At 39.5% G+C, this 61,529-nt stretch overlaps 4 protein-coding genes across 4 annotated transcripts in view; 3 read left to right on the top strand and 1 right to left on the bottom strand.

Annotated features, from left to right (window-relative positions):
• Positions 1–1,479: 1,479 nt before the first annotated feature.
• Positions 1,480–9,221, bottom strand: LOC144074271 (E3 ubiquitin-protein ligase KCMF1-like). The gene is made up of 7 exons (XM_077600609.1): positions 8,975–9,221; positions 7,877–8,044; positions 7,651–7,790; positions 5,212–5,313; positions 4,942–5,122; positions 4,568–4,877; positions 1,480–2,255 (listed from the first exon to the last, which is right to left on the bottom strand). The coding sequence occupies exons 1-7, from the start codon at positions 8,988–8,990 to the stop codon at positions 1,955–1,957; spliced, it is 1,218 nt and encodes a 405-aa protein (XP_077456735.1). The 5' UTR covers positions 8,991–9,221; the 3' UTR covers positions 1,480–1,954.
• Positions 9,222–11,849: 2,628 nt separating this feature from the next.
• On the top strand, positions 11,850–16,904 carry lipg (lipase, endothelial). Its single transcript, XM_077600607.1, has 10 exons — positions 11,850–12,068; positions 13,687–13,865; positions 13,951–14,130; positions 14,639–14,750; positions 14,854–15,072; positions 15,148–15,390; positions 15,554–15,674; positions 15,743–15,970; positions 16,064–16,168; positions 16,239–16,904. Exons 1-10 carry the CDS (start codon positions 11,999–12,001, stop codon positions 16,249–16,251), a joined length of 1,470 nt encoding a protein of 489 aa, XP_077456733.1. The 5' UTR covers positions 11,850–11,998; the 3' UTR covers positions 16,252–16,904.
• A 31,134-nt stretch (positions 16,905–48,038) lies between these two features.
• LOC144075033 (uncharacterized) lies at positions 48,039–55,958 on the top strand. The gene is made up of 9 exons (XM_077601810.1): positions 48,039–48,049; positions 48,250–48,352; positions 48,960–49,109; positions 49,179–49,299; positions 50,638–50,856; positions 51,128–51,211; positions 53,225–53,366; positions 54,270–54,432; positions 54,510–55,958. Coding segments are annotated over exons 2-9 (1,110 nt in total). The 5' UTR covers positions 48,039–48,049; positions 48,250–48,350; the 3' UTR covers positions 54,739–55,958.
• Positions 55,959–55,997: 39 nt separating this feature from the next.
• cspg4ba (chondroitin sulfate proteoglycan 4ba) overlaps positions 55,998–61,529 on the top strand; it is an 18,736-nt gene continuing 13,204 nt past the window's right edge. The window contains exon 1 of the mRNA XM_077601087.1: positions 55,998–56,244. Coding sequence (XP_077457213.1) covers positions 56,148–56,244 — 97 coding nt within the window. The 5' untranslated portion in view covers positions 55,998–56,147. The remainder of the gene's footprint in view (positions 56,245–61,529) is intronic.

Raw genomic sequence — 61,529 nt, 5'->3', positions numbered from 1 at the left:
GTGAGTGTTCTGAGCACATAGGAAGAGCTGCATCTTGATGCTAAACAGGGAAAACCTGATTTAACCAAGCTATTTGGGAGTTGTCAAACAATTATTACAGGAAAGAGAAATCTTACAATAAATTTAATAAACGATCGAATGAATGAATGAATAATGATAAGTTAATGAGTGCTCCGCGCTATTTTCCCTTTTCTAAACAAGGTGATTAAATATACCGATTGACGTTAACAAATAGGAGAAAGTTGGCTAAACAATTTTTGTATAAATGATTTTTGTGTGAAAACAGAACAATTACAAATTGGAAACAGGTGTTTAGCATTCGCAGTGAAGACTATCGATGTCATTTTTGAGTGAGCCTTCACTCAGCAAACTGTCCGTTGATGTTTCGGCTTTGTATGAATAGATTAAAAGTCTTTCTACACAACTTAATAATGGCGAGAAAACGGACAACATAATTTTAAGTCTAATGGGAAGCTATGACGATGATCCTAAAATAACTAGTCATTTGGAGCACACAGCCGGTGGAGAAAAGGAGCCCAAACTTAAATTATCGACGGTGTGTTCAAGCTGGCATTTAACTAACACATTTGTTGGCGTTTTTGACTCAACTGATTCCTAAAAAAAATCTCCCGGTAGCGTGATAAAAATGCACTTAGGCCAGTAAATTGCTCAACGACTTACCTCGTTGGTGTGCAAGTCGTACAACAGCATAGGACTGTTCTAGAGGGCGAGACACTGGACATGTGCTTAATTTACGCAGCTGCATCGACAATAGGCGTAACCACGCCCATATTGTCTCACTATGTTGAATGTGGAAAAGATGGTGCTTGCTTACCATGCTCCACGAGCTGGTTTGTCCTCCCAACTAAATGTCCATATTTTGAAGATGATGTAGAATAGTCGTGATTTTTTGTGGTCTTGATGCTATAAAACAGTACACAAATTTTACCAAATATTGAGTAACAATTTTTACTTAGTATTTTACATCAACTCACCTTTATTCCAGGTCATCTAAGTCCATTAAAAGTTTAACATTTGAAACACAAAAAATGCTTCATTGTCTCATCTCATTTTCTGAACCGCTTTATCCTCACTAGGGTCGTGGGGGGTGCTGGAGCCTGACTTCGGGCCAGAGGCAGGGGACACCCTGAATTGGTGGCCAGCTGATCGCATGGCACAAGGAGAAAACAAGACAAAGACATGCATGGTAGGCTGATTGGACAATCTAAATTGCACCTAGGTATGAGTGTGAGCGTGAATGGTTGTCTCCTTGTGCCCTGCGATTGGCTGGCCACCGATACCGCCGTCTCTGGCCTGAAGTCAGTTGGGACAGGCTCCAGCATCCCCCACGACCCTGATGAGGATAAAGCAGTTCAGAAAATGAGATGAGACCAATTCTAAACCTGACATATTGTCCCATATAGCCCACAACCTCAACAAAATGAACACAGAGTGAGACCGATAACCATATTTTGTTAGTTGATTTCCATCCAAAACATGTTTATTGTGGTCCACACTGAAAGTTCACCTGACGTTTTCTTCGGGAGACCTGACACGCATGTTTATCCTCGTTTCATTTAGGAGGTGCAGAAAGCGCACACATATATATATATATACTCACACACGTAGGTTGTGTTTTGATAGAAAGTCTTGTAGTGTGTCCAAGGAAGAGGGCGACAATCAGTGTGTACATGAAAGCTCGATCATGCGGATTAGCTGTAACAGTTTGCACTTTTTTTAACCTTCTCGTGGCGACGTGAGTATGTGATTATCAGTGTTCGTATAGATTTTTGCCTTTTTTTCAGAATAGATTTATATAGTTCTCTCTCACATTCACTCGTCTAACTCCACGTACACAGCGGAAGGGGGGGGGGGGGGGGGGTTGAAATGACAAAATCAGTGAAGAGTAAAAAGAGCAAAGAGGGAAGGTTGGCTTAGTCTTTTTTTGGCTCCATCAAAGGGATGGCGCGGGGGGCTCTTTCCTGGCGCCATAGCTCTCTTTCAGGTTGAGGTTCTCCAGCGCCACGTCCAGCGTCATCACCGACCGGAAGTCGGTCAGGTCGCACGAGCCGGGACGACGGTGGCGGCGGCGGCGCTGGAGGTCGGCGGCCACGTCGTCATCCGCCCCGTGGCGCTGCTGCTGGTGGTCCGCCAGCAGTGTGGAGAGCAAGAGCTCTGTAACAAACAAGCTCCTGTCGGCGCACTGCGCCTCGCACGCCTGGCGCTCCGCCTCCGACACACGCGCTTCGCTCAACCTGCAGGAAAAGAGGAAATGGATTGGAAACTTCCAATTTCTTGGTGACTTACTTGTGAACTTTAGCACCTTTAATTCCACATTTTGCTATACTCCCTGTTGGTTTTTGGGCGACTTATGATAAACCTATGACCACAGGTGTATACTTTGTACCTACTTATTTATGTGACCACTTATTCAATGTTGACTACTTATCTATGTTGACTGCTAATTATTCATTATATTGACTATTACTTATTTATGTTGACTACTTACAGTGGGGAAAATAAGTATTTAGTCAACCACCAATTGTGCAAGTTATCCAACTTGAAAAGATTAGTCCTGTAATTGTCAACATGGGTAAACCTCACGCATGAGACAATGTGGGGAAAACCCCCAGAGAAATCATATTTTGATTTTTAAAGAATTTATTTGCAAATCATGGTGGAAAATAAGTATTTGGTCAATACCAAAAGTTCATCTCAATACTTGATGTACCCTTTGTTGGCAATAACGGAGGCCTAACGTTTTATGTAACTCTTCACAAGCTTTTCACATACTGTTGCTGGTCTTTTGGCCCATTCCTCCATGCAGATCTGCAGTTGGGCAACACAGACTTTCAACTCCCTCCACAGATTTTCTATGGGGTTGAGATCTGGAGACTGGCTAGGCCACCCCAGGAGCTTGAAATGCTTCTTACGAAGCCACTCCTCTCATCTTCAATGCCCTTGCTGATGGAAGGAGATTTTCACTCAAAATCTCTCGATACATGGCCCCATTCATTCTTTCCTTTACACAAATCAGTCATCCTGGTCCCTTTGCAGAAAAACAGCCCTAAAGCATGATGTTTCCACCCCCATGCTTCACAGTGGGTATGGTGTTCATCGGATGCAATTCAGTATTCTTTCTTCTCCAAACACGAGAATCTGTGTTTCTACCAAAAAGTTCTATTTTGGTTTCATCTGACCAGTAACATTCTTCCAGTACTCTTCTGGATCATCCAAATGTTCTCTGGCGAACCGCAGACGGGCCTGGATGTGCACTGGCTTCAGAAGGGGGACACGTCTGGCAGTGCAGGATTTGAGTCCCTGGCGGTGCATTGTGTTACTGATAGTAGCCTTTGTTACTGTGGTCCCAGCTCTCTGTAGGTGATTCACTTTTTGCTCACCGTTCTTGTTATCATTTTGACGCCACGGGATGAGATCTTGCATGGAGCCCCAGATCGAGGGATATTATCAGTGGTCCTGTATGTCTTCCATTTTCTAATAATTGCTCCCACAGTTGATTTATTTAAACCAAGTGTTTAACCTATTGCAGATTCAGTCTTCCCAGCCTGGTGCAGGTCCACAATTTTGTCTCTGGTGTCCTTCGACAGCTCTTTGGTCTTGGCCATAGTGGAGTTTGGAGTGTTGTGAGAGACTGAGGTTGTGGACAGGTGTCTTTTATACCGGTAATGAGTTAAAACAGATGCTATTAATACAGGTAACAAGTGGAGACCTCGTTAGACGTTAGACCTCTTTGACACCCAGAAATCTTGCTTGTTTGTTGGTGACCAAATACTTATTTTCCACTGTAATTTGGAAATAAATTCTTTAAAAATCAAACAATGGGATTTTCTGTTTTTTTTTTCCACATTGAGTCTCTCATGGTTGAGGTTTACCAATCTTGACAATTACAGGCCTCTAATCTTTTCAAGTAGGAGAACTTGCACAATTGGTCGTTGACTAAATACTTATTTGCCCCACTGTATCTATGTTGATTGCTAATTATTCATTATATTGACTACTACTTATTTATGTTGACTACCAATCTATTTATTATTTATTTGTCTGTTTGTTTGTTGTTATTTGTGCACTTTGAATTTTAGATCTGATTATACTTGTATGACATGAATTTTCAACCTCCCAAAAAAATCTCCATTGGTTGTCAGTATTTTTGCAAAAAAAAAGTCCTACAATTGCCTTAAACTGAACCGGAAGTAGCTCCACAAACACCACAAAATATAGAGAAAGAGAGCCAAAATGTTAAATGTCCAATTTATATAAACTGCGAAGACTGATCGCGAACGCTTATCTTTCAGTGGCTTTGACAGAGCCAGCAATCCAATCCATTCTAATTGGATTGAACGTCTAACACTGTAATTGGCTGCCAAAGATTTAAAAAATTTAAATTAAAAACATAAAATAGAATTCCTGGGGTAAAATTTTCAAATGCTCTAAATTAGTGTAAAGGGGTTCTTTCTGTTTTTTGGAAATGTTATTGGTATGAATAATTTATAGTGTAGTAAATTTACAAGATTAACAAAAGTTAGTCCTATTTTTCAAGAAATCAAACCTGCTGAGTAGAAAGTGTGAGCTGTGCACGTTGTGCTGAACGTGGCCGTCGGCGGGGCCGGCGTTGGCGTTGTGATTGGCGCTCAGGTTGGGGTTGTTGCCGACGGCGGCCGAGTTGGCGTTGAGGACGGCGTTGGCGCGGCCGCCCCTCGTGGCGTTACGCGCTGTCTCCAGCTGCTGACGCGCCGCCTGCGCCTGCTGGCGCTCCAGCTGCAACTGCATTTGGAGCTGCTGCAGCTGCGACGCCGAGGGGCCCGAGCTCAGTTGGCCGCCGGCCGAACGCCGCACGCCCGAAAGCTGCGATAAAAGCTCTGCGGGGACAAACGCGGAGCGCGGTCAACGTCGGTCGGGAGAATTTGAAGCGTTGTAGCGCACCTGCGATGGGGTCCATGGCCTCCCGGCTGTAGTTGGAGCTTTGGGAGGAATTCTGGCCGGCCGAGAGCCCCCCGGTGGTGTTGCTGGTAAAGTGCATGTTGGACCTGCGGGCGCGGGGGCCGCCGAGTCCGCGCCCGGGGTGGAACATTCTCCTCACGTGCCGTGCGCCGCTCGACTCGTCGTGGAAGGCAAGGTTAGGGAAGCGACAGTGTTTGGTTAGACGCAAATGTGTTAAATGCGGTGTCGGCGGGGGGCGGGGCAAAAGGATATCAAGTCTCTGGGGGCTCTGTGTTCAAGTGTGAGGTGAGCAGCAAAGTCTTCTGTCACATGATTGGGGTCCCCGCCGGGCAGCGCTGCACATATGGGGCAGATCTGCAGGACCAAAAAACACAAGCCATCTCAAAAGTGTGAGGGTCTCCAGGCTGCTATACGGTGGGCCAACGTACAACCTTATGGAAATGTGTCTCTATATACACACTGCTTTTTAAATATGTAAAACAAGTATTTTCTTTAAGTTCTAATATTATTTTGTATGGTTACATTTTAAGTAAAAATCAAAAAGAGGGTACATTAAGTATTTTCTTTTTAATTAAATATTTATTGGTGTTTTTTTATTTTTATATAAAGGTCAGAAATTATCTTTTTAAATGTTTTATAAATAGAAAGAAAGTATTCTTTGCAAAGCATTTATCTTAATTATTTGTTTAACCAGATATTTTTGATACAAATTAAAAATAGAAGGGGATTTTTTTTTTTTTTTTTAAATGCGCTCAGATTTTTTTGTCATTGATGAAAGATGATCATCTTTGTAAGCAATCTAAATGATTTGCTTCAGAAAACAATGATACAACTACATATTAGCTCTAAACTATTCATAATCTAACTTTTTGCATCATAGTTTTTTGCCTATAAATGGATTTAGTTTATAATTGGATTGGTGGATAGATTGCAAAACGAATCGGTGTTGAATCGACTATCAAAATTATGATTTGGTGTAACACAAATGCTTACTGGAAAGCAGATGACCGAGTAGGAACACTGAAAATTTGCATTGAGAAGTGAGAAAATAGGAAAATGAGGCAGCCATCGTTAATGCTCTATTGATTTCGTTGTGTAAAGCAAAATTTTGCTACATAAACCGGATACATTTAATTTATAGCCTCTACTTTATGCAATCTTTTCTCATAATTAGGTCAGTTTTCAGCGTTTTCAATTCGACTATTTTTAGCTGCACACAAACAACCTAAAAATAACTGGAGTTTTTGGAAAGAGCAGTCGTAATAATGCCTTTAATGCTATAGATGGGGATAGTCATCCTTTTTGATGGTCCTTTCAAAAGCGGATCAACTGAGATTTTTATCTATTTAAAAAAAATAAAAATAAAAATAAATATATGTATATATATATATAAATATATATATATATATATATATATATATATATATATATATATATATATATATATATATATATATATATATATATATATTTATATATACATAAAATCGCTTAAAAGGATAAAAATGTAATTATTGTCTTTTTAAAATGTTTAATTGTTTTTCCATTTAGAACAAAAAGGGAATTTTGAAAATATTTGTTATTCACGCAATTTTACCTAACTTAAATGGCCGTCATTGATATTGATTAACGTCCAATCCATTTGAAATGGGAGAGTTGCATCAAATGAATGGTTGCTCATTTACTGCCACACTCCCAGTTAATTTAGTTTTTAAGATTCACATCCCTGATTGGACGCTTACATCACCATCAATGCCACTGAAAGCGTTATCAACTTAAGAGTGTTTTGGGGACCATAAACAGTGTATTCCTGTTTTTATTCATTTTAATTTAGTTTTTAATAACATTTATTTATTTAATAATAAATCTAAATAATGATTAATAAAAAATATATATAACTTAACCTTTAATAACATTTGTACTATAATGAATGTAAATATTGTGGTCTACATGACCCAGATGATGAATATCCTTGCACTTGGAGAGCAGGTCTCTGAGGATAAATTTGTAAATGAATAATAATGCAAATGAATAAAATTGAATCTAATCTAATCCAAATTAACCAAAATAGTCCCATGCCTTGTATAGGGTCAACTCAGAATCTCACAATGCTAATTCTGACTAATTTTGCTATGCTAGGTTCCAAAAGGGGGCCGGGCGGACAAGTAGTTGGCGCGTCGGCCTCATAGTTATAAGATTGATAAATATCTACTGTTGAAACCAGCTCTCAAAATTATATTCACCCGGGCGACCAAACATCCGGCTGACCAAACGTCCGGGCGACCAAACATCCGGGCGACCAAACGTCCGGGCGACCAAACGTCCGGGCGACCAAACGTCCGTTGCGACCAAACGTCCGGGCGACCAAACGTCCGGTCACGTCCTCCCACATCCCCAAAACATGCATGGAAGGCATATATTGACCACTCTAAATTGTCCTTAGGTATGAGTGTGAGCGTGATATGTTGACCACTCTAAATTGCCCCTAGGTATGAGTGTGAGCGTGAATGTTTGTCCATCTCATTGTGCCCTGCGATTGGCCGGCCACCTATTCAGGGTGTCCCCCACCTGATGCCCATAGTTGGCTGGTATAGGCCCAGCAGCCCCCACGACCTTGGTGAGGATAAGCAGTATGGAAAATGAAGGAAAGGCTCCAAATGGACTGTACGTCTATCGCCGCCACTGACATACCACTTCGGTGGAGGTCTCCGTGTGCTCCGCCGCTACATGCTCCTGCAGGGACATCTCGGTGTAGCCCATTCTGCCACAGTAAGGACAGGTGAAAGCCTGGGGCTGCTCCACTGAGAACGCTTCACCGCCGTAATACAAGTCTGTAAGCAGACCCGGCGAGGCGTTCAGGGACTGCAGCCTCTTTTGCCACCTTTCTCCGGTCTAGTGCCGCGTCAGCGATACTCACCAAAGTCCACACGTGTCAATATGCACTGCATGGGGTGCTCCCTGGTGTGTCTGGTGGTGGTGGCGCCGCTCTCGTAGCACGACGCGCACAGGTCGTAGTCGTAGCAGATTAAACATTTGTAGCGCCGACCTCGGAAGTTGCCTTTCAGACACGCGTCGCAGCTCACGCCTGTGGGCAACACGGCATTTTGAGTTCATTTCCGTCTTAACTCATCGGCTGCCATTGACGGCGCTAGACGTCCGAGCTGTTTTGACGGTGAGGGGCCAATGTACAAACGGATTGGATGTGTAGCGCCGTCAAAGCTATTGAAAGATGAGCATTCACAGTTAGTTCTCCCAGTTTAGTAGTCTTATAAATCTCCACTGTATTTGACAATTTTGAAAGGGATGTTCCTATAACATCAGTAGTGGTCATTAAAGCATAGTAACTTTACCTTAACTGACTCTTTATGGGGTAAATAGGCAGCCTTTGAACCGAAAAAAGCGTACTATCAAGCATTTAAAGTAGCTTCTTTCCAGTTTTCTAGTTAAAAAACGGTTCCTCACGTCGTGTTTAAGTAACGAACTTTTTCAATCTCGGGCAAGGTTGACCGCAAGGACGAGCGCGTGTGGTGAGTCTATGTCCACGTTAGCGCTAGATATTTAAGAATACACTCAAAATATAACCACCAAGAGGGCAGTTATCATTTACACGTGGCGACGAACGAGAGCAGCCTCGCCCCCGTTGGCAGCTGCCTATTCTGGGCACTCACCACCGCCCCGGAGCCCCCCCTAACCCAACCCAGCCTGGTAACCATAACCAAGCCGGAGCCTGGCTCCTGTTAGCCGCCATGCTAACTGCTAGTGTACGAGGCTTGTGGGCTTCTTCCGCCTCTTTGACAGCCTCGTCGCCGGCTCAAGTTAGCACGAGGCCGCGCACGACAGTCGCTATTTCGCTATTAAACTCGTCGACATTCGCGTTTGCCTGCCGACCCCCTCGCGTCCGCGCTGTTAACGTAAGCCCCGGCGACTAGTGAGTTAGCTAGGGTTAGCCGCCGGTGCTTCAACGTTGGCGACAAACGCCGACCCTGGCTCGCCCAGTCGCCGCAGCGTTCCTTACCTTCATGACGGGACATTCTACGAAGCCCGAAGCGACCCTTAGGTCGGGCCTGACTTGCTAAAGTGGAAGGAGGGATATGCTAATGACGAGAAGGAGAAGCCGGGGCGGGCGGTCTGCTTGTCCCTGGCCTCCTTCCCTTCATGAAGGATCCGGTGTGCTGCTGTTGCTACTGCTGCCCTCCCTCCGTCCACCCGCTGCTGTGTCACCGCTCGGCTTATCGCGCCTTCGCACGCGAGATGGCGCTGTTGTCATAGCTATGAAACAACAGCCAAATGTCGTCATCAACAAGGGACAAGACATGCATAAATTAAACCCCATTTTCATATTTTAATTTAGGGCTTGCTTCATAGAGCAAAACCAATGTTTAAAAAACAATCAACATTTTTCTTTTTTGTTGATTTTTCTATAAAAAATCAGAGATTAGGGCTAGGAGATATAACAAATGTGTCGACATCACTGTATATTACGGCTGTGACCCACTTGAATACCAAATGTTAATACCACAATATTCCACATTACTCAAAATATGATGTCCGTGTAAAGTATGTGGACACCAGATCTTTAAATAGTTATTTTTTTCCAAATGACCCAAAATAATCCCTTGTTCTATATGGGGTTAAAATTGGGTAAAATGTTGAAAAATGTTTTGCACTTTGTAAGTGCAAAACATCGGTCTTACATACACTTTTCGCTTTCCCTAGTCATGCTGAAAGCCCCCAATTACAATTTAATGGCTACACAAACGAAAATAAGAAAAAAACGTATCATTTTCATTTTTTTTTTTTTTTAAGAATTCATTAAATCCATTTCTTGGCCAGGCCTAGTAGCCATTTAATGATTTGTTGTTTCAAAATTAAACATTTGTTCAATTATTATGATTTTTTTATTATAACGAAATTATCATGACAGTATATTTGTATTCAATAAAAAAATATAGTATATAATATAGTATGTACACAATATTTAAAATCATAATTTTGATTAAATAAAATTCAAATTCTAAATTAAAGATGACAAAGAGATTTTAACGGCGTGATTTCACTTTGACATCATGTATTACCTCTCCAGTTCTACAATTATAAAACTAACATTCTGTATGTGACTTCATTCATGTCGTGTGAAAACTTGTGAAACAATCCCAAATAAATGCACATGACAAAACTGAAAGTGGATTTCTCTGCACAAGCGTCATCTTGAAAGAGCGGCAACTGACTAAATGTTATTCTTCAATAAATTGACAAAAATGTGACCAGCCGCAAATTTTGGTTTTGGTAGTCGATTAGCTCATTTACTACCACAAAATGAGACCAAACGTCAAATAATCAAATCTATTTGAGCCGGAATGGTCGGCCTTGAGTGATCATGTTGCAATGCCAACAGCATCGGCATACCACACAGCTGGGCATCAGAATCGGTAAAGAGAGCCAAAAAAAATGATCTCGGTGCAATACTATTTGTCTCTAGTAAATCCATTTGAACTGAACGGCTGTCACTGTCAATGGCAGGTAAGCGGGTAAATTCATTCATTCATTTTCTGTACCGCACATCCTTGTAAGGGTGTGTGGGGGTTGCTGGAGCCTATCCCAGATGTCTTAATCTGAAATGTCGACTACACCCAAGACTGGTCACCAATCAGTCGTAGGGCACACAGAGAGACAGACGACCATTCGCACTCACAATCACACCGACACCTGCGGGAATTGAGCCCGCACCGAAGTCGGGTGGGTGAACCTCTTCACCATCAGCCTGCTGGGTAATAAGTTCATGGTAAAAAATTTACTGCGAATATATATCAGACAATGAGTCAAGCAGTGTCTGATCAAGCCATGATAGCAAGAGAGTATTCATTCATTCATTCATTTTCTGAATTGCTCATCCTCACAAAGGCCGCGGGGTGTGCTGGAGCCAATCCCAGCTGACTTCAGATCGCAGGGCACAACCATTCACATTCGTACCTAGGGGCAATTTGGAGTGTCCAATCAGCCAACCATGTATGTTTTTGGAATGTGGGAGGAAACCAGAGTCTCCAGATAAAACCCACCCAGGCCCATGGATAACAAACAAACTCCACACAGGTGGACCGACCTGGATTCAAACCCAGGAGCCACTCATCCGCCGGGCCGCCTAGTGAATACTTAGTAATATAGTATTTTTTTCTGAACGTGGCTTTTGGTCGGTACAGTACCGGTATTGGCCAATACTAGCAATCGTCATCAGGAGGCAAAAAATGCTTTCGTTTAACATTTTTAGTCCCACATCTGAGTATAAGACGTAGTGGCCAAAGGCCATTATCATGTCGCAGTCCCATCCGATCGCTGCCAGCTGCTCTCATCTCAAATGGACTGGACGTCCGTCCAATCCCACCAATTTACACACACACAACCCTCTCCCCATTGTTATAGTAGCACCATTCTAACCCTCATCAATTGAAAGTGAACTAAGCTGATGCTTTGGCTGTGAGCCAAGAAAAGAAAGAAGGATTGAAGGTGGGGGTGCTTCTTTCATGGGGGATGGTGGGGCTCCCCACTCCCCCACCCCTTCCATATTAGCCTTTTAAGACATTCCAGCGAAAGTGCAGGCTGCTTTTGTCACCAACAACGTGAATTGGTGCTAAAAGCTTTCCCTCGCCCTACAGCCATGTGTTCATTCTACACATTGTTTGCATCGGGCAACAAATGCGTGACCTTCATTTGAGCGCAACACGTTTTTTTCTCCTTGCGCGTGTTGTGCGTCTCCGTACTACAACTTCATTCATCTAAACCACGCCCACGACGTAAACAAACGGGGGTTTGACCAATCAGACGCGCTGCAGATCAGCCGATGATCAGATGACTCAACCCAGGAGGAACTATTTAAAACTAATGAGCGCTTGACGCGACTGCATAGATTTTTTGGGGGTGTTGAACCGGGAACGAACTGCGACCGGTTCTGAGTGAGTGGCCGAATCAGACGCACCGTTGCCGGCTTCACGTGCTCCTTTGTCGCTGCTGGCTGTTTTTTTTTTGGAACCAACTCTGCGTTGAAATGAATCAAATAGCACATTTTTTGTGCACTCTGCTGATGTGCGCTGCTGCCTTAATTCGTGCAGAAAACGGTAAGATTGCGGTTTTTTTTTACATTTAAATGTAAATATTAACCATTCAAAAGTTGTCACCTGTGACGTTTATCCTTTCTTACTGCAAGTGACCTGTTTTGGTCATCAAAATTGAAATATTAGCTATGTTATTATTATGTTTAAAATTGTAATCATTTATTATAGTATTTTAAAAATATTTCTATAATGTATTCCACAAATTAATTATGGATGTGACTTGATTTAAACAAAATATTTTCTTGACTAAATGTCTTTTTATCATGGCAATATTTGTCCGAGAAAGTTAAGAAATAAAAACTATTTAACCATCTCAAGTTAAAGTGCCCATTTAGGCCAACAGTCCAACATTTTTAATACTCCAAAGAAGCCAAAATAATTAACATCCGTCTTCATCTCCTTAAATCTTTTCTATTAAATCTAATCATTGGTAACCTGTAAGTCCTGCCCCTAAAATCCATATAATGTTACTAAAAACAGGCCCAAACATTCTAAAGTTCTTTTTATTCACCTCTAGTATTTAACTGTCATTGTTGGTGCTAGATACCCAATTCAAACAGGGAAGACTGTCCGTGAATGCTCATCTTTTGGTGCCATTGACGGTTTTAGATGTCTGACCCATCTTCACTGGGAGGGGCAAATGAGCGCTCATTCATTCCCCCCCAGTCAAAATGTATTGCATGTCTATGGCAGCCAATGATTTCAAATAAGTGGCCTGTAAGGGATAAATAGTCCTTTTTTCTCTTTGTTGGATTGAATTCATTCCAACCCTGAAAAAAGGGCACTTTTAATTGATTGGCTACCTCTGACGGCAATAGACGTCCATTCCCTTTTAGCGGGGAGGGCCGCCCGCCTGTCTAGTTCAAATAAATTGGATGTCTACTAGTGACCTATAAACAAAAATCTATATTCAAATGTCTGCATGTTCTAAGTAAATTTACTGACTAGCACTGAACATGATCCAGTGCTTTGAACTTTGCATTTTATTGTCATCATGTGACTATCATGATTCCAAATGTGAATGTTCTGGAATTATCGTGAGTGCTATAATGATGTGTAATTATGGAGAAATATGGCTGTGTGAAAGGCATGAACTCGGAGTGAGAGGTTTAGTGTGTCTAACTGGCTTTTGAACTCATTCACTTAACTTTCATGAAATTCTGGAGGCCAAAAAAAGTCATCTTTGTTTCCATCGCCCTCACAATTTGAATGGATTAGACATCTAGCACAGTAAATATCACTGAAACAATTATCCTCTGGCAGTACCAATATTTCTTCATAAATAGAGCTGCAAATTTTGGAAATGAGGTTTTAAAGATGCATCGATCTGGATCTTATCAATTAAGATTTAAATTTTTCAGAAATAAAATTTGAAAAAAAAAAAAACCTGCTTTTCATGGCTTCAAGTGAGATGTAATTTTAAGTGTATGTAGCATTGTATTAAATCAAATGAAGGGTCCTGAATCAAGTCAAGCTTTGTCATATTTTAATTATAATTGGTATATTGTTCAAATCGATTTTATAGGCAAATCATCCAATTGTTAGAACCACTGTTGCACCAAGCTATTTTATTTTCCTTTTCGGAAAGAACATTTGATCATGATTTTCGACTTCCACTCAGGCGGAGATGAGTTTCCAACTGAGGTCGTCCCTCTAGATTTCACCGTCAAGTACAACATGAGGAAGAGTTTTGATCTGGACCAGAAGGGCTGCTACCTGCAGGCCGGCAACAGAAATTGTCTGCAGGAGTGCGGCTTTAACGTTACGGCCAAGACGATCTTTATCATTCATGGCTGGACGGTATGCACGGATGCATCTTGTGTTGCTTCTCCGTGTCGGCATAAGCAGCTAAATTGAAGGTGGAACGTTCTTTTTCCGTATATAGATGAGTGGGATTTTCGAGGCCTGGATGCAGAAGTTGGTGGCAGCGGTCATGCAGCGTGAGAACGAGGCTAACGTAATCGTGGTGGACTGGATCGGCATGGCTCAACAGCTTTACCCGGATGCCGTCAACAACACGAATGTCGTGGGCCAGGATATCGCTGCCTTGTTGGACTGGCTTCAGGTATGGCTTGAAAGAAACCCTAATGAGGAAATGTATGGAAAATTGTTGCATGGTAGTGTTGCGCAAGCTGAGATAGAAATAAGGTGAGGTCTTGATGGAAAAACACAGCTTCTGACTACTAAACAAGTAAGACATCTGGGGGTTTTAACCAAGAGCCTCAAACTACAATTTTGAGACCAAAACTCGTCTTAGAACCGAAATGAATGGATGTCAAAACCCTGTTCTCCAGTTCCACTAGAAAGCTTTTACTACAGCTCGCATTCACTCTGTAAAATGCCGGATTTGTATCAGATTAAAATTGGATCAGTGAACAAACGCCAAGCCAGAAAGACTCTGGGCCGCTTCTCAATGGTCTACTAACAAAGAGTTCCGGCGAGACAGATGGCAGAGGCGGCGTAGTGTGGAAAAGGGCCTTGTCCAAGTTAACTGAGCGTGGCTGGCTCGCAACCAGCATTTGTTCGTTGTAGCAGCTGCTGATCTCGTCATTTTTGTTGATGTTTTGGGACAGGATGAACTGCAGTTGCCTCTGGAGAACGTGCACCTGATCGGCTACAGCTTAGGGGCTCACGTAGCGGGCTACGCCGGAACGTACGTGCGAGGATCACTTGGGAGAATCACGGGTAAGCTCGTTTGATGCTCTCTTTGGCATCGTGTTGTGTATGAATGTGGGTTGAAGCTGTGCTCGGTTCAACTCGTCAATTTAACGTCTGGTTACTTCGTTAGGTTTGGACCCAGCCGGCCCGATGTTTGAAAACGCGAAGGAGGAGGAGCGCCTCTCGCCAGACGATGCCGATTTCGTGGATGTCCTTCACACGTACAGCCCGCAAACATTGGGTATAACCATTGGGATTCAACGGCCGATCGGGGATGTCGACATCTACCCCAACGGTGGCTTAGTCCAACCAGGGTGCTCTTTAGGTGAAGTGCTGACCGCAACCGGAAGTAAGTCGTCCACCTGAATGCGCTCTGCTACCAGTTCGACATGTTTGTAAAGACGCTGAAATCCTCTGACACCAGACTTGATGGAAGCGCTTAAGTGCGAACACGAGCGAGCCGTCCACCTTTTCGTTGACTCTCTGATGAACCGGGACCACGTGAGCTTTGCCTACCAGTGCACCGACCCGGACCGCTTCATGAAAGGCATCTGCCTGAGCTGCCGAAAAAACCGCTGCAACAACATCGGCTACGAGACCCGCAATATGCGCAAGAGACGCAACAGCAAAATGTACCTGAAGACCCGTGCGGACATGCCTTTCGGAGGTCAGTCGCCATCTCCGGCTAGCCCACTTTATTGCATCTTGCTTGAGCAGGAAGTTGACATTGAGTTTAGTTTATTGCATCCTGTTATTATTAACCCAACATCATGTGGTTGCACTTGGATGACCTGATGATAAATCATTAACTCAACTGCATTACCTTGAAGGTTACCATTACCAGATGAAGATGCACGTGTTCAACAGAAAGCAGGCCGACAATGCCAAGCCAACCTTCTACGTTCATTTGACCGGCGCTCATAATGACACCGAAGACATTTTTGGAGACGTGTGAGTACAGTTTCACGAGCGTCAAAATTCAGCCGCAGACTCTGTTTAATGGCGTTTTCCCCGTGTAGCCACGACAAGGCCGTCGGACTGAACCAGACCAACACCTACTTGGTGTTCACTGAGAAGGACCTCGGCGACCTGCTGAAGATCAAGCTGAGTTGGGAAGGTGACGCCCAATCCTTAGCTGCTGTGTGGGAGTCCATAAAGAAGAACTTCTGGTCCTGGAATCCTTCACCTCCAAAATCCGTGCTGGAAATCCGACGGATTCGTGTCAAAGCTGGAGAAACGCAAAGGAAGTGAGTGCGGAATATGCCATTTTGGGACCCCTTTACGGCAATCTAGCCAGTCCCCAAAATGGCAATATTTTCTAATGAATTCTTCTTTTGCAGATTTACCTTCTGTGCACAAGACCCATCCAAAACAGAAATCTCTCCTGGTGAATCGTTAACATTTGTCAAGTGTCGTGACGGTTGGGAAGTGAAACCTAGAAAACGGTAAGAAACAAACGGTGCGAAATAAGAAGTCCCTCAATTAATCTCACCCTCCCCACACATCTATCCACAGCATAGCCATTTAAAATTCCGCCAACTTGATGCACCAAGGGGACCCAACATGGCTAAAGCGACAAGCGCTGCTTTCGCTTAATCTGAGCACTTTTTTCAAAAGGAGGACTGATTGGCACACAGCGGTAAGGGGAATTTGGTGTCGGACATTTTCAAGCGCATCTGAATGGTTGGTTCCTGGAAACTGGAAAAGGTCGTGCCAACTTTAAGAGACTAAGAGGGAGGAGGCTGGGGTCAAGGCGGTCTGTGAAAGGGTGCTAAAGAGTTACAAAATGTTCCTTTAAGTAAGGTACTAGACGGTCAGTTGAACGTATGCCAGCTATTGTAGTTTCTGTACTGTACAGTTTTTAATGCGTCTTTATTTTTAATTTATGGAAAAGAAAATTGAAGCACTGCACAACCAATGTTATTTATCATAGCACATCCCATAATAGTGTTGAATGACATAGTAGATGCAGTAATTGTGTATGTATGATGTGATTGTGACCAAGTGTGCCTTTCCTGCTGCTGAGTGAGATTATTAATACACTGTATATTTGGAAGAGATGCTATTCTCATTGCACATGGTTGTTTTGTGCCAAGTGTTACTGTATGTTCTTTGGGGTGTGTTTATGTACATAATGTAAATAACCTTTTGAAAATTAAATAAATTCATCCATTTCTATTACTATGCTGCCTCAGTATTGTATATGTACGAAAGGTGGCTGGAACGTGGTGTCTTTTTAAAAAAACTTGCACCCACAGGGGCCCTCGAGGACTGGTCTCGGTCATCAAAATGTGACTCGTTATTGGTGGAAGAAATGGCGTCATAATGAACGAGCCTCTAAGAAAACTGGTACGATGTTCAACTTTTTTTTCTAACTCAAACTCAAAAGTGAACATAAAAGCTGCTTAATTCTGAAAACTCAAACAGGCATTGTTTACAAACAAAGTGAAAAATAAAGTGATTTTCTTAAGACTTAAAAAACCAATGATACCATGTCTCAGACTGCCTGTTGGATCCGCATCAGAGGTCACCAAGTTTGATCTGCACCAAACGGTGTGTGAATACGCCACTAGCCTCATTCCACCTAAAAATATGAATTACGACCTGAACTAACTCCTTTTGAAAATCAACACCTTCAGCGATACAATCGTACACGAACCCAATTCCACACTATTCTTTGAACTGATTTTTTTGTATTGCAAGTTTGCGCATGTACTAACGAGTGTGTAACCGTGATCATCATTTGGCACATGCATATATGTACAGAATGGTGTTATGGGCATGTCAGACTTTGCTTGGTAATTAAAACCATTCCTATGAACACGTTTCACATATTCCAGTGCTAGAAAAACTGGATCAGGGAAAATCTCCCTTCACTTTGACAATGCTATCTCTTGACTTGTCAAATACTACACTACTGACATAACATAATGTTTGGGATTATGCAACTGTGTCAACTAGTGTCCATTTGCACCCATTATCTCATCAAAAACTGCTATTGCACAATATCTTTTTTTTTTTTAAAGAATACTACTCTGAATTTAATTGAGTTCATCACAAGTAGACGTCCAATTCACTTGAAGTAGAAGGATGACAGCGAATGAATGAATAAGATCAACATTTTCTGGGATGTGGGATGAACCCGGAGTACCTGTAGAAAACCCACGCAAGCCTGGGGAGAACATGCAAACTCTACACAGGGATCTGGGATGGAACCTTCGATCCCAATACTGTGAGGCGCTAACCACTCGCACACCAGGCCGCCCTGTTCTAACAGTACAGTAATCACTCAAATAGCGTGGCTAACATAGACCAGACATTACTGCAATAATCGAAAAACCGCAAAGAAGAATCACCCCTATTATTACTACATACTATACTATCTTTAGTTTTCCCCCCCCCAACTCTTTGACTACCATTGTCTATAATAGACAATATTCCTTGAATTAGTTCATCCCTACTAGAAGTCTAATCCGTTTAACGTGGGAACGACTTGGCCCGCCCCCTTCAAATGTTTTGGATGCCGTCGATGGCAGCTAATGAGTTAAAGAATCTCACATTTGAATTCCACTTACGCGAACTCAGTAGACTTGCTCCACACGTGTGCAGCGGGAAGGAAAACTCCGTATAAAGACAACAATTTCTATTATTAAGGCTGCATTTATCTTTGCCGCTAACCGCAGCATATGACCCATTTTCACCAGGCGGGACAAGACGAGGCAACCACAAAGCGTGAAAGCCAGAACACGGGAGTTTGATGTTGTGCCCTGTTGCTTTGGTGACTTCCAAGTCTATCTGCCTCACCGCACAGACCGTTTAGTCACATTTGAAATGGAACTTTCTCATGCGTCATTCATTTTGAGACGGATTTACACTGCAGCACTGGTTTGACCCACTTGGATGTCAGTCGGTCACAAGGCGATGTGATCACTTCGGTGTCACTTCATACGAATTCGACGTCTATTGCTGTCATTGATAGTCAATGAGCCGAGGAGATTTGTTGGAAAAAATGCATTTGGAGGAGAAATGAGCAAAAGCTTTTGCCAGAAACAATTTTGAAAGGCCAGAAACCAAAAACTAGAGCAATATGTTTGTTTAGCAATGGAGTTTGGGAGCTATTTAGGAGTCCTGCCAAATGACAATGACATAACATTTTTTAACCTTTTCCTCTGGGTCATTTCAGCACACTGTGACAATCACTGCTGGGGACTTTGTATGATGCAAAAAGGGATGACGTGAAGGGTGTCGGTAGAAATTCAGGTCAGCGAGCGCTGTCCACTGTAAAAAAAAAAGCCAGTAAAAAAAATCTAGCCATATACTGTAAAATTGCAACGCTGAAATGCAGTGAAGCCAACAATATCATTTACCATATTAAATTAATCCCTTTCAGGAACAAAAAGTTTGTGTTAGCACCCAGTTGCTAAACCCACTGGCTAAATAACCAACCGTATGTATACATGTACATCTATGTGTATGTATGTATATGTATATTTATTTATATGTATGTATGGGTTTATATATATATATATATATAATATTGTAATCAATGCTGATGTTTAGAGAAAAATATCTCTAAGCATACAATAAAGTTCAGTTATTAACCAATTTTACTGTGATTAAAAAAACAGTATAGTACTTCGTTAACCCTAAAATTTAAATTAGTTTTCTTTTTACACCAACATGGAAAAATAAGTCTTGTAATTTACTAGCCTGTGATTTCCTGCAAAAATATCTCCATATCATTTTACAGTGGCTATAAAAACAAGAGTTCAAACATAGCCATTTTACTGTCATCTGTTGTTACTTTAAGAATAAACCTTTCATGGTTTCCTCATTTCCCCCCCACAGTAAAATAGTGGCACACACCGCAGCCAATTAGTTTACCCTAAATTTGACAAGGTCACTTTTACATTGAATTGTTGAACCGAGAGGCAACTCTGGTTCAATTTTGGCCCGAGTTGAAAGTCTTCCGCTCACATGGATTGTCTGGATTTCCAAGTAACGGCATCCCAAAGCTTTTCTAGGAAACTTGAGGTGAAACGGGAAGAAAAAAAAACGCATATACTTTAACTGCCTAGTCGCGGTGAGATGCCAAATTGTCCAGTCGCCGTATTTCAGACAGGATTTTTACTCCTTAGTAAACTCCAACAGTACAAAGTTACCCCTCCTGTGTTTACTGGACATCGTGATAATGTTTAATGCTTACGGCGACCCGTGACATCCAGCGTGACTATTATAGTACGCAGCAACAATTGACCGGCTGCTCCACGCTCGTGTACTGTACAAGGGCTTCGTGTTACACGTGTGACAGCAGGTGACATTCCAAACACAAGTTGACGTCAATGTTGTCATGGCACATTGATTTACTCTACTTTTATGACTGCAAGCAAAACAAAACAGTGCTAATGGAAAGGTGGGTGAGTGAGCACGTGCTGCATTGGATGGAAATAAACACCGTCAGAGATTGGGGCTAGACGTCTGATCCATCTAAACAGGGAGGCGCAAGCAGCTCTCTGCCAGGCCATCCCTGGAGAAAACCCACACAGGCCCGTAGAGAACATACAAACTCCACACATGAAGATCAGAACCGTGGGGATTGAACCCTCAATGTCAGAACTGTGGGGGCAAACGTGCTAACCACTCTTCCCCTGGGCAGCCTTATTATATATTCATCTATTTATCTATTCATTCATTCATTTTCTGAATCACTATATCCTCACTAGGCTCACGAGGGGTGCTGGAGCCTATCCCAGCTGATTCGGTGGCCAGCCAATCGCAGGGCACGAGGAGACAGACAACCATATACTCTTACACTCCTACTAAGGGGCAATTCAGAGAAATTTTGGAATGCTCGAGTTAACCGGAGTACCCGGAGAAAACCCACGTAGGCAGAACATGGAAACTCCACACAGGTGGACCGACCTGGATTTGAACCCAGGACCCCAGAGCCGTGAGGCCGACGTGCTAACCACTCAATCCGCCTATTTATCCATTTTTAAATTATTTTTTTAACCGAGTATTAAAAATAGGTGGCCGGGCGGACGAGTGGTTTGCGCTTTGGCCTCACAATTCTGGGGTTAGGGGTTCGACTCCAGGTTGGGCCTCACTGTGTGTGTTTTCTATCGGTACTACGGTTTTCTCCCACATCCCAAAAGCATGCATGTAGGCTGATTGAACCCTCTCCTTATGCTCTGTGATTGGCTGGCTACCGATTTAGAGTGTCCCCAGCCTGGAGCCTGTAGTTAACTGGGATAGGCTCCAGCAAATGGATTGGACACTTATGGCCAACGGTGGCCGTGAATGAGTTAATGTCCTGTTGAAAAAAAAATGTGGCTCAGTGAGTCCAGCCAGCCCACTCAATTCTCGAGCATTTTTTTTCCAAATCCTCCGTTTCAGTCATGTGGCACAAAATCACATCTTGTCGTTTGCAGCATAGGAACATTTCCCATTGGGTTCCATTACGATTTTCTCAAGTTGAGTCATGCCTCTCTTCCATTGAACAAGTTTTTGAGATGCTTGGAAGTTAAATGGAATATTAATCGATCTGCTCATCCACTTTTTACACAGCATTTGAAATTTTGAACTCTTTGCTGACCACATGTAGGGTTTCTCTCCATATTGAATAACAAAACAACATATAGAACAGCCAATTGAGATTTTATTCCACAAATAAGTCAAGGCCAAACCTGAGGTCAACAATATCAAAATATTTCTCAATTTATTTGATGATTGATTATTTTATAATTCACCAAGTAATCAATCCTGCCTTAGTTTCTATCTTCATTTAGCCAATAAATGGCAGACAGACAACCACTCACACTGCCACCAAGTGGGAATCGAGCCCAGACTGCCCACACCAAGGTCAGGTGGGATAACCACTGCACCATCGGGTGGCCTGTTTATGGGCTAAAATAATTAAAATAATGGAACAAATTTGACCAGCGAGGTCAATGAAACAATACTTTATTCTAGTGAGAATACAAAAAGATGCTGAAGATTTTGCCTTTTACTCTGGCGAGAAGGCTGTGACTTTCTCATGGGAACAAATATGAGGAATACAAAGCAAGCTGTGAAGGGAATAAAAACCCTTGTACAGTAACTCACTTGAATTCCACAAGAATGGGTGTTGAAACAGTTTTATTTTGAAGAGCACACAGCTTAAAATGAGCTTACAGTTGCAGTTAGGAAAGTTTGAATAGATAAATGCAATTGTTTGTATTTTTTTGCTTAGCCCTAAAGATGGAAATGGACTATTCATTTTTCATTCAACTGCTTATCCTCACAAGGGTCACGCAGGGTGCCGTGCCAACTACGGGCACCAGGGAGGGGACACCCTATTACCTATTTGTAATACTAATATATATATATATATATATATATATATATATATATATATATATATATATATATATATATATATATATATATATATATATATATATATATATATATATATATATATATATAATATCTTATTGTTACATAATTTTGTTATTATTTTTTCCTTTTATTAATTTGAATACTAGACAATGCCATTTCTGTAGAAGTTACGTGGAGATGCTGATGATGTACCTCTACTATAAGTATGTATGTGTACTCACACTTGTACTACATGGGAGGGTACTTGTGGTATAAGTTTGTGTGATAGTACTACATGTACTTGCATTTGTGCTACAAGCATGTGTACTCGGACTACAAGTAACTGTATTAGTACTACAGATACACATACCAACCAGTACATGTGCTTGTACTTCAAACACTTGTAGTTGTGTCTACTTAGACTACAAGTACATGTACTACTATAATGGGTAATTGTAGAAAAAGTATATGTATAATTGCAATAAAAATCAGTACTTGTGTGCACTTGCACTACAAGTAAATGGAGCAGCACAGCAAAGCTACCCGCACAATTTCTTCAAGTTGCAGTTTGAGATTTAAATGCAAAATTGGTCTCACATATTGCACCTTTAATGAAGTAAGCTGCTCATTTCCTGATTTTAACTCTTAAACTAAAATGGACACTACAAGCTAGCAATCATGTTAATGCAGGGAATTTGTATGGTGTGAATTGGTCAGGTTGGGCTGTGGAACTTTCCCATAACATTTATAGTAGTGTAGGAGGGATTTGTCCCGCCCAATCACATGGGCTCATTCATAAGATATAAAGATCAAAAACACAGTGGCGTGTCAACGGTGGACAGATTCCACCTCAAAGCAAACTTCATCCCTTGTAAAGACTACAGTAGAGGATTTATTCTTAATCTTTTAATGCTAACACATGTTTTGTGCGTGAGCAGGGCAGGTGAAGTGCGGTCAATGCGGTCAATGACAATGCAAAAATTAAATAAATACAACAAAAATATTTAATGGCATCCATTGACGATGATAGACGCCCAATCCATTTTGACTGATAAGACACTTACAAAACTTTTGGGTGTGTTCCAACCGATCCAGCACAGGGATTTTGACCAATGAGGTTTCTGCAGAAAACAAGAAGCACCTGACTGCAATCCACTGATTGCACTTGTAGGACACCAGATTGGTGAATAGGGGTCCTCTTGATGGTTTGGAATGAAAACCCATAGTTTGGACAACCCTGCTTTAGACAAAGAGTCACCATCATTTCATTTCTTGCCACCAATGAAGGCCATTTTGTTTATCCTTATTCAAAACAAGATGTGCCCAGTGCTTGTGCCTTCTGTTTTGAGATTCTGAATGTGTTTTGAGAATTCTGACGTTCCAATTTGTGTAATCCACCCCTCCCTTTACAGTTGGGACATCCATGGAATCAGGACTTTCTGTGAGGGATTGCTTTTGCTATGTTTCCCCCCCCCAGTGTTACCTGTCCATGTGATTTCCCATTGAGTTCACCTGTAATCAACCCATGTATGTCTATTTAAAACCTGTATGTTTGGTCAGTATGGTCGGATCATCTGTGTTGTTATAGCCGCGTCCCGTGATCCTTTTACCCACGTCCTTCCTGTTAGGTTCGATTTTCTTATTTGATTTCAAAGTTTTTGTTATTTTCTGATAATCCTGCCTTAGTCATGAAAGTTTTTGTTAGCACACTCCACTCCCTGTCCTTATTTGCTTGCTTCCCCACATTTAAGTCCTAGACGACATGCGAACTCAACATGGACGGGTCACAAAGGGGCAAAAAAACAACAAAACCAAGCCCTAACATCTTTGAATGTAATAAAAATGGACAAAAGAAAAGAAAGGGCAGAACGCCATTTGGGAATTGCCGTTCTCCTTGCACGTAAAATTCCAAAAGGGTGTTTTACCTCTTGGCTGTCACTAGTAATAAACTTGACAGGTGGACACCCTCATGGCTCAACATGGTGCTCTTTATTGACAATCTCTGATGAACGCCAATCACATGTCCAACAACAGAATACCGCTCAGTTCTGATCAGGGAGGGCTGTTCTTCACAATTACATCCTTGTGGGCATCAATGAGTTAAAACTCATCAACAACAATGTGGTCTTGATAGATAGTTTCATATCCAAAACTGAATAATTTTTAACATTCGTGTTAATTTGGTCGTCACTGTTCTGTGCCTGCCAAACATGTTCAGGTGATATTGGAGCATGTAGCAACAAGACGTCTGAAATACTGGCAATTAAATTTTTAAAAAAAATAAGCGTTAGTCATTAGGGAAGCTACCAATGAAAATCTTGTTAAATGTCTCCTGATGTTTCATCGTTGGGGTAGTTAATGATGTAATACATACTTGGATTTTAGACAAGATACCAATGAAAAATATTACAAATTGTTTCCTGATCTTGCAATGGTGCTTGACAATGCAATGCATGCTTTGAATTTAAAAAATATATATATTTTCATAAGGGATGTACTTAATCTGTTTACGTGATCAGATGTTGTACCCGATCAGCAAATTTTCAGAGGTAAAGATGGTATTTTGATGATGATGGTGTTTTTTTTCTTAATACAGGAATATATTATGTTGTATTTACTCATTGAGTGGTTGAGTGGTTAGCACAAGGGTGTCAGACTCGGGTTGGTTCGGGGCCACATTAACGTCAACTCGATTTCATGTGGGCCGGACCATTTTAGATATAATATTTAGATTTTTTAAATATAAATGGATTAAAAGAACTGGATTAAAAGCAACATTAAAAACAATGTTTATTTGAGTTTTTTTTCTTAGTAAGACAAAATTTATTTTAATCATTTGTTTTTCATTTCAAAAGGAAACCAAATTTTTCTTTAATTATTTTCCATATTAAAGTGGAAAACAAAAAATATTTTTTAGATATTACAAAATGATTGTTGAACAAAAAACACAGAAAAAAATGATTAAAAAATGAAATTATTGTTTTACAAGGGGTAAAATCAGGAAATATAATATACATCTATAATCTTTATTTTAATTTGATCCTAAAACAGAAAGTCGGCACTCATGATTGACTTTCCCGGGCCACACAAAATGATGCGGCGGGCCAGATTTGGCCCCCGGGCCGCCACTTTGACACCTGTGGGTTAGCATGTCGGCCTCACAATTCTGGGGTTAGGGGTTCGACTCCAGGCTGGTTTGTCTGTATGGAGTTTGGATGTTCTCCCCGGGCTTGTGTGGGTTTTCTCTGGCTACTTCGGTTTCCTCTTACATTCCAAAACATTCGTGGTAGGCAGTTTGAACTTTCTAAATTGCCCCTAGATATGAGTGTGAGTGTGAATGGTTGTCTTCGTGCCCTGCAATTGGTCATCTCTGGGTTATGCTCCAGCACCCCCTACGGCCTTTGTGAGGATAAGCGGTTCAGAAAATGAAGAATGAATATTGACTCATTGCCTTTGGACGACGATTGACATACAATCCATTTTTAACTCTGTCAAATTGGATGGGAATAGTGAAACTAATGTATACTAATAACCCTCTAATATGACTATGATACTAGGATAGCTATGTTCAAATTTGTAATATAAAGAAGACATTTTGATGTTGTTATTTTCCATCCATGATACATTTTTGCGGCATCGGCTCATGGCTCATTATCCACAAATTCCCACTGTCAAGTGACTCGTACTCACATCAAAAAATATGCAATTGTGACAACCCTAGTTCATTATTTTTATTTTTTTAAAGCAGGATAAAACATGTCCTTGAAAGATAAGCGTCTTGAATTACAAAGATGCAAAAGAACAACAAAAAGTATGAGAAACACGCAAGAACACAATGAAAAGAACAGCTGCCTGTTGCCTTTGAAGCGAGGCCCTTGATTAATTTGATGAAATACGGGAAGTTTTCATGACGTCAATCTCCAAGACTCGGAAACTGAGCTAGTAGTGCTCTATGGTGGCGGTGACCTCAATTAAAAGAAATGTTAGAACAGCTCTATTGGACATATAAACCTGAGATACAAGCGATCTATGCTGCCAGTGAACTCAAATCAACTCCGTCAATCACTTTCCCATCATTGCCTTTGTTTGGGATTCAAAACAAACGCGCCGTTTTCTATTACTTTCCCGCAGAGGAAGGTCTCCAAATCAAACAAGAGATGTTTTGAGGAACTGATCTCTCTCAACCTTTCCATCCCGCTCACGTATGGGAACGGACCACCTGAGTCTTGACTCAATGTTCTAGGATTCTGTGGGAATGCGAGGCGGGGACGCAACAGACGCGGTCCTGTCTTGGCTTGACGCAGATTACGTAACCAACGTCCACAGATGTCGGCATTCCCGCTTCAAATTACAGTGTCCCTGCTAAGTATACATCTCGTCACACGCAGGGGCAGTTTCTAGGTTTTATTTATTTTTTTCTAAGTTGAGAGGCAATAAATGTCCTCTGGTGGTGACCTGGTGTCAAGCACGTGGGCACGGATTTCCCCTTGGCTTTTGTGTCCCGTGGAAATGAATACGTGCCACATAATGGCGTGGTCGTGCAGCTTAGAAGAGATACAAGGACAAAAGAAATGAGTGGCGCACACCAACCGACAGTAACCTAACTTCCGCCCGGCGGGCAATTGGGCAATTGGAAGAATGAGTGATAAAACTGAAAGAAAGCAAAGGAGGATGGAAAGTAAAAAAAAAAAAAAAACAACAGAGGTGATTGGCTCTGAGCATACGGCCTGATTTTTGTCCATTGTGATTGGCTGAGAAATATGGCCTCACCTTAGCTAAGGGTTACTACAGTTCACTGGCAGAGATTTTCTTGAGTTACTCATGTGTGCTATTCAAATTATGGACTGGCCTGTCAGCAGGTACTTTGTACATTCTGCACATTCCAGATCACTCAGTCACATCCCTCACGGTCGCATCACTGTTATTGATATATCTACATGTGGCAAGAATGTGTAGATTCCAGCGAGATTGCGGACGATTAATTTCCGGAGTCTGGGATGATAACACGAAACTTCTCTGCTGTCCATTTCTTCTCACAGAAGGTTTTGTTTTGGTGCTCTCTAACCATTGTTAAGCAATGTTGATGGAACTTTCAGGAATAATGACTCATACATATATCAATGTATGAACACAGTCTTGAACCTGTGTATTGTTAGTTCATTTAAACTATAACTGTGATTCGAAGCGGATGGATGTTGTTAGCATTTCTTGTTTTGCTATGAAATTACACATAGTCGCGTCGTAATGCCAGTTCATTTTTTGTTCTATTTTTGTGCCGCTGCTCATAATATGCAAACATAAGGAACTTGCAGAGTGAAGAAAATGTCATCATAGGTTGCAGTGTTTAAGGAAGTAAATATGGGGTCTTCTGGAGGTCATTTTTTGAGGAATTTAGGGCTACTGAGGCCCATTTTTTGAGGATTTTAGGGCTATTGAGGAACCGTTTTTTGAGGATTTTAGGGCTATTGAGGAACCATTTTTTGAGGATTTTAGGGCTATTGAGGAACCATTTTTTGAGGATTTTATGGCTTTTGAGGCCCATTTTTTTGAGGATTTTAGGGCTATTGAGGAACCATTTTTTTCAGGATTTTATGGATATTGAGGTCCATTCTTTTGAGGATTTTAAGCCTATTGATGCCCATTTTTTTTTAAAGATTTTAGGGCTATTGAGGAACCATTTTTTGAGGATTTTAGGGCTATTGAGGACCATTTTTATGATTTTATGGCTATTGAGGCCCGTTTTTGCCTCAGATGCACTATCAAGAAGTAAAACATCTTTCTTGTGCCTTTCTAACGTCATTGCCCACTTGCATGAGTTGTTTGTGTAGTCGAACATCGGTGATATTTGTTGATGACATACAGTTTGGATGTGTATGAATGAGCATGCATAGTATATATCATTGGATACATATCGAAATTGTATCCACATATGGAAAAAGATCCGGATTGGATTTAAAAACATCAGTATTGGGCTGTTCGCATTGTAAGAAAATGTCAGTTTATGGGCAAAAATGATGATGTAACTCTCGAGACAAGATTGGTCTGAAGACTACATTTTCAGGATCTTGTTCTTGTCTCGGTATTGACTCCAAAAATTCGGTGACTTAGGTCGCAGGCAAGTGTAAGGTTGGGTTTACACCGCAGGTTTGATTCCGTAAATATCAGTTTTTTGGTTATATTCAAACTTGGTGTGACCATTCAGACTACTTTTTTTGTGTCATAGGCTGCATTCACATTGCAGATCAATTTGTCCAACACATTTTTCTTTCAGCATTAATTTCCTTTTTCTATCTTTTTTTAATTTTTTGAAATATATGCGAACTTGGCTCAGTTGTGTGGGTAAATGAAATGGAAAGAAAACCCTTATTATTTTTAATAAGGGCCATAGACTGTGATTGTGTTCATTTGTTTATTTTAATTTATATATAAAATAATTTTAAAAAACCCAATGATTATTATTATTAATTCAAAGAAAATTATGTTATTAACCAGGGCTTTCCTCACTCTGATCACACAATCTTGCCATAGACATATCAATATCAATCATTTATGCCTTTTCTTGCTACTGTCACAATGAAATTTCCCAAATACGGGATGAATAAAAGTTATCCAATCCAATCCAATCAAGTGATTGGAGTCGAGTGATAAAGCTTTAGATTTATTTCTTCATAATTGTTATTTCAAAGCGCTACAAAGCAACAAAATAATCAAGATTTACAAGAATATTGTCCAAAGAACAAATCAAATAAATATTTTATCTTACACACCATTGCACACCACCTGAAGTAGAATGGTTTGCTCACTGTCATGGGAAGCTAACAGTAAAATGGCAACTGGGTAGATTTGATTAGATAACTTTATTCATCCCGTATTCGGGAAATTTCATTGTCACAGTAACAAGAGGGTGAGAATGCAGACACAGGAAAAGACATTTTAGACATAAATGGATAGGTAATAAATAAATACATAAATAAATAAATACATTAATAAATACATAAATAAATATATAAATAAATACATATATAAATAAATAAATACATTCATAAATATATACATAAATATATAAATAAATAAGCATGTTGCAAGTGATCATTCTGAAATAAGGAAATACTTTACATTGAAACATGCTTATTTCCCCTAGTTAATACATTGTGAGGTATTGAATTGTTGGCAGATTTTCAAGAATTGATAATATAGCCTTGCCGAAAATAATTGCCATATAAAGGATTCATCGATGCTTAACTGCTTTTGTTGACAGGATATCCTTCTGAGTTGCACTCACGGAACATCAAAATAATTGGTCTAATTTAGTGTTATGTATAAAATTGATTGAGCCACTCAACCTTCACCCTGACCCCCTCCCACGTCTCTCCAGCCCACCCCCCCATGCCTCTAGGGGTGACCCTAATCCCTTTGCCGTGACCCTGCGCTCTCTTTGAATATTGGCCAATGAATGGGTGGCAGTGGGTCAAACAAAAGGCACTTTGTGTATCGGTGGTGGGAAAGCCATCATGATGAGTTACTTCCTGAGCTGGCTTCCATTTCATCACACCAACATTGAGTCCGAATCACTGGTTGTTTTAAATCCCTGGCTGCCATTGACGCCAATAGCTGTCCCATATTTGCATTTCCGTCCATTTGAGACCCGCAAGGCTGTGTAAGAACAGCTGGGTAACACATGAGGATGCAGCTGCTCCCGCTGTATGGCGTGCCAACACATAAGCACGGATATGAAACCACTGGCACAACTCGAGTTGCTTTAGGCACACTTTGTCTGACCTTATTCTTTTTGACTTTTTTAGTGAAATGACATGGAGATAAAACTAGAATCTGTGTCGCCGTTTTCTCATGTGAGGATTTCTTTTATTTTCTATAATGTTAACAAATTAGTTTACTATAGCGCTTGACCGATATGGGATTTTCAAAGGCTGATATCGATAAAAAAAAAGTCTGAAGGCAAATTTTGCAAGCTGATATAATATTTTTCTCAATGCATGTAGGGTGTCAGACTCGGGTTGGTTCCGGACCGCTTTAACGTCAACTCGATTTCACGTGGGCCGGACCATTTTAGATATAATATTTAGATTTTTTAAATAAATGGATTAAAAGAACTGGATTAAAAGCCCTGAATATTCAGTTTTTTTATAGATCTAAAACAATGTTTATTTTATCTTTTTTAAATATATTTTTAGATTTTAAAAAATGATTTTTGAACTAAAAACACAGAAAAAAATGATTTAAAAATTACAATTATTGATTTAAAAGGGGGAAAATCAGGAAATTTAACATACATCTATACTCTTTAATTTGATCCTGAAACAGAAAGTCTGCACTCATGATTTACTTTCCTGGGCCACACAAAATGATGCGGCGGGCCAGATTTGGCCCCCGGGTCGTCACTTTGACACATGTGATGTAGACTGTAGAATATGAAAGACACTTGAGATGCTCCTTATATTCCTTCATTGACATTTTGTTTAGTTTGTTTCAAGAATTTATATGAGTAATTGACAAATAATGTCAGCACTTTGCTTATAGATAAATGTCAATCAGAAGCACTTTTTAAATTTTAACTGAAATGACTTGAAATGAGAATTTTTTTGTTTGTTATTTGCCTGATCATAAGGGTTGGGGGTGCTGGAGCCTAATCCAGCTAACCCAATGGGCACGAGGTGGGGGGACACCCTGAATTGTTGGCTAGTCAATCATAGGAAAACCCATGCAAGCCCGGGGAGAACATGTCCCTACACGATCGAAACCTGGGTTCAAATCCAGGTCGGTCCACCTGTGTGGAGTTTGCATGTTCTCCCTGGGCCTGTGTGGGTTTTCTCGGGGTACTACGGTTTCCTCCCACATTCCAAAGACATGCATGGTAGGCTGATTGGACACTCCAAATTGCCCCTAGGTATGAGTGTGAGCCTGAATGGTTGTTTGTATCCTTGTGCCCTGCGATTGGCTGGCCACCAATTCAGCTGGGTTAGGCTCCAGCACCCCCGCGAAACTGGTGAGTATAAAGCGGTTCAGAAAATGAGATGAGAGATTATTGTTAGAGGCAGGCAATGAGTTAAAAAAAATGAACGGCTGTTTTTGAAACGTTTGAATGTTTATTTATTTACAAGAGACCACATTTTAATTATATTGTCGCTATTTACTCATATTTAGCGATAGCACCTTTTCCAATATGGGACAATAAGATAATTGGAATAACTGAAACGTCTACAAGTTTGTGTCTTCCGTGAACTAAATTGTGCTGAGAGCAGCAGTAACAAGTTGAGTTTGGCCGGCCCAACACACGTGGCATTATTTCCGTGCTTATATAATAAAGAAAATATGTGCAGCGGAAGGGAATGTTCTCATCTCTTTGCGCAGAATCTGTCGCGGGACCAAAAGCTTTGGCTTCAGAAGGAAGTTCCCAGCACTTTGTTAATGGGTTCAGCCATCTGCAAGACACACTCGAATCATCTGCTTCATCTGGGCGTCACGTCATTTTGGAAGCTTCCCCATTGATACAATAACTCAATGATGGGGATACATGCCTAATCCATTTGGACGGGTAAACCAATGATCGCTTGTATTACCTATTTATTTATGTCTGAAATGTCTTTTCCTGTGTCTGTATTCTCACCCTCTTGCTACTGTGACAGTGAAATTTCCCAAATACGGGATGAATAAAGTTATCTAATCTAATCTAATCTATTGTATATTCCAACATTGATGTAGTTTGTCATAAGTGATGCTATAGCTATTTAGGTACTATATGGGTGATATTTGATTAATTTTCTAAATAAGATATCAATTTCCTGCTCTCTGTATGTTTTGTATTTTTTACATTTTGCAATCAAGAAGTTAACTTTTAGGACTTATTTAGTAAAGGTGAATTGCATAATCACTGTGGGTTTGTATTTCAATAAACTAGAATATAATGGAAAATCTTATTTCTGTTGTTCAATTCAGAAAGTGATGCTGACCAGTTGTATCAAACCCATCTTCGTCGAGGTTTCCATCGTTATGCACCGCTATGCTTGCCAATAAGGGCGGGCGTGAAGAATCGACTGATGAAGAACTAATCAATTATCATGTGATATTGATGATGACATCATGAGCGATGTATTTACATTTGATTTATTAAAAAAAGACAAGTACGGTATATATTTTGGTACATACAATATAATAGGTAAAAAATATATCTATATATCTATATATGTTTGTGTTTTTTAATAAAAGAATACAAATTATTAAATAAAAAACTAGTAATATAAATGAATAAATTCAGCATCGCAATAAGGAATTTTTTGTAAAATGCATTATAATAAAAGCACCAACTTGCCTTATGAAAAAATATTGTCGGATATTATAAAATCAATGTCACATTTTGAATTAAACTAAATAGTGAATAGACTTTTCTACCATATTCCAAATTACGAAGCTGGACCTTTACTACTCCTACTTTATATCTCACTTTGTGCTTTCAGTTCATTTAGATGCTCTCTTTTTCCCACCCTTATCGCAGTTTTTGCATGTAGGCCAGAGGAAGAGAGCGTGAGCTAGTTGACTGAAAGTCAAAGTGCCCGTGCCAATGCAAATTTACACACTGATTCACCTCAGGCACATCCCACCATTCCTCACCAATCAGATGTCTGTCAGCTTTTACAAATCTGTGAATAAACTATAACTATTCACAAGTGAAGAGTTCAGACATTTGTATTTACCTGAACAGGGCACTCATTTAAAAAAATTTTTTTTAAGTAATTGGAGCAAACAACCAGATTATTTCATATGGAAATGCCCAAAAATGAACATTTAGGAACCCAAAGTTATCCATGGATACCCCCAAATCAAAATAGATTTATGTAATATTGCCCCAAATCAACATTGATCTGGAATTGTACGTGAAGCAATAGGAAGTGACCAAAATCAACAAGGAGTGCCCCACAAATGAGCCAAAAATATAGGAAGTGAACTAAAATCTACAGGAGGTTATCCATAAATGCTCCAAAACACAAAGTGACTCAAAAATAACACAAAGTGATTTAGAAAGACTCCAAATGAGTGAGTCAGAAATGCTCCAAAATCAATAGTAAGTGAAAGCCTCAATGAGAAAAGGAAGTGACCCAGAAATTCTCCAAAATGGATATAATATATGTCTCATAAAATGCCCCAAATTAACAAGAAATGAACTGAACTGAATAGGGCATGAGTGAGCATGGAATGTCTATAATGCAACAGGACATTACATATAAATGACCCAATATCAATAGGAACTTGAATCAAAATCGACAGCAAGTGGCCCCTAAATGAGCCGAACCAAACATGAAGTGAGATATTGCATTGTGTAGTAAATTTAGTTTTTAAATTTGTTTCTACATTTTTGGATTCCTTAATTTTAAAATAAAGTCAATTATTAGTTTAAAAATACTGCGATTGGCTGGCCACCATTTCAAGGTGTCCCCTGATTGGTGCCCGTAGTTAGCTGGGATAGGCTCCAGCATACCCCTTGTGATGATAAGTGGTTCAGAAAATGAATACAAAAAACCCATTATGTAATCCTCATCTCATTTTCTGAACCACTTTATCCTCAACAAGGTCGCCGGGGGTGCTGGAGCCTATCCCAGCTGACTTCGGGCCAGAAGCGGGGGACACCCTGAATTGGTGGCCAGCCAATCCCAGGGCACAAGGAGACTGACAACCATTCACTCACACACTCATATCTAGGGGCAATTTTGTGTGTCCAATCAGCCTACCATGCATGTCTTTGGAATGTGGGAGGAAAACGGAGTACCCGGAGAAAACCCACACACGGGGAGAACATCCAAACTCCACACAGGTGGACCGACCTGGACCTAGTTAACGGCAATTGGCTGGCCAACAGTCCATTTAGTACCACGGATTCATCCTGATTAATGATATGCAAGCTAAGTTTGCCCAATGACCAAAAATAGTTACGTACTTACCCAAGAAGAATTTCAACTCATTGGCATTGAACGCTTACTGCCAACCATTCACCAGTTGGAATGAATCGGACGTCTATCTCCGTCAATGGCTCTTAAATATGATCATTTACTGCCAGCCTTTCCTATTTAAAATGAATTGGAGGGCTTCCACAAATACCAACGTTCCGTTTACATTGCTTGAGTCAATGTTGGACGCATACACAAGCGATTGAGTGTAATGTTGATGGCCTGACAGAACACGGATACCAGAATGTCGTGCCTGCGTCATTTAATTAAAAAAAACATCAACAACAAAAAACTGAATGCCATTAAGTCCGCAATGTGAAGAAAACTGTACTACTTCTTATAGTTTATGTGTAATTAATGGTGAGAGGCCAGAATAAATATAATGGAAGGTCGTGGTGCCCAGAAGTATATTTAACTGCCTCCACAGAGTTTAAAGAAGAAAAAAACGGATCGCTCCTTGACTAATTCAACACACGCGAGTGCCAAAATGCCTTTGTGCATTTAGGATACAATTACATATATTTGAGGTATTCTGAGGGTCTGCCATTGTTAAAGGTCTAATTAATGATTATTTTGATGAATCCCTGGGTTAGGGTTAGAGGAATTTAATGGTTCATTTTCCAAACCACTTATCCTCACAAGAGGGGTGCTGGAGCCCATCCCAGCCAACAATGGGCAGTAGGTTAAGGACACCCTGAATTGGTGGCCAGCCAATCGCAGGGCACAAGGAGACAAAGGACAACCATTCAGGCTCACACTCATAGGGGCAATTTTGAGGGTTCACCCAGCCTAAATGCAGCACCCCCTCTCCTGCAACCTTTGTGAGGATCAGTGGTATTTATTTTTTGCTTTATTATTTTTCTCATTTTTAATCACAAAATAAAAGCTAGGGACGCAACTCATATTTTTTGTCACTTAAAATTTCTTCTCATTTACATTAGTAGTAATTGAAAATAAACCAAAAAACAATTCATATTTGCTTTTTCTTTTGATTATGTTCATTTTTTTAAATTTAAACAATTAAAAAAAAACGTGAAAACCCAAAATATTCCCATTATTTAAGATCTTGACTTGTAAAGACAAGATTTTCCAGGCCTCGGCAACTGTGTTTAATATAAATTACATGTGAATATTAGAAACATCTCTAGTTGAATAAAATAAAAAAAATTCGGAATGGGTGAGTGTTCTTTTGACGTTTTTTTTCTTTTTTTTTTGGTTTAAAGTGGTGTTCATGTAATCATGGATACAGTGAAGAAACAGGTGTTTCTTTCCCCAAATGCCAGGTGTGAAAGGTGGAGCAGGATTGCCAAGGAACCAATAAAAACTACTTTGTAGTTTACTTCCAAAACACAGCACATTTTTATGCCTTCCCACTAAACATGGAATGACCGTCAATAACTGTCAAAAGGCAGTGAAAGAGTTAAATCAAAGACTTCACTCTCATTCATCATTTCATTTTTTTTCTTTGGTATTGTGACATGGCTTTTTCCCCCTTTTTTTAAATGCCGTGCCATTTAGATGGTGCACAGGCCTTGATCCTTTAAGAAGCCCACGGAACCGCAGTGTTTTTCTTCGAATTCCCTTATTGGATGTTTGAACTTCAAAACAAACAGACAACAGAGGCGTCTGAGTACGGAATAGACCGTGGCACTCACACGCTCTCCACAAAGTTCCTCACTCGTTGCCGCAGGACCTTCTGGGATCCATCTCAGTTGAGATGTCACCCCGATTCGGTGAGAAAAAAAAGGAAAGTCAAGACGTTTTTATGGTGCTGAGTTAGATGTGACGAAAGGAAGAGGGATGAGATGAAGGAGGGCTCACTCAACCGGTTGCTTGCCAGGTGATTAGAAGAATTTGTTCCCACAGACGTCAAATGCGAATTATGCCCGGGCTGATTTTTCTTTTTCTCACACACATTCATGAAGTGGTCGTTTCGTCGTATGCATGACTGATTTGATTGTTTCTGATTCTTAATATCCTCAACGTGTTCACATTCCTCTCAGCTCATTTTATAAGTCAAGGTTTCCTTAATGTCACTTGCCATGTCTTGACAGGAAATGAATACAAACACAATCCAGGAATAATGTTGAAACTCTCAAGACTGGTTTTGTTATCCAGACCATATTTTGATCTCGGTCTTTGACTGGCCGTACGGGAATACACTGATTTTACAGTCAAACCAGTGTGGCAACTTATTTTTTATATGATTGATACATACCTGTCAACCTCTGCCGATAACTGCCCTTATAAATGATTATGATTCCCCTTACAAACCCCCCAAAAAACTTACAAACACCGTACGACTCGTACGGTGTTTGTAAGGTTTTTGGGGGGTTTGTAAGGGGAATCATAATCATTTATAAGGGCAGTTATCGGCAGAGGTTGATAGGTATGTTGATAAATACTATCTATGAAGAATAAATACTTACTAAAAATAAAATATACTATAAATAAATACTAAAAAACAGAAAAAAACAGCATACTAATTACATACTACCATTGTTTGTGTACACTATTATACTCATATCTAATCTGTTCTTCCTACCTCCTGTCCTTTGGTATCCCTACCTCACATGCTTTATCCTGGGTAAAATTAGATTAGATTAGATCATTTCATTCATCCCGTATTCGGGAAATTTCATTGTCACAGTAGCAAGACAGTGAGAATACAGACACAGGAAAATACCTTTTAGACATAAACAAATAGGTAATAAATAAGTTAGTAATAAATAAATAAGAGAGTTGTCATATTGAGATAGCAATGCTACTTACATTAGGTAGCATGTACTTAATCGTGTTTTTTTTTACATGAAAACCTCCGTGTAACTCCCAAAATTTGCAATACAAGGCTCACAACATATTAATACAACCGGAAAGGAAATTCATTTAAAATATTAAAATACAATTATTAAAGAGTAAACAAAGTTATTTTTTACATGGATTTTTTTTAATTTTTGCACTGTTGTGGACCATCTTTCAAAAACTTGTCTTCCTCACAAACTATGAGAATATTTTAGCGCAACAATTCTTTAAATAAATACAGCAACACTATAATATTGCACATTTCTTGTAAATGAGAGTTCGTCATAAAGCATGGCCTTTCATTGACAATGATAGATGTCCAATTCATTTTAGACTAATTCTTGTTTTCTGCAGAAACCTCATTGATTGTGCAGGATCAGTTGGTACAAAGACCAGGACCTACTGCACCCCTTGAGGACCAGTTTGCCCACCCCTGATCTTGAGTGTACAGGCTGTTTTGTTGTCCGGTACGGCTCATAGTCGCCATGTGATATGCAACTAAACCTCGAGACACCCCCGTCTGCTTAACACCCCGAATTCCACTCATTCTAGTGGGATTTTCTAGTTGTTTTTAAGGGTTCGTGATAACACTGGCTGCTAGTGTCAACCGTTATAATCCTTTCAACCTTTACTAAGGCCAAAATGTGGTAGGATTATCATAAATCTGTACAGTAGCCAACAATAGGCCACTGTGTGTTTTTGTGTAAAAGTGTATTATTTCCCTAGATCTTTAAAACTTGTGATGATGAGCTGCCAGCATTTGTTTTTTAGATTCTGTAACATACAAACAACATAATGTTAATATCTAAACAGATGCTGCAAATACAAGCATGTGTCATAACAGTTTAGGTTGGTAGGCTTGACAGGTTAGACAAGTAGTAGGTACATTTTCAGTCTTTGTCTAAATGTGTCCACAATTGCGGGAAAATGAACTCCCTAACTGCCACTCATCAGTTAACGGACGTCCAATCCAGTTGAAGTGGAATTGTTGGAAGCGACCATTCAATGTCGTTCTCATCAATTACCATGTCTTCAGTTATTCTCATGACAATACAACTTAATTGTTCTGAAGTTCGAGTTTTTCTTCTCTCTACTACGACTTTCAAAAGACATTTCTCAAGAAGTAAAAAATTCTCGTCAACTTTCTCCACACCCCAATAATTATTTTTCTTCCACGTTACCGTTTTATCGCAATTTTCTTTTCTTCTGTCTCTAAAACTTCCTTCCCATTATATTGTAAATTTATTCCTGTAATCTAAAAAATATATCTTTTTAAAGGTTGCATTGTTTTTGTAATAATTAGTTTTGATCATATTTGCAATCTGCTAATTCAGCCTACTGCCAATAGTTGGCATTCTATTTCTGTTAGCCTTCCCAGTGCAAATGAATTTGGCAACAAATGCTGTCAAACAAAGCCAAAAAAACAGGGGAAATTTTGAAATCCAGTTAATAGTACATTCTTCTACCCTGTACCGCACTGGAGTCAATTTCAACTCACCTACTATATACTACTATTACTCCCAACCGGATGTATTCATCCTGCTATCACCTGAGCCAAATTTCCAATGGCAAACCTTTTCACACCGCAGGTACCGCCCCTTTCTCACCTTTCCCAAACATACCCTTGATGACCCACTGATAACTCCATGTCAAACCTGTTCCACAAGAGAAGAAAAGCTACACCCTATTCCCAAATGTCATTGGAGACACCACCAAATTGCCTCGCATTGTTCGCCTCGCCGGTGTATATCAAAGCGTACATCCCTCCTCCCGTTCTCTGCACAAATTGCCATGGTGTGTTGTTAAGAATTTCAACAGCCAACAAAGGCTGAGCCTGATTCAGTATACTAATCGAGCCAGAATAGTTAGATGAAGGTTTAAACCAGGGGTATTCAAACTTTTTGCTTCAAAATCAACCTTTCAGGCAGTCAATCTCATGCGATCTACCTTTTTCTTCTCGGCTCTGACAAAGCTCAGCCGTTATGTATGTTGATATATTTACGATAATTGCGAGGTTTCTCAACATAATGGATTGGATTGGATTGGATAACTTTATTTAACCCGTATTCGGGAAATTTCATTGTCACAGTAGCAAGAGGGTGAGAACACCGACACATGAAAAGACATTTTAGACATAAATAGATAGGTAATAAATAAGTTAATAAAATAATAAAAAATAAATATATATATAAATAAATAAATAAGTAAATACATAAATAAATAAGCGTGTTGCTACTGTATATATATATATATCAGTGGTGTGCCATCAGGGCCTTCAAGGCCTTCTCTGCTGGCCGAAGAAATATCTGAATCATATATTATATTTTGTCCATCAATACTTATTAAATATTTCCAAATTGTCTGTTAGGTTCCTTTCATTGCTTTTCCCTTTGGTTGCACTGCTTCCAGATGTGTGTTTTCATATTGAAGCATTTAACCAATCACATTTCAGCCATTATTTGTTGCCAGGGTCAGAAATCTGCCTCAAGGCCTTCACAATCAGTTCTGCAGGCTCTGCTGCATTAAACAAGCGTCGATAAGACTGTTGCTTTAAAATCAGAATTCGATATGGTGACACCAATGCCTTCTCGCAGGCGTATGGATACGTCATTGCCTTCTCGCAGGCGTAGGGATACGTCATCGCTTTCACCAACTATGATTGGCTAGTGATAGAGTGGACGAGCCAGAGCTACCAAACTGTATCTGGAGCGAGCTGCACAAGCAAATATATTGTTGTGTTGATTTAATAGCGGTTTTGTCAACCCGCAATGGGTGAAGGAGGAGAAGAAATGGATTTGTTTGCAGATTTACTGTCAAAGCCATTTTCAAGACGGACTTTTCAAGAAAAAAAGCTGGACATCATTAAGAAAGGTCGGACAACTCCAAAGCAAGCAAGCCTGTCACAACCGGGAACAAACATTTTCATTACTAAATCGAATAAAAACGTATGCCAGAAATACGACAGGACAGGCTCGACTTTCAGCATTAGCTTCGATGGCGATAGAAAAGAAGGAAGAAAGAAAGGAGGATGGATATAGTGTACAGTTAAAAATGATTTTTGGTGAGTAAAATATGGCTATATTCCTAAATCATAGATGTACATGTATACATATATGGGAATGGAAAGAAAATCCGCTCCCGATTTGTGCACTAGCTTACTGCAGTTATGCCAAATTCATAATATCGTTGCTAACCAACAGACTGAAGCAAATATTGTTGTCATAGGATCTACCAGTAGCAAGCACCTTAGTGATCTACTGATAAATCACGATCCACATATTGAGCAGCCCTGGTTTAAACATTATTTAAAATGGAATTAGGCACACATTTTCCTGCGGAATTGAAAAAATACATTGGATTCTGCAATTCCAAGACATAAAACAAAAGAGCGTTTATGTATGCAAGATTGACAGTATTTGATACAGCTAAACTGTGGAAAGAATGTTAGCCGTGGACACTGCCTGCTCAGAGGTGTAAAACAAATAGAAGGTGCTGAATTGAAAAATACCGCGCTCGCCGTGTGCCATTTTACTGTAGCTGTGGTTTGGAGCGTGCCATGCCTTTAAAAAATAATCCCTTTGTTTCACAGACCATGTGATGGACAGATGTGCATTTCAGTATTTTCCTCATCCTGGCGTTATAATGTAAAATTTAGGCAAAACAGAGTAAACGTATAAAAAATGGATTCTTTGTCCATTGACATCAATGGCTCAGAATCCTGAGTCTTCAAATCCAGTCCACCTAGTTTAAATGAATGCCATTGTTGCGAATGGCAAGCCGTGAATTAAACACATGAAAGAGAAACAAGTTGACGCAGCACTTCTATACTGGGAAGTTACGCAGCTGCTGCACAGGACTGGTCATGCCTGTAAAGCAGAGATCACATCACACACATCACAAAGTTTCTTATGTCTACAAAATGAACGCTGGCCAGTCTGCTAACACTCTTGGTCAGCTATTACAGCCTGAAACTCGATGCACAAAGACGGAAAAAAGTACAAATTGAGGTGTCCCTTCTCATTATGTACTGTGTTTTCATGAGAATTCAACTGACGAAACATGGCGTGATATTTCCAATGACGTGGCCTCTCGTGTTGAATATTCATAGTTGTCCTAATGGGCAGAAATACCAAATTGTTCCTAAACGTCAGAGTTGAAGATACAAAGAGAGCACAGAAAAATATGTTCTGCTTAGGTAAGGGGTCATGATCATGTCACATAATATGGAAGAAGGGTCACTTTGATTCTATTAATACCCTGTCACATTAGTCTCTGCCATTAGTGTTGGGTGTCATTGCAAAAGATGCAAAGGGGTGCAAGCGCACCTTGAACGGTCTTCTTTTGAATAAGGTTTTTAGGGACGGATGAGGTGTCTGTATTCTTACAAATTCCATGTCAACACATTTTAAGGGAGGGTCACCCATTGGATGGAAGCTTCAGTTGACACGATGGAAAGAGACATGACGCACTGCAACTCTACACCACATTACCTGCAAAAGGAATCTATCTAAATAAAGACATTAGTGGTGGCTTGTCAGTAGATGGCGCTAGGTTGGCTACCTTTTAAAAAAAATACATAATCCCCGTATGGCAGGGGTGTCAGACTCGGGTTGGTTCGCGGGCCGCTTTAACGTCAACTTGATTTCACGTGGGCCGGACCATTTTAGATATAATATTTAGATTTTTTAAATAAATGGATTAAAAGAACTGGATTAAAACCCCTGAACATTCAGTTTTTTATAAATCTACAACAATGTTTATTTTTACTTTTTTTGTATATATTTTTTGATTTTACAAAATGATTTTTGAACTAAAAACACAGAAAAAAATGATTAAAAAATTACAATTATTGATTTAAAAGGGGGAAAATCAGGAAATTTAATATAGATCTATACTCTTCATTTTAATTTGATCCTGAAACAGAAAGTCGGCACTCATGATTTACTTTCTCGGGCCACACAAAATGATGCGGCGGGCCAGATTTGGCCCCCTGGCCGCCACTTTGACACATGTGCCGTATGGCAAAGGCATGTACGTATTGGCAATGCTGGTGAAATATATTTCTTTCTGTTCATAGAAATAAAAACAGTAATTAATGTTTTGCTAAGTCTACTTACCATTTCATGCAAACATAATATATTGTCATTTTAATACTTTAATCTTTTTATTACATTCATATAGGATAAAGGCCTCATTTGCAGCCCACTGGATTTTTTTAAAAACATGTAATTGCAGTATTGGTGTTTTCCCTGCGTATTTTGCAATGAGCAATAAAAAGTGTCTACAACTAATTTTAAATACAATGAATTGGATACATTTTGAGCAAATAATTATTTCAATAGCAATTCTTAAAAATATTTAATCAATATAATAAAATAATTGAGAAAAAATATACTGATATACTGGTCATAAAGTGATGTGCATACAAACCTGCAAATCCTACGAGCCATCATTTTGTATTTGCCGGCACCCTTTTCCCACAAATTCTCTTATCTGAGTCCCCCCCTTTCTCCTGCATGCTTGAACATCCTCACTGGCTTGTTGGTATTCACGCTGTACATCTCAATGGAATCTCTGTCTCGCATGAATCAATCACAGGGCCCCCATGAAAAAACGCATTACCTTCAGAGCTACTCCGTCTGGTTGCGATTCTGGGCATTGGGATGCCTAGAAACTGGGCCTTGCAATCGTTGCCAGTTTCCATGGTTTCCCCCCTAGAATCAAAGGGAGCTCCTTTCTGAGTCTAGTGTGTGTTTGCGAAGCGCGAGTGAAAAGATGGCTCTGTATCCTGGTGGTCTCAGGCTAACTGACAGCCGCATTACACTACTAGCCTGCTAGAGTTGTGCCCTGTGGAAGAGGAAACACAAGAGCGACATTTCTCAGTATTAGCTTGGCGCCATGCGTCGATTCAGAGCTTGGGGTGAGTAGGTCGGAGTTGGAGTTTGTGGGAGGAAGTAAACAAACCCGTGCGTACAAATTGTAATCCATGTTTGACAATATTTGAGGTAAGCAAAATGGTGGTTGATTGATTGTGTCTAGAAGCAATTAACCCTTTATAGGACAAGTGACAACCTGAATTGGCGGCCAGCCAATCGCAGGGCAGAAGGAGACAATAATTCATACTCATCCTCATTCTTAGGGGCAATTTAGCGTGTTCAATCAGCCTACCCTGCATGTTTTTGGGATGTAGGAGGAAACAGATTTACCCGGAGAAACCCCACAAAGGCCCAGGGAGGACATGCAAATTCCACATAGGAAGGTCCGGACCTGGGATTGAACCCTTGATCTCAGAACTGTAAGGCTGACGCGCTAACCACTCTCACTGGGTCGCCCAAAAGGGAAACAGCTAATCAGATGTTTTCTTATTCAAGGAACTTCAGCTGGTGTAGCATCCGTTCAACAAATGTCCATATAAGAAAAGAAAAAATTAGGCCTACGTGAGGTCATACATTGGACTACAATGAGAAAAAAACTCAAGAAACTGCGAGATAAATAAGTAGTAATATTTCGAGAAAACATTTGGAGTTGTAATATTACAAGAAAAACGTCAAAATGACAAGGTTAAAACTGTCATACTGCTTATTTGTACATTACATTACATAATTACCGTATTAACTTGTTTGTTTTGAAACGCTTTGACCTTTGGCAACTTAATGTCTGTGTAAACACAAAACTGCTCTTGCCGACGGGCATAGCGCGAGCAAGGCGTTTTCACGGGGCAGTTTAACTTTAGTGTGAATGCAGCATAGCATATTGGGTCATGAAGGCCACATATTCTAATATTTTTCTTATTATCAATTCTTAATGACATTTTCTGATGTTGTTCATAAATTATTCATTCATTATCCTCACAAGGATCACGGGGGTGCTGGAGCTTATCCCAAACATCTATGGGTAGTAGCCAGGGAACACACTGAATTGGTTTCCAGCCAATCGCAGTTGACATTGAGAGGAACACGCAAACACTCATATATACCTACAGACAATTTGGAGTGGTCAATCAGCCCACCACATGTTTGTTGGGATGTGGGAGGAAGCTGGAAGACCGGGTGATAACCCACGCAAACACGGGGGGAACATCCAAACTCCACATAGGAAGGTCGTAAATCACCGGGGATTGAACCCTCAATCTTAGAACTGTGAGGTGGACCTGCTAACCCTGAAATCACTGTGCCGCAGTTGACATTGAGAGGAACACGCAAACACTCATATATACCTACAGACAATTTGGAGTGGTCAATCAGCCCACCACATGTTTGTTGGGATGTGGGAGGAAGCTGGAAGACCGGGTTGTAACCCACGCAAACACGGGGGGAACATCCAAACTCCACACAGGAAGGTCGGAACTCAACGGGGATTGAACCCTCAATCTTAGAACTGTGAGGTGGACCTGCTAACCCTGAAATCACTGTGCCGCTTGTTCATAAATGAATACAATGTTAATAAAACTGGGAGGAGGGCTTGCAAAGAATGATCACTGTGATGCCAGCTTCTCCCATTCATAATGAGTTAGTGGCAGCCAATGAGTTAAATGAGTGATGAAAATTAGAGTCTCCCTAAGGGTCTAAGGTTTTAAGACTGAAGAGTCCACACAAGGACTGGGAGAAGACCTGATAAGAATGAAACAATTGTTCCTCTTATGTGAGTCTTGACAAGTCAACTTATGTTTATATATGAGTCATTTCTTTGCTATTGGTGGCACCCATTTTTCTTAATCTTAAGGATCTTATAGTATACACCTTTCTTGGAAGCTTCTGCCCAACGCCCACGGTGAGTCATAACTAGGAGTGGAGGAGAACACAACTACAATCATCAAGGATTTCCACATGAATGTGAGGTTGAACAATTTTTAAAATTCTTCCATTCTGAGTTTGGCTCGCTAACGGACCTTTTTTGGCGTCTAGACTAAGATGCGACCAACAACTTTAAAATATACTCTAGAGATTATTAAGAAGCTCAAGACTGGTGTTGAGTTTTACAACCCTACATTTAGGGAGGCCTGGTTGACTCCCGAGTAAACCTTTTAGACAACTGCATGATTTCATCGGAAATGTAATGAAGGCATGAATTACTGTTTCAAAGCGCTATACTGTGAAAGCGATCTGTGGCCATGAATGTCCAAATAGTTCATGATCAATTTGCAGCCTGGTGCCTAATGCACTTATGTATACTACTCTTATGCTTGAATGTAATATTCATTATGGATGATCCAACACACACAGAACAGTCCAAAGAACCACTATGCTCTGTATTGGCAGGCTCTAACTGCCATTAATAATCTTTCAGGTCGTATTTTCATTGTCTACAATACTATTCAGGGGTGTCAGACTCGGGTTGGTTCGCGGGCCGCGTTAACGTCAACTCGATTTCATGTGGGCCGGACCAGTTTTGATATAATATTTAGATTTTTTAAAATAAATGGATTAAAAGAGCTGGAGTAAAAGCCTAGATTATAGATCTAAAACAATGTTTATTTTAGCTTTTTTTATATATATTTTTAGATTTTACAAAATGATTTTTGAACTAAAAACACAGAAAAAAATGATTAAAAAATTACAATGATTGATTTAAAAGGGGGAAAATCAGGAAATTTAATATACATCTATACTCTTCATTTTAATTTGATCCTAAAACAGAAAGTCGGCACTCATGATTTACTTTCCCGGGCAACACAAAATGATGCGGCGGGCCAGATTTGGCCCCTGGGCCGCCACTTTGACACATGTGGTCTCCATTGAAAGATGGCAATTTCCAAGCAGTAAGATAGAGTCCCAATCAGAAGATGTCTTCCAATCCAAAGGCAACGGGAAGCTACCTTCTAAATTACCAAAGGTGAGCCTGACAATACAGGAAATACAAGCCAGGGGGCAATTAACTTGTCCACACATGCGCAAAGATTCCTCAAGTGGCGGAGTGGTAGAGGGTGATACCCATCTCAAGAGAAACAATTTTTAGAGCCCAAATAGACCAAAGAATATGAGCCCAGAGAAACGGGACGCCATGTTGTTGCATCAAATTATGTCTACATGGGTGCAGGTACCCAGCGTTCACCCCCTTTGGAAATAGCACTGGAGCTCTTGTCCTTCACCAGGGAGCTTATGGGTAATGGTCAAGGACATCGGTGCCAAGCAATTTACTTTGAGAAACACTGGGATGCAAACAACACCCTTTTTAGAATCAGTCAAGATAAAAAAAATGTCAGAATATCTATGTCTCCGATATTGAAGTACCATATTGCTGCAGGAAAGTTGCATGGCCAAATGTATCATATTTGTTACATGAATTTTGAATAATGTGGTATTTTTTCCCTGATAATAACCGATGTATCATAAAAATATGATACAAATGTAAGCCATTTTTTATTTGAAATGTAGTCTTTTTGTTTCGAGGGACAGTTACGTAATTTTAATTTACTGTCAATTATTTAGAGATTTGAGCTTTAAATGGATAAAGCAGAAGATAACGTTTATGTATGACTGCTAAAAAAAACAGAACTGAAAGGTCGCCGCGAACCCTCCCTGTCGAAAAGAGCCAATGAGTGTGCTATAGATGGTTAACGAAGAAGAATTAGTCAGTTCTTATTATTTAGAATTCTTCATGAAATTGTTTCTGACTATGCTTGTCCTGTCTCTTGCCGATAAACAACTATATATGACAAGAGCGTTAACAAATAAAGATGACACATTTTTAAATGTTATACCACAGAACAGTTGACAGATGGGGATTTTTCCACAGCGGCATCCAGTACAAGCAGCCTTTCCAGTTGAGCAATCAAAAGTCCTCAAAAGATTCAAAAAAAAGTCATGTTTAAGTGCAAGTAGGCCAGGAGTTCCCGTCAGAAACTAATTTACACCACCACCACCCCCCGTGATTATTATTCTTCACTTCACAACTAACTCGATTCTTTCATCGAGGTCACCTTTTCCACCATTCCGAGTTTCAAGGGCTACCCGCGTACAATACCGACACACAATCTAGGTTTATTCGCAGTTATTATCTTAGCACCACTGTGAATACAATAATTCCGCTCAGGATCATATCATTCCTAAACAAGCACGGGGCAACTGTTGTTAAATCATACCACTGAATTGAAAATGGGCTGACTGGGCTTTTAGGCTGTCAGGCTAAAACCTGAGTTTGCACTCTACATATATACATAGCAACTTCATTTCTATTGTGGCATTTGAAAAAAGCACCTGGGACTCCCCACATCGTGGCAGATGGAGGCGCAACCACACACCCACTCAGGTTTGGAGGCTTCGTTCCAAGGGGCCAAACATAACAATAACCTTTGGATCGGTGCGGCATTTGGTAAATTTGCACAGAGAGGTTCCATGTTACAAGGCCAATGAAAGCATACAAGAACCACATTATGAATGTTGGAAGTTAAAGATAGTCTTTTGTAAATGTAATATGAGGGGTCAAAGAAATGTGACCCTGTCATACACGGACTTTTTGAATGACAGCTTGCCCACATGTTCTCAACACAGATACTGTGCAAAAGAGTGTGATCCTGATTCTGAAGTCAGAACTCTTTCACCCTTTATAGGGCACTAATTGGCTGTCATTGAAGATGCCAGGGGCCCAATCTATTTTGACTAGGAAAGCTGTCAGTGATTATGGTTCAATGAAATCTGAAGAGCTAACAGTAGAAAATGCAAATGTTTACCGTTTTCTTTCTTTTTTAATTTTTTTAAATCAAATTAAAATTAAGAAAAGGTTAAAAAAAAAGTTAAAACATTTAGAATGTGTTAATTGAAAACAAATTTTAAATAAAAAAGCAAAAAAAACACTAAATAGTCCTTTATTCAATTTTATAATGTTTCATTAAAAAATGGATTTTTTTTTTTTTGCTTTTGTTTTTAATATTTCCAGTATCAAATAACTACCTATGACCTATCCCTATGAAATTTTGGTAGACACTAATTTCCAGGCCTTTTCCTCCCTCTGCTGGACAAACAGCTCTCTGTAATATTTTCTTTACAGTATATTTCAACAAAGAGAATATTCTTTTCTCCAAAATTTCATAATCAACATTTATATGACGTAAAACAAGAAGGCATCATTTAGAATATGGTTAATATGAAAACTGTCTCATCAGTAAAGGAATGGTCTTTACTTCCGGGTTACTGCCGAAACAACTACTGTAAATTGTAGTCAAGATAATAACCCTCTCACACATAAACGATAACGCATTCAATCGCCGCGGTATTCCAACGTCAATTAAAATATTGTCAATGAGAAACATAAGGTTATTATGTTTTAATGTACATCTAAAAATACAAATCACCAACGCTATGTTTAAAATGTACTTTGAAAATTATTTTACACTCGTTTGACGGTCCAATAATAAACCCGGAAGTAAAAATAGATTTTCCACGGTCTCTCTCTGTTAACGTGAATTACAGTACCGGAATGGCTTCTCGAGGACAAGGAGAGAAAAATATTTAATTCAGCATTTCCACGTGAATTTGAAGGTCGACTGGCACTTGGAATTGTAACCGTACCAATGTATGTTATTTTATTGTTTTATTTGTCTGTGTTTGACCATCTGAAAACGGGGAAACTAGTAATCTCGAAACATGATTAATGGGATTGTTGACCTAGTCAAGGACCATACAATTATTGCACTTAAACTATAAGGATATATGATAATGATTATATCTAAAACGTGGGTAGTTGTGCCACTTATTGTGGTTAAGACACAAAAAACATTTGACATTTTTATCACTGCGGCTGCCATTGACGACAATAGATGTGCAATCCATTTCAGTTGAGACAACATACTCTTGTTTCAGTGCCATTGTTGACCTTAGAAGTCCAATCCATTTTGTCAAGGAGGACTGGCAGTGATCATCAATTTGCTTGTCAAGAGTCAACAATGGCATTCAGTTAGTTTTTTTCTCTCTGGCAAAGTTAAAACCTAGTACTCTAGTAGGCTAACTTATGTTCTTCCAAATGGGAAGGATTTCTAATATATTGATAACCTTTGTTAACCTTATTGTATTTGAACAGAGGAAATGAAAAACAATTATTTTTCACATTTATGGAACAAATAACACTTTAAATCCAACCTGATTTTAGTTTGATGTGACTGACATGAATTTGTGTCCTAAAGGTCAGGGTTTAAGTACCACTTGTGGTTGCCAGTGGCTGTGGGCGTCATGTTTGTGGGTCTTCCGTACTCCATTTCTCTGGCTGCCCAGTTGATGCTTGGATTGCCCAGCAAACCTGGCTACAAAAAGTACCTGGAAGCTATCAAACCAAGGTAACTTGACTGGTTATGCCTGCTCTGCGGAAAGAAAAATGTTTGACTGACCTTTTCCATTTCACCCAGACGGATTTACTGTATTACAAAAGCTGTGTTGGAGTCACTCAAATGGCTGCAATATGGAAGACTTTACTTACAACTGAAGTCGTGGTATGAGAATGAGAAGAACAGAACCCATTATGAAAAGGTGTGTTTTTTGAATGATTTTATATCTATAAAATATTTTTAAGTACATTCATTAGTCGTACATTTTAACTTGATTGCTTGGAATCTTGTTTCAGTGCAGGAATAGACATCCAATCCACTTGAACTAGGATCGTTTGAATGCTGTCAACCCTCTCAGTTTAAAAGGATTGGACGTCTGTCCCCGTCAATGGCAATCAATGAGTTGAAGTATGAGACTCCAGGGGAGATGTGGCAATTTAAGACAAATCAAGGGAAATCAATGTATACTACTCATTTAGTACAGGGTTATTATACTCACAAGTGGCCACCAGGAGGAGATGCCTATTCATAAATCTATTTAAACTTGCCAACTAATTATTTTTTATTTTCTGTTGTTGTTTAAACTGATGGTATGAAATATTTGGTCATCGATTTCGAATCTGCCATCGTTCGGGGTAGTTCAAATGTAATCTGCATTTTGCGTCTTATATTAGTGGAATTTTATATATAGAGTTGTCATATAAGGGCGACCCGGTGGGGCGACTGGTTAGCGCGTCGGCCTCACAACTCTAGGGTCCTGGGTTCAATCGAGGTCGGTCCACCTGTGTAGTTTGCATGTTCTCCCTGGGCCTGCGTGGGTTTTCTCCGGGTACTCCAGTTTCCTTCCACATTCCAAAAACATGCATGGTAGGCTGATTGGACACTCAAAATTGCCCCTAGGTAAGAGTGTGAGCATGAATGGTTGTTTGTCTCCTTGTGTCCTGCGATTGGCTGGTCACCGATTCAGGGTGTCCCCCGCCTGTGGCCCGGAGTCAGCTGGGATAGGATTGAGCACCACCCGTGACCTTAATGAGGATAAAGTGGTTCAGAAAATGAGATGAGATGAGTTGTCATATATTTTCATCCAAAGACTCTATACTTTAACTTTACAGTCCTTTACATAATTAAATTCATTTGCTTAAGTAGTTGTTCTCACATCGTCAGGATTGTTGGTCTCCTGTGGCTGCCTAAAACATAAAACAATGCTTTATTTTGCTGCAGATTATAACTTTTGGTCCATTCTTAAAGTGCAAGCTATATGCCCGATTTCTTTTAAAGAAACCCTTAATTTCCTTCAAAAACTGGAGTTTACATAAAGGTTAAATTTGGATTCATCACCCCGTCATCAGACAATAATCAGTGTTTTCCTAAATTTACCTAATTTTTTGTATACCAGAGTTTTGTTTAATTATGTTGAAACTTTTTTTTTAAACAGAGTACAGTTTCGGGTTTTTTAAAGTTTTTTGTTTTTGGGATGTATTATTATAGTTAAATTTTTGGCCATTGTGAAACAAACCATGCTTTTGTCTACACTTGAAAGGGCATCCAATTTGGTCGCCGTGGAAACAAGCTTGACCTGTACCACCCTCCTGGATTGGCAAAGTCTGGAGATAAAGCAGCACTACCACCGCTCGTGGTATTTGTCTACGGTGGTGGTTGGTCGTCTGGGGAACGATGCGTTTACTGTTTGCTGGCCCGGCATATGACGGAAGAACTCAATGCAACTGTTATTTGTCCTGACTACACCACATATCCAAAGGTTAATTCCATAAACCTTTCTCTCTCCAATACACAGACACCACAACACTGGGGAACAATTTGAATAAATACTCTATAAAGTTCTGTCAAGTACCATATTTTTAGGAAAACGTGGATCCTAAAGTTAAAATGCTTTGGGGGAAAAACAAACACGAATCAGTTTTGGATTCCACACTTAAAGATGAATTATGACTAGCTCTCAGACCACACTCAACAAAAATGTTTCCCTTTTGTTATAAAAATTGTTAATCAGTTTTTTTTTTGATTGACAGATGAATGTTTTAGGAATGGTACAAGATATTGCAGATTGCCTCATTTGGACTCAAGAGAATGGTCCGAAGTTCAACTTTGACAAAGTAAGAAGAAAAATAACATACTATATTTTTTAACTTAGGGTGCACCTGACTATAAGCCACATTTTACAATACAGTGGTACGTCGACATACGAGCAATTCGAGATACGAGTAAAATTTCGAGCAAATAATTATCTTTAGATACGAGACAAAATTTGAGATACGAGAAAGCCAGGTGGCCAAGACATGAGAGGCTGTTTATGATTTTTTGCCCCATCTCTTTCGTGTATAACAGATACAGACACTCCTCAACTTACGAACGCAATTGGTTCCGAGCGATTGTTCATAAGTTGAATTTGTTTGTAAGTTGATTTAGTGCTATATTTTGTATTATAATTTATGTTTAAGGCCTATATAAGTATATTGAAGGTTTATATAAGTGCATTTGTATGTTTAAGGCTTGTATAAGTAACACGCATTGGTTTGTACTGAAAAAAAAACATTTAATAAAATGGAGAGAATATGTACAGTACTGTAGAGAGAGAGATAGATTTATGTATTAGAAACTGGCCAAAAGAAGCGACCTAATGACGATTGCACAGTTTTCTTCTTATTTTCATCATAAATGATGCAGTAGCACTGTATGGCATCATTCAATTGATTTGCAAACTTTGTGCAACGTTCAATATTTGGGTCCTGCTGCACGATCTTTCTGTTTATAAATGGTACTGAATGTGCAACGCTCACCACTTTCTGACGCGCATCAAGCTTCGTTATTATTGCCACTCGTTTCAAATGAAATGGCTTGCCTCTTCCTTGCAACTCCCTCAATAGAAGCCTTTAGCTTTTTACCAACCATATTCAATATTGGATGCATGAGATATTTAATGATACAAATGAAAAAGGTTCTTTGCACACTGGAGATACATTCACGCACTTCCGCATTGCAACGAAGAAGGTAGATGCTGGGTGAGCTGAGCTCTCACAGCGCCAGACGTCGGTATTAGCGGCGGAAAGAAGTACTACTCCGAAAAAGACGCGAAATACAAAATTGGACTTGCGAACATTTTTGGACTTAAACGCAATTTGCAGACATGTTCGTATGTACCGTTGTTCGTAAGTTGAATGTTCGTAAGTAGGGGAGCGTCTGTATCTACGAGCACTGGGTGGAGCGTTGCATTTTTTTCCCGTCACTCAGCGCGAATGGCGGAGCGATCGCTAATATATATTACTTCTCGTTGGCAAGTGGTCATGCGTTATCCTATTGTGAGGACATTTGTGTGCATTATTTTGGGAATATTTTGAAGGGAATACAAAAGCAAACAGCCCATCGATAGTGAAAGTCAGGGTGGAGGTGGGGCAAATATAGCCAACCCGGGAGAAGAAAGGTATCAAACTTAAATACAAAATTAGAATTAAGGTTAGTGTAAGGTTAGATTAAATTTATTTTTTAGTGTGTCTGCATCGTAATCCAAGTTCATTTAAATTTGTTTATGTTATGAAACCAGCGTGTTGCCGTGCAAAAAGCTTACGAGAATATCGACATACAAGCTCATTCCCGGAACGAATTAAACTCGTATCTCGAGGGACCACTGTACTGCATTCATTCCTATATAAGCTGAACTGAAAAGACAAACAAAACCAGCATTTTATAGATCAGTATTTACAATATATAACTTTTCACGACAGGTAGACAATTTCCCCTTTTTGCAGCAATCAAACTGTTTGGAATTTTCTGTATAGAAAATAACAGAATAACTAATACTATCCTATGTTTTGATGCTTCACATCGAACATTATTGCGCTTGTGTTCTAATGTCTCAAGGGACTCCCCCCACCCTTTGAAGTCTCATCAAACTCTATTAGTTATAGAGCTGCGACTCGGCCAGCCCCTGTCAAAGTAAATCAACATGAGCTTGCAAATTGGGCTGGTTTTCAGAGTCGCTTTTAGCATAACTTGCTTCTTAAAACTTCTCTATTCCAAACAGTACCCTAGTAGTAGAAAAAAAAAAATCTGCTTTGTCTGTAAAATTCACCCAGTGGGAAAATAATATGCCCTTTTCTTGTCATTTGCAGAACAATATCATATTGATTGGCCATTCAGCGGGTGCACATTTGTGTGTACTGACCACACTGTTTCTCATCGACGCTAGGGAAGAGCTTTTCATTGAGGCCAGCAAACAGCGGGATTTAGCGGCTACAATCAAAGGTGTTTTTGGTAAGAATTGCTGTAATCTTGATTGTTTAGCAGACACATTTTAAGAAATACGGAGACAAAGGTTTTATTTGGTTATTTGATGTCTGTGTAAGCGCTCGAGTGAAATGCTTCTTATTTGTATTTGCTCGCTGTGAATTTTATTTTGAGAACCAGCCCTTGTTTATTTGTACTTTTGGATGCTATTTAGTAATGCGTCATATGCCATAAAATGGTGCAAAAATGTCCTGACTAAATAGGCTTTTTTTGTCTGCGATGCACATTGGCTGTTAGACAATCTTTGAATATTTGAGGATGAGCTAAATTTAGTCGAGCCGATCGTAGGAGTTATGAAAAATATCTGCTTTGTGGGAATGTGCAATTTTTCTGGATAATATTGCGATTTTGAATTAATTCAATTTTATTACCACTGACAGTAAGTGAAATCTCCAGAATATGGTTGTTATTCATTCAGTTCCGTATATATTCTGTTTGTTTTTGTTTATGTTAACGATAACTTAAGAAAAAATAAGGGAATTATCATCATATAATACAGGATATTTCTGTTATATTAAATGGAGGCGGTGATTAAATTTGGGGTAATGAGTTAACGGTCACACAGGTCAGAAAACAACTTGAGCGATAACATGATTTGCTCAACGTGAGTTCAAGAAGTAACCACAGATCCTGGGACAGTAAGGAACAAAAAAATTAACAAATTAAAAACCTTAGTTTTGGCAATTTCAACATCATCTTGTGGTGAAACATCATTCTTTCTAAATAAAAATGCCAAATCGTTCAGTTTTAGTACTCATGTTTTTTTATTTACTCACAGGAAGGCTTGACGAGCAGGATTTTATTGTTTTTGCTTAATAGCTTTTTACTCATTAGCTGCCATTGACGCAACTGATGCCTTTTTTTGCTCAGGTCTCAGCGGCGTGTACAACATCGTGGAGCATTACAAATATGAGCAGAAACGAGGAGTGGAATACGTCTCAGCTATGCATAAAGCCATGAATGGAGTGGAGAACTTCCCCTACTATTCACCTACCTACTGGCTGGAGAAGTTTGACCAGGACAAACTAAAAAGGTGATACCGAAAACGTAGCCCATACTCAAAGCTAACCATTAGTATTTGCATGACTAGTAATTTGTCTTTTCCCCCAGATTGCCTCCATTCACTTTGATCCACGGGACCTGTGACATCATGGTTCCGGCGGAAGCTTCCACCGAGTTCTCAAAGATGCTCACCTCGATGTCCGTGAAGGCATCGCTCTACTTGTTGCCAGCCTTAAACCACACGGAGATGGTCACCGACCTCATGTCGAACGACCGACACTTTTACCATGTAGTCTACAGCTGCATTAAACAGGAGTACAGCAAACTTGCGATCTGACATTAGGCAATTGAGAGACAATTTAAAACATGTTTTTATTAACCCTCTAGAGTATTCATTAACCTCATCGGCTGTCATTGACGGTGCTAGACGTGCTATCCATTTTTGAACTGGGAGAGGCTGGCAGCTAGCGATTGCTGCCAACACTCCATATCAAAATGGATTGGCAGTCCTCCCATACCCAGAGTGTTTCTCTTTTTATTATTTTGGTTATTATTATTCATTCATTTTCTGAACCGTTTGTGCTCACTAGGGTATCGGGGGATGCTGGAGCCTATCCCAGCTGACTTCGGGCCAGAGGCAGGGGACACCCTGAATCGGTGGCCAGCTGATTGCAGGGCACAAGGAGACGGACAACCATTCATACTCATACCTAGGAGTAATTTAGATTGTCCAATCAGCCTACCGTGCATGTTTTTGGAATGTGGGAGGAAACCAGAGTATCCGTAGAAAACCCACTCAGGCCCGGGGCGAACATGCAAACTCCACACAGGTAGACCGACCTGGATTTGAACTCAGGACCCCAGAGCTGTGAGGCCGACGCGCTAACCACTCACTCCACCGGGCCACCTTGATTATTATTAACAATGTTTACTTATTTTTTTTAAATCTCCTTTTCCTTCTTCATTCATGCATATATTTATTTATTAAGAAATGTGTGAAAATGTTAAAAAAACTTTTTTACTCATTGCCTGCCACTTACAACAATAGCCGTCCAATTAATTTAAACTGGCTAGAATGAATGACCATGGCTGTGACGACACTAGATGTCCAATCTGTTTTGTCTGGTAATGCTGACATCTTTAAGTCAAAATAGAATTGATGTCTTGTGCCGTCATTGGAAGCCAAGTTAGTAATAAATAATTTGAATGTGTAATGATTATTGGGATGCTTTTATACCAAGTACATATAATAATATCTAAAGGGTTAAGAATTTATCATTGAACTCTACCAATCCTTACTGTCAAAATGAATTGGACGCCCATCAATGTCAATGGCAGCAATTGAGTTTTTTTTCCATGTTGGATTTTTTTTTCATTGTTGACAAGGCAAAGGAATGCACCCCTTGAACTCTGCCTAGTGACAAATGAGCAGGTAGCAAACATGCCTGAAAAAAATAGAATAGAATAATTAAAATGACAACAATTCGCTTAACGCTGAAAATAAAAATAATCATACTTATTTTTAGAAGTTGATTAATAAATACAAATCATACCTCACGTTTCTCTGCGCTGTTATTTCGGTACGCGCGTTCACGTCACTACTTGCACGCTCACGAGGCGGAGTTTCTCGAGTCCCGAGTAGTAGTGGGCTCGGTGGTCGGCCAGCCACTTTCTCTGACACAACACTGTCGGAACAAGAGCCGAAGACGCCTGCGAGCATGTGAAACGTCCACATAGCGAAGGAAGATGTTCTCCTTTGGGAAAAAAGTCTCGAAGAAGTTGCTGCTTTTGAGGGTCGGGGGACTGCTTTGGTGCTCGCTCCTGGTCGAGCTAGCGTCAGGAGGTAACTTTACCGCTTTAAAAACGCTCCTACTCGACAAATAAGTAACATATAACTTGTATTAATGTCGAATGTTACCCGTATAATACCCTCGTTTGTATTTAGCTTTTACATTAATGCATTTGTAAAAGGGCGGACTAGTTCAGGCGACCACTACCAAGAAATACCAAAAAAGGTCAAAAGTGGTGTTAGCTTTTGCTACCTGTTATTTCGATGGAATTTGTGAATAATAATTCGGAATATTATTAAAATAGTAGGTGAAAACCTCAAAATACTGTACAAAGTGGCGATTAAGCTCTCCTCTCCATCTCATTAGGGACACCTGTGCATTCATACAGAATGACATCGAATGGAAAAACCGTATTAAAATGATTTAATTTGCACAAAATATTTATTATGCAGAATTTTCCAATCGTTTGCATAGATTTCCATCACAAAACAGCATGTAGTCATTAAATATTAAATTGTTTCTACGTAGAAATTCTTCGTTGGTTGACGTGTTGTCAAAACATCAATTTTCATTCTTGTTTTGAACCGTTTATCCTAAGGTTCGCGGGGGGTGCTGGAGCCTATCCCAGCTAATTAAGGGCACTAGGTTTAACAGTTTAGAATTAATGTCTGTGTGTTCTCAATTCATCTATTGAGGCAATTGGGCTATTTTTTGATGAATTGTTCACTTTTTACTCTAGGGGTAGGACTCATTTTAATTAAAGAAATTCTGAATAAATCTGAATTTTTCCATTTCATCGAATATTTCTGGAAAAATGCATTTATTTCCATTTCAAAACAAAATTGAACAGACCTAAATTTAAAGTGCCATTTTAGGATGTTTTTTCTTTGGAACAATATTGCCTTCGACCATGTTATGCATAATTTGATTTTTGTAACTTAAATATTTTTATATAAAATAAGGTCTCTTATGTGCAGCTCAGGGGCCAATTGGAGAACATGGGAAAACATTTTTGTGACCCCCCCATTTGACATTTTTTGTAGTGTTAGTGTTATGTGCATTTATTTTTTTGATGGACAATTAAAAAATAAAACAAATCATTTCAAAGACAGAGTAAACTTACTTTTTGAAACATTAAAAATTCCAAAAATAACAAAAACACATTTAATAAAAGGAGAACAAGAAATAAGTATTTTTTTGTTTGTGGTAATTAATCAATCATATGTCATGCATGCCCCACTGTCTTCGTCATTGATGGCTTTTTCATTAAAAAAAAGGGTTATTTTTTCTTGGGACCATGAATAAGTTTTTTAGCAGAATGTTTTTCAGGTAGTATGTTTAAAAAAAAACATATTTAAAAGTAGCATTCCATGCGTGTCTCGTTAAAAGCACAAACAGTCTCGGGAGGACAATAGTACGCTCAAGTGACTTTAGCTTCTTTTCCAAAGGGACCAGGCTGTGCATGTGTGTTATTTTTATGGTTATATATGTATTTAACACTGATGTGTCTATCCATTAACCTCATCTGCTTGATTTCATCCTGGGCATGTGTCACATGAATTCAATGTGCTTCACTCATCTCGACTGTGCCAGTGGGGTTAATCAGGAATCATTCCACAGTGACTCACTCACTTTGTCGAAAATAGTAACCTTAGTGGACACAATTGGCTTTATGATGATGGTGGAAAGCTATATATTTGTTCGGAATAGTTTCAGAGAGGACATATATTGGGGAATAGGACACTGGGATTGCCTTAATTTATTTGAAGGCCAGATGTTTCATAGGTGATGTCACAACACCAAAATTGCGTGTCATTATACAGTGTTTGCATCTCTTTGTGCACGTACAGATTACTAGAGTACTGTGAGAAGCCTGTTCCTGGTTTAGAGCTATGACAAATTGACAAACATAAAGAGACACTTCAGTCAAGTTGCATCTCCGATTTGTCGTATAAACTTAAGCACACAAGCAGCGACAAGCTCTGGTCTTACCTCTTTAATTAACAGTAAAGACAGGCTTTTTGGTGTGCTGAGCTGACAGAACATGCTTCTTTTTATTGCTAGAGGTTGACTTCTCACTCATTCGTCATTCCCTAAATGTCCTTGAGTTTGTCCCAAAACAGCCACCAGCATCCTTTTTTCACATATAAAAGTGGGTGTAGAATATTATTGCTTCAATCCAAATATAGATTTTTAATAAAATAAACCTTCCCTTACATAAAAAAAGACCTTTTCAATCAAATAAGTGTTTCAATGCAAAAATATAGTTGAGACTCAAAAAATGCATTTGAACACATTCTTTCTTTGATAAAAAACAATGTTATGTTGTTTGAAGGTACTTTTATGATTAAAAAAATATTGTTTCACAGTTATTGTTTGGATTGAATCATGTTGACACTTTTATCAGAAATCACTTGATGTTTTATTCCTTTGCTGAAATATAATTTAATTTATTTAATTTTAAAATTTACTTAATTTTCCAGGATATATTATTTCATTCATTTGTCCACCAGAATCCTTAAAAAAAATGTAAATTTAAAATATGATTAATCAAGATCAGTGCATTTGAAAATCTACATTTTCCAGGATTTGTTTGATTCATGTGCCCTACGGCTGACTGGCGACCAGTCTAGGATGTAGTCTGCCTTTTGCCCAAGCTCAGCAGGGGTAGGCTCCAGCAATCCCTGCAACCCTTATGAGGATACGCAGCATGGGAGATGAATTAATGTATGTTTGATTTATTCCTCCTCTAAAATCCTTTAAAAAAGAGTAATATTTTGCAACCAATATTTGCTATGCGATTAATCAAGATTATACAAAGTCTCTAATTTATTTAAAAAATAATTGAGTCCTTGTATATTCCCAATATCTTTTGTGCCATTCTCTAAGAATGCAGTTCTCCTAAGCAAAGTGCATTTTGAGGGGAGACCTGTTTTTAAGCGAGCGTGACAATCAGTCAGACATATTAAACGTCATTGTGATCACGCAAAAATGCATCTGAGCGTGCATGTCCATCCTCGTCAGTACAGTAAAAGGGCAAATGTCACTGATTTTTCTATTTTATCCACCGAGAGGGATGAACAGTGAATACACTTGCTGTGGATTTATGATGGCTTCATTTAATCATACCCTAACGGACACAATATCCTTACATCTGACTGACTGAGAGTTCAATTCTAGGACAGTCAGGTTATGTTTATTTCACTATCACCACAAATAAGAGCAATAAAGGAGAAAAGTGAAAGCACTCAGTGGAGCAAATAGTTCCAGCAAAAATAAATCATCCAACCTAGTTAGCATAAGAAACAAATGAAATAATAATGTAATTATCCCCCCTGGCCTCCGTTGGTTTTCTGCGGGAACTTGAGTTTCCTCCTACAACCCAAAAATATGCACATTAAGCTTGTTGAACACTCTATTTTGGTTCTAGGTGTGAGTGTGAATGGTTGTCATTCTCCTTGTGTCCTGCTATTTGCTGTTAACCAATTCAGGGGGTCCCCCGCCTGTTTCACATAGTTGGCTGGCATAGGCTCCATTACCCCCCGTGACCCGTGTGACGTTAATCAGCAGGGAAAATGAATCAAGTAAAATAATTATATTCCTCTGACCAAGATGCAACCACCAATTATCTTATCACTTGTAGACGCCTAATCCAATTGTGGTGTGTGGCAGTGAATGAACAGATATTCATGGTAGACAAAGATTTGAGCTGTGTCTGACCAAGATGATAACAATCATTTAACAGTTGAGTGAATCCAGGAATTCAGTGTGAAAAGAAAAAATATATATACTACATTTTTTTATTAGAAATATGGTATCTGTACAGTACAGTACTGGAATTGGAGGATACCACATAGCTGGGTGTGTCAATCAATATTGTGAGTCGAAAAATACTATTGCTGCAAAACTAATTTCAAGTAAACTCGACTTATTATATGTTATAAGTAAATTGAACTTGGTATTTTAAGTTTAATGGACTTGCGTTTAGGGGCATATTTAAGTAGTTAATCAAGTGGGATCCTTACCATAATGACTATACTACTGGCAATTAATATGGAGAATGAATGAATGAATATAGAGAATGCAGCTAAACAGTCTAGTTGCCTATGCTTTTGCCAGTGCATTCTTTTGAAGCACTTGGGCTAAATTCACAGAATTCAACATTTCAAGTCATGATTACTAAGAAAATGTAGTTGCCTGCAAATTCAAGTTTATACAAAATAGTTGGGAATACGTACTAAAAAATAACTACTAAAACACTACTTGAATGAAGTTACCTAAGAAAACTTAAGAATTTGAGTGATGTTTTTTTTTTACAGTGCACTAAAGTGGAACGTGGAATGCAAAGTATTTTTACTTTGCACTTTGTGTAAAAAATAATGAAGAATTAATATATTTGAAGTTTCATTTTGCTAATTCTAGTGTTATCCACTGTTAATGACTGTCGACTGAGATGGCTGTAGGGTTAATTAACATGGTCCTGTGGTTTTCTGCACTAATGTGCTCTGGGGGTAAAAAAAACCCAAGACATTATTGATTGTCCTTTAGTTAATCTATCTTTTCATTTGCATCAGTTACGAAGAACAAATTATATATCTTCTAACTTCAAAAGCAAACATGTCTGTTGATCTTTGATCTATGTGTGGGAGCTGATTGAAAAGCATGCTGCTGGTGCCCGTCATGAATGCTTGGATTGGACAGCTTGAGAGCACATTAGACTAGATTACAGGCTGATGTGAAATGGCAGGGAGGCAAGGTTCAAGAAACAGATGGATCGCTCTTTGCTTGATGGCCGTCTCAGGGATGTGACCTTCCAAAATGTGAGAATGTCGGAAGCTTTCATGTTTTCAGGTTGGAGGTTTCTATCAGGGAAGAACAAGTCCAAACGTGCCTGCCTCATCCGGACACTGCTCTTGTCGCATTAAAATCAAATACCTGCTGCATTCAACCAATCTTATTTTCCAAGCTGGAGTTTCTATATAAAGGCAACAATAAATCACTTCAGCATATGACTGTGCTTCTGTTGTACAAAGTGTGAATGATTTATACCCCCAAAAAATACAGTTGGTCCAACAGAGATGCAAAGTAAAGCATATTTATGACGTAGCGGTTTACAATGTCAGCATGGTTCCATTTTGTGCATAAAAAGCAACTTTGCATTCTGTTAAATATTTTCCGGCAAAAGTTTTGGAAAAGGTTAAGGTTAAGGTTAGACCCTCTGGGAAGAAATGCTATACTCTCTGTGTGCGCATTCTTGTAAGATCAAGTAGAATGCTAATTAGCCTGCTGCTTTTATATCTAAATGTCAACTATGTACTATATGAAGATGATACTTTGT

This window comes from Stigmatopora argus, chromosome 5, assembly GCF_051989625.1.
Source record: "Stigmatopora argus isolate UIUO_Sarg chromosome 5, RoL_Sarg_1.0, whole genome shotgun sequence".
Lineage (NCBI taxonomy): Eukaryota > Metazoa > Chordata > Actinopteri > Syngnathiformes > Syngnathidae > Stigmatopora > Stigmatopora argus.
This window is presented reverse-complemented; position numbering and strand designations above follow the sequence as displayed.

Excerpts from the sequence above, each read along its gene's own strand:
- LOC144075033 (XM_077601810.1), top strand. Across the intron at positions 49,300-50,637 it reads ACAGAACCCATTATGAAAAG|GGCATCCAATTTGGTCGCCG; the intron begins GTGTGTTTTTTG and ends TACACTTGAAAG. Across the intron at positions 54,433-54,509 it reads GACCAGGACAAACTAAAAAG|ATTGCCTCCATTCACTTTGA; the intron begins GTGATACCGAAA and ends CTTTTCCCCCAG.
- lipg (XM_077600607.1), top strand. The coding sequence starts at position 11,999 with ATGAATCAAATAGCACATTTTTTGTGCACTCTGCTGATGTGCGCTGCT. Across the intron at positions 13,866-13,950 it reads TTATCATTCATGGCTGGACG|ATGAGTGGGATTTTCGAGGC; the intron begins GTATGCACGGAT and ends TTCCGTATATAG. Across the intron at positions 15,391-15,553 it reads TGCGGACATGCCTTTCGGAG|GTTACCATTACCAGATGAAG; the intron begins GTCAGTCGCCAT and ends ATTACCTTGAAG.
- LOC144074271 (XM_077600609.1), bottom strand. Across the intron at positions 7,791-7,876 it reads ATTGACACGTGTGGACTTTG|ACTTGTATTACGGCGGTGAA; the intron begins GTGAGTATCGCT and ends GTCTGCTTACAG. Across the intron at positions 5,314-7,650 it reads CGGAGACCTCCACCGAAGTG|ATCTGCCCCATATGTGCAGC; the intron begins GTATGTCAGTGG and ends TTGGTCCTGCAG.